The sequence below is a fragment of the Melozone crissalis genome, unplaced genomic scaffold (genome assembly GCF_028551555.1).
Source record: "Melozone crissalis strain CALT ecotype California unplaced genomic scaffold, PUWL_Pcris_2 ptg000002l_1, whole genome shotgun sequence".
NCBI classification, from domain to species: domain Eukaryota; kingdom Metazoa; phylum Chordata; class Aves; order Passeriformes; family Passerellidae; genus Melozone; species Melozone crissalis.
Window position 1 is genome coordinate 11,378,102 of NW_026535780.1, and position 56,470 is coordinate 11,434,571.

General features: G+C 42.6%; 3 protein-coding genes and 1 non-coding gene across 5 annotated transcripts; 2 read left to right on the forward strand and 2 right to left on the reverse strand.

Moving 5' to 3' along the window:
* Nucleotides 1–526: 526 nt before the first annotated feature.
* On the reverse strand, nucleotides 527–10,511 carry FAM83A (family with sequence similarity 83 member A). Its single transcript, XM_054295863.1, has 4 exons — nucleotides 10,014–10,511; nucleotides 7,088–7,255; nucleotides 5,743–5,867; nucleotides 527–1,088 (listed from the first exon to the last, which is right to left on the reverse strand). Exons 1-4 carry the CDS (start codon nucleotides 10,494–10,496, stop codon nucleotides 527–529), a joined length of 1,338 nt encoding a protein of 445 aa, XP_054151838.1. The 5' UTR covers nucleotides 10,497–10,511.
* Nucleotides 10,512–12,439: 1,928 nt separating this feature from the next.
* Nucleotides 12,440–12,512, forward strand: TRNAM-CAU (transfer RNA methionine (anticodon CAU)). The gene has a single exon. It is a non-coding gene; the product is annotated as a tRNA-Met (tRNA).
* Nucleotides 12,513–13,903: 1,391 nt separating this feature from the next.
* TBC1D31 (TBC1 domain family member 31) lies at nucleotides 13,904–37,326 on the reverse strand. Of its 2 annotated transcripts, XM_054270377.1 has the most exons (22): nucleotides 37,250–37,326; nucleotides 34,846–34,992; nucleotides 34,167–34,282; nucleotides 32,111–32,289; nucleotides 29,646–29,797; nucleotides 29,031–29,190; nucleotides 28,576–28,776; nucleotides 27,236–27,412; nucleotides 26,343–26,422; nucleotides 26,093–26,239; nucleotides 25,681–25,814; nucleotides 24,559–24,692; nucleotides 23,763–23,942; nucleotides 22,537–22,769; nucleotides 21,785–21,934; nucleotides 20,459–20,594; nucleotides 17,694–17,831; nucleotides 16,668–16,844; nucleotides 16,109–16,259; nucleotides 14,945–15,061; nucleotides 14,772–14,801; nucleotides 13,904–14,262 (listed from the first exon to the last, which is right to left on the reverse strand). In XM_054270377.1, the coding sequence occupies exons 1-22, from the start codon at nucleotides 37,324–37,326 to the stop codon at nucleotides 14,084–14,086; spliced, it is 3,195 nt and encodes a 1,064-aa protein (XP_054126352.1). In that variant the 3' UTR covers nucleotides 13,904–14,083. The 2 variants fall into 2 exon arrangements, with proteins under 2 accessions (XP_054126352.1, XP_054126428.1); XM_054270453.1 differs by lacking the exon at nucleotides 14,772–14,801.
* Nucleotides 37,327–37,834: 508 nt separating this feature from the next.
* DERL1 (derlin 1) lies at nucleotides 37,835–53,198 on the forward strand. The gene is made up of 8 exons (XM_054283374.1): nucleotides 37,835–38,150; nucleotides 40,143–40,254; nucleotides 43,121–43,185; nucleotides 45,415–45,441; nucleotides 47,372–47,467; nucleotides 48,104–48,156; nucleotides 49,347–49,457; nucleotides 50,544–53,198. The coding sequence occupies exons 1-8, from the start codon at nucleotides 37,998–38,000 to the stop codon at nucleotides 50,680–50,682; spliced, it is 756 nt and encodes a 251-aa protein (XP_054139349.1). The 5' UTR covers nucleotides 37,835–37,997; the 3' UTR covers nucleotides 50,683–53,198.
* The last annotated feature ends 3,272 nt before the right edge of the window (nucleotides 53,199–56,470 follow it).

The window sequence follows — 56,470 nt, forward strand, 5'->3', positions numbered from 1 at the left end:
AGCCATCCTTGCTGTGCAGCTCAAGGACAGAGCTCTGAGTGCTGTGGCAGGACCTGTGCTTCCCTGCCAGCCCAAAGACAGTCCCCCATAAATCAAGATCAATGTCTGATGAGAGCACAAAGGTATCCTGCTGCTGTCACAAATAGCAGCCTTCAGTCTCCTTATTCAAGTGTATAAAATGCATAGCTGTAAACTGTGCATTGCCCCCTTTCAGTTGCCTGGACATAAAGAACAGTTACTGTCCTTCTGGTACACGAATATGCCACCAGGGGCAGGTGACAGGCAGCAGCAGCGTGTGAGCAGCACTATTCAGATGTGCTCTTCCTGGGATCCTCATGCACCTGAGGTTCACACATTAGCAGCCTTGGCTTTTTAATCAGGGAAATGAAGCATCCATAAGCAACAAAACAAGAGGCTTGAAATCATCCTCATTTGTATTATACAGAATTTCTATATTCATCAGTACACAAGTGATTGCTAAACAGGTCCTCACTACATTTACTTGGATTTCCAAACAAGGTGGTTATTATGCAAACAGGTTAGCTTTGTGGAGGCACCTCCAGGATGAGCTTAACCCCGTCCTGTTCGGTTCCTCTTGCCTGAGCCTTATAGGTCTGTAAATGTTCATGTTCACGTTGTTATAGGGAACGGCGGCGTTCTCGGCGGCCATGTAGTGCGGCTGGTAGTAGTTAGGCTGGATGGGCTGCTGCGGAGGCTGTGGAGGGGGGGGAGTGAAGGACATGTAGCTGTGGAAGGAATTGACTCGCTGCAGAGGTGACTGGGGGCTGAAGTTGCTGTTGAACATGAGCGTTCTGGGGCCCTGCTTGCTCTGGTGGGCGCTGCCGGCCGAGAGGCTGCTCAAGTCGGACAGGGTGTTGGCGCTGCCCTGCTCGCTGTAGGGGAGGCTGCGCGGGGGCGCCCAGCTGCGACTGAACAGGAACGGGAGGCTGCGCGGCGGCGTCCTGGGGCCGCGCACGGGCTTGGACAGCGCGTACAGGTGCCGGAACTCCTCGTCAAACAGCTCCACAACCTGGCCCGTGAACTTGGAGAGGAGGTTGCGGTGCACCTGGCCACAGAGCCACGTGAAGCTGGAAGAAGAGACAAGGTAAGGGTTAGAGTTAACGCCGGCCATCAGGAACTGCAGATCCCCGCAGGGGTGATGCGATAGGCGAATGTGTTTTACTGCTGAAGCTTCTTGTCTAAACACGGGATGAAGATGGTGTCGAAGTTGAATTTCAGGTCAGTTCACATCAGTGCTCTTTAACTTGGATCAATCTTTGTTGTTGCAGCTGCCTCTAAAACCTTCAAGAAACCTAGCAACGTTATGCAACCTCCTGAAGGGAGTGGTGATCCGGATCCACGCACGGATAAATGTCAGATACAATACCCGAGGTACGGGTGTCTGTTCCATGGAAAGGAACCCCTCTTTTGAGGACCTTTCTTCCGTGCACAGTGCTCAAATTCAGGTCTTGCCACGTCTTATCTGCACCCACATAAACTGTACCTTGTACCCTGCAGCATGCCATTCCACTTGGTAACTGTCAGCCACTCCAAGTGACATCAAAAAGACCAGGAAAAAGAACCATCCTTTGTTTCCATTTTTCCATAATCTTTCTGCCTTTGTCCAGAGAAACACTTAAAAACCCCAACCTTCCTGTCACGTCCCATACCACAAAGGAAGCTGCCACACCTGATAACAGCTTGTTTTCTTCACTACACAGAAAATGAAATTACAAATATTTCCTACAGCATTTCCAAAAATAAATGTAATACTTTGCTATAAAGTAAGGGAGAAACACCACAATAGTTTTAATTCTGGTAGTTCAGAGACACACCTTAGGATAACCCACAGCTTTTAAATTATTTTTCTTTTATGTGCTTCCCTAATCCGCTCAGCAAACACAAATTTGCGCTTTTATAAAACCACAAGCCAGCTTGGTTGTGTTGTGCAGGCTGCCGTGTCTGAGCAGCAGCAGCACCAATAAAATGAGCATAGTTGAGAGAATGAAATATAATTACTCCCTGAACTGACCAGGGCTTGAGCTGTGCAGCAGAGGAGACAGAGCAGCAGTGGATTTGAACCTGAGATTATTCTGTGTTGGCAAAACTCTGCCAGGGCTATGCCTGTGTGACTTTATTAGCTATGCTGCATTTGCACAAGGGCTGCTGAGAGCCAGATCTGGCTGTAGGTGTGTGCACTTAAAATCTTGTCATGTTTTGATAAAACTCCTGTGAAGCTCAGTGGGACTGACAGCACGAGCTGATACTGAGGCAGTAGGACAGACAATTTACATCTGCTTGTCCAGAGCATTCCTAAGGAGGGTTGGGTTTGAGGTGTACAGTGATTTTATACTGTTGCTTCAGGAGCAGGGGGAGGAGTGAAGAAATCAGTAGTTCAATGCCACTGGGCATCCATACAATTTATACTGTACATTTTATGACTGGACATGAAAACACATAGTAAGTTACTAAAACTCAGGCACTTCTCATCCACTGTGTTCAAATCATTCTAAATATGAACAAAACCTTGGGAGCCCAGGTAAAGAGCAAGCTAACTCCCTGCTGGGTGTGTAACATCTGTTGTGCCGCCTCAACATTGCCTTTATTCACTGAGCAGTGCTCTCTAAACCTTTGCATGTCCTTATCTGACTGTTAAAGACACAATAGGTCAGGAGTAAATTAAAAAATGCACACAATTTTTCTAGGATATCTATATTGACGGTTAGAAACTCATGAAAGGGCTGAGGTCTAAAGTATCATGTTTATACTTTATGTGCTAGAGATGGACCTAGTTTATAAAAGAAAAGTTAGACAGAAATAAAGATCAATTACACTTGTAAATGGCTGTTAAAAGCCTAATCAGAGGAAAAAACCTATTCTGCCCAATTTTGATAATTTACTCCCACATGTATCCCTTCCTGGAGTACCTGACAGACAGATCCTAGTTTGTGGGTCATTGATTTTACCTGTAACCCTTGTAAACAGAGAAAGATCAAATGAACAGCCCAGAGATTCTCCAAGAACCAATGGCAAGTGGGTCAGCTCAGAGTTACAAGGTAAGATCTTTGTGATTATAGACAAAGCTTGTGGGCTGGTTGTGTAGTGAGTCACAGCAATTTACAGCCTGTGTACTTTGCTGGAGAACAAAACAGAACTTGGCATAAAAGACTTAACAGGTTTTCATTGGCTTAATGCTAAGAGAAGATGCATTGTTTAGGTTTTAGGCCTTGTTTTGCTCCTTAGTTTACAATTGTTTTGCTCCTTAGTTTACAATTGTCTTTTGGGACAGGCTCAGAAAAGTCTGTTATTGTCACCACCTGCCCAGAGGGATCACTTTTCTCCCAGGTTTTTTGGGTGAAGCCCATCAAAAGAGAAAAAAGCACAAAGAAACGATGCCTGGCTTGGGGCCAACACAGACAGATACTGGATACTGCTCAGCCATCTTTCCAGGGCTTTGTCCTATGTCCTGTTACAGACCCTCTCATTTATGGTGTTCTCAATCAAATCCCACCTCTCCTGTTCACCACTGGACTTGTTTTATAATGGGTGTCCTCTGCACTGCTGGAGCTGCAGTTCAGCAGGGATGTTCTCATCCCTGTGTTTGCAGTGCTGCAGCAACGTGCAGCCCAACAGCCATGGAATCTGAAATGGAAGGAAGGACAGACTGGGGTTTCCAGCTGGGCTCGGGTTTGGGTTACCCCAGATGTTCATGTTGCCTGCTGGTACCAGGATAACCTGTGAGGGACAAACCTGCCCCAGCTGAAGCGATGCTCTGGCAAAGCCTGTTCATGTGAGCTGTTGGGTGCTGACTCTGAGGAGGCCAGTGGCTTTCAGAATGGCAGCCAGGGACATACTCAGCTGCCCTTGGGGATCAAGGTCTGTGCTTTCTGCTGTGTTCATTCTGCCTTCTTCAGGAATGCTGAGTTCATGCACTATCTAATTTCAAAGTTGTTAAAAAATGGAATAATAGTTACCATAGGATGAGGTAGAGTGACAGAGACAGCAAAAAGAAATACTGCATTCTCACCCCTCACCATAGGCACTGGCAACAAAAACTGAGAGTGTGTCCTGAAGGGCTATTTTATTTCCTCAGCCTGTTCCCCCCCACTACTATTACAACTATCATGCAGAGCTCAGCATTTCAGGGGAATTTGGTGTTGTGTTTTAAAATCTTTGTATCACTTTTAAGATCTACTCCAATGTGATTTCCAGCAAATGCACTGCAGAAGAGTTTGAGTCTCTTTCACTCAACATCATTCTTGTTTATACCTGAAGAGGTTGGTGGATAAGATTTAGGTATAAAAAAAATCTTTCAGGTTAATAAAGTGAGAGCTAGCAAGAAATGCCACATACTGGTAGCCAGCTATAACTCATGTGAATTGCAAACTGGTGCTGAAGTTAAATAGTTTTTTATCATTTTAAATACATTTGTTCCTCACCACCCTCTCTGTTTATGTGCTAGATGTGGAATTACACAGTTTGACAAGATACTTGAGATTAGAAGATACTCAACAGCAGTAGAGAAAGACAGAAGTGACTGCACAGGACTTCAGGTGTTTTTAGTGCTTTTGGTATTGAAAGAGAAGCCAAAAGGAAGCTTCATCTTGTTCTGTCCTTCTCCCACACATCCTTCACTTCTCTGTACAAGTCTTTTGTTGGATTTTAACACATCTTTGACAAGGGATTAAAAAACACCCAAAAGAACAAGAAAACAAAAGAACAGTCAATAAAAAAGCCCCAACCCTGAGTGTCCACTGAGTTTTGTCTGGTGGTTCATTTGGAAATGTAATGAAATTGGGTGCCTGTGTTAGTGCACATCTGAGCTCCTGCAGCCCTTCCCCACAAATTCACTTTTTCCTTTGTTACTGTAGTTGTGTAAACTTCCTGGTGGCACAGCTTTATCAGACCAGAGGCATTTAAGCTTCCAAATTGTAAACTGGGATTAAGAAAAATAATCACATCCTTTAAATTAAATAATCACCTCTTGTATTTTTGTACCTGGATTTCTAGGATACACTTGGTCATTTGTGAAACATATCTATGTAGCCATGATGCTCAGAAACTTCAATTATTTGATGCAAGCTCAGTCTCCTGAAATTCCCTGACCAGAGGATCTAGGATCTTAATTAAAAATCCAGTTGGTGAGATGCTATATCCACTACCTGAAATAATTATAGCAGCACAAACAAAACAAAGAAAAAAAAATTAAAAAGGGAAAAAACAAAGGTACAGCAGTTATGTAGATATATACTGCCTACCTGTTAATGAAACACATGGAGAAACAGTCTCTGAAGTATTTCTGTTGTACCTTTAATCACTACATTTGTCATATGAAGAACAAATCCTCAGATAAGCTGAGTGACATATGCTAATTAAGGGATCCCGAGGGAGACAGAAATGTATCATGTCTCATGATCACAACACTTGAGAACCCTAACAATGAGGAAAGCATAATATTAAGCTGTACACATTTCTGGCTTTGCCCCAGGGCTGCACTGGCAAAGTTGTTTACATTAGTTTCTGAGCATTTAAATTAAAACCCATGCTCCATAAAGAACTAAGAGCAGCTTTAAAGCAAGTTAAATAGATTTTTGAAAAAGGGCACATATTTGAAAACATGAGGTGTTTTTTGTTAAACAAAAGCTTCTTACCTTACAAAGATTTCCATGGCACTTTTTTTGGGAAGAAGTATTAAAAATCATAGAAGAGTACCTAGAGATGAAGTGCAATGGCTTATCTCACCTGTAAGATCCAGAGAGCACATATCTCCAGTCAGAGATAAGAAATTTTTCTTGAATTTTTCCTGAAAATTTCCTGCCTGACTTGGCACAGTAAACCTCTCCAGTAACACTGCGGACTGAAATATTCTGTAAATAAAAACAAAATTGAGTGAATTACATGTCTTTTTAATTAAAAATCAGACAGGGAGGATCCCCTTCCCCCACTGCCTTTAGCTCTTCACTGCCCCACAGTCAAATTTCTTTATGGACTCTCTGATGTGATATTTGAAGGTTTGTGTCTAAAAGAAATGTAGCCAAGGTCTCTCACTCGCCAGGGGTTACTTGTTGCACTGGGGATAAACCTGCAGGAAGCTCATGCAGGTGGAGCTGAGCTGTGTGACAGGAACTGACCCTACCCCAGCCAAAGGAGCATGGATGTGTCCATAGCTGGGAGCAGCCTTCCACTGACACCCCAGGCACAATCTGCTGTAGCTCTATACTCTGATTACACTGCCTGTGCCATGGCACAGCAGGGCAAAACCTCCGCTCCTCCAGTTCACCTGGGCCTGCAAGGACACACTCTCCTTAGGAGTGAGGGTTTACAGGCATGCAAACACCTATGAACACACATTATTAATTTCAGCTTCTTTATATATTTGGGATGGAATTCAGCTGTTGAAAACCAGGTGTCTGGTGTATGTGTAAGATGCCCTCAGGTCTCCTGTGTGCCCACAGCTGCCATTCCAGAGGTCTGTGGCCTTGCAGTATCCCCCATCCCCATAGCAGCTCTACAGCATCTCAAGCAACAACTGAAATAATCCCTAGGAGGGATTCTTTTAAAGCCAGCTCCTTCTGACAGAGATGAAGGCAGATTAAACTAACAGCCACCTGAATTTGAGAGCTTTTAACATATTTTATCAGAAATATGTTAAAATTTTAAAAGAGCTTTAACATATTTTATCAGAAACCACACAGTGCAACCAAGCTATGGCTATGCAAAAGAGTTTTGTGCACCTTGTCCCTGTGGCTGCCAGACCACAGCTGCTGCAGAGCTATTAAACAGAAGCAGCTCTAATGCCTATGTTAGATAACTCTACTAGGGAAATCTAAGTCCTGTTTTAAGACTTCAGGGCCAAGATTACTTTCATCTGGGGACCTAATGGAAATGCCTTACCTTTCTATAATATCCATGGGAAAACGTAGGCATCTTCAAAGAGGAATTGGGTGTGCTAACACTACCCCAGGAAATCTCTTGCACCCTTTTAATTAGAAGGTGGATTGACCCCAGCATAACCATGCTTGCAGCTCAGAGTGCCTGCAGTTAGGCAGACAGCTCTCAGCCCAGGAGCTCCACAGAGCCACAGTACCTTGAAGAGATCCTCAGAAATCTGCAGCTTGTCGCACATCTCCGAGAAGAGATCTACGCTGCTGTGATCGAGCAGCAGGTAAACAAAGACCATGCGCTTGTTAGCTGCCTCCAGCAGGTCACAGAGAATCTCAGTGTCTGTGAACACATCCATCACAATGGCCAACACCTTCAGAAAGGAGCAGAGGCATTAGCAGAGTCCATTTACATCACTTAAGGTTGCTATGAGGACACGGTGATGTGGTTTATTTGTTTAAAAACATTCCAATAAACACAAATATTTAGTTATATGTGGATATTTTTTCTGGTTTTCTCCCTATAAGTGCCTGAATCATTAAATTGATTAAACATATTGTCTCATTGTTTTATTCCTCATATAAAGCCAGTATAACACACAACATATGACAAGATGACACATGAATTTGTAGGTGAGATTTCAGCACTAGGAAATATATTGAAATACTTATCAGAGAATGATAAGGATGTGGCTAAATAAAAGACCATGGCTCTTTCCACAAGGCTCACTAGGTGTCATAAGCCACACACATTCTGCAAGAATCCCTGGATGATGCTTTCTCTTTTATGATTTACACCTGGACAGCCCTGGCTTTAAAAGGCCTCACCCTGTTGGTGGTGGTGGTGGGTAGACTCCAACAGCTCCATGTTTTTTTAAATACTGATTTATAAACTAACTGTTAGAATTTGACCACACATTCATGCTCCCCAGTTCACAACTGGCAGAATATTGTAAAAGTCTCAGGACTGGGCATAAAAGCCCTGACAACTATTTAAATGCACAGCCTGCAGCCAGTGTGGATCAAGGGAACTGCAAATGTGATACAAAACCAGCTCCATCCTAGAAAGTGCTGGTCTTGTCTGATGTCTGCCCATGGAAAGGTCAATTCAGCCCAGAAATCACCTGACTTATCTTCAGGAGGTTCTTGTTTCTCCACTGACTGGAGAGGGACCTTTGATAACTGCTCATGGGATATCACCTCAATCAAAACAAACTTTCCAGCATCTCTGTAGATGTCTCTTATTAACTGCTTCCAGCTTGCTCTGAATCTCACTCCAAAGCCTAAGCCCACACCTAACAGCAAGCTCATTCCCCCTGCCACCATGAGGATATGCTACAAGACCAGGCACATCCTGTGCAGCCATCGTCCTCTTCAGGCAGCCAAACTCTCTGAGGAGCAGTGAGGATCCCACACCTTCCTCCTGCTGCCAAAGCCTGGTGCTTCAGAAGGAGCTTTGCCATGGCTAGGTGAGCACAATTATGTCAAATATCTCACACCCACCCTTCCTGTTAATGCCCCAGCTCCAGACTATTCTCTCTGGTTCTGCTCTTTACCACCTGTTCCCAGTTTATATTTCTGTACCTGTCTTTCCTCTCTTACTTGCAGCACTCTTCATTTCTTATGCTGGAATTTCATTTTGTGATTTGCACCAATTCCACAAATGTGTTAAAATTGTAGCATCCTTTGGCAATCCTTTGCAGTTTCAGATCATCCATAAACACAGTCTTTATTCTGCTATTTAATTGTGTAATGCATATATCAAATACCAGGCTATTCAGGATGGACCCTTACCAGATGATAATTAATAACTGGTGCCATTGGAAAACTGTGCTCAAAAAGCAGTTCACAAATTTGTACTGTTAGTGTCACTTCAGCACACTCTTGTAATGTAAATTAGATTATTAAGAAGATCAGGTGAATCATGGGTTTATATGACATTTCCCAATTTTTCACCTACAAGTTTTCTCTTCTTGGGACAGAAAATTGGTCTGGGTGATATTTTACCTGATACCTATTTTATTATTCCAGAGACATTTCTTCTGTTTCTGCATCTTTCTGATGCCTCCAACTTAAAAGTACATGACATTTAATTCTGCTGGTGTGGTAAGCACTTGTAGGCTTTGAGAGCAGTTGCCAACAGGGATCCTTCTCTCCTGCCCTTACACTCTGTGCTATCAGGGCCAGCACCTGCCCTTGCAGGGGAAAAACAAAGTGGAAGAATCCAAAGGACAGGGAAGTCTGTGCTGGGCAGCACCACTGCATCCTGGCTTGGCTCCTGACCATTCCTGGGTGAAACTGCCCCTGCTCTTTTGAATTTATATAAGGGCAAAACTCGTGGATGATGGTAAACACAGCCCTGAAGTACCTTTTTTTTTTTCCTAGGGAAACAAGAGAGCTGCTAGAACACACATGACATCAGTTTTCTGTCCCACTCCAGCTGCTCAGTTCCTGGTTTCCCAGGCAGCCTGGCTGTGGCTTGTGGCTGGCACCTCTGTGGCCTCCACCACCTGTGTGCAGTCAGAGGCACCTGCACCTTTCCCACATGCCAGGTTATGCGGCAGAGTCTCTGTATGGAGCCCACATGATGTTTTAACTGATACAGGCAACATTTTAGGGATGAAAGGTCTATTTTCTGGATCATTTCCTTCCTCTGGGAATGGCTGCTGACATACCAGACATACTTGCCTTTCTTTGGCCTCCCCTTCACCCACACCTCCCACAGATCCTCTCAACAATTCCTAATGGCTGAGAGCTCACTTAGGCTTAATTCTCATTAATGGTGCAGTGGTGTGAGCAGATAAACCCATCCTGCTGGGGTGGTGCATGAGAAGGGACAGAGCCAAGCTGCCCTTTCTGCAGCACATTTAACCCACTGGCTGAATGGAAGGTTACAAGAGAGAAGAGGGAATGCTTTTACTTAAGCCACCAACATGAAAAAATCTTGGTGTCTGTTAAAAAAAAAAAATAAAAGCACTGCCTGTGTTCAACAACAAGGTCTCACAGGCACTTTCTAGAGCAAAGCTACACTGCAATGCACAGGGCTGCCTTGGATTAAACACCATGTTCACCTGAGTTTGTAAGAGCAAGAAAGAACTGAGTGCAGAGGGAAGGACAATTCTCTCCTCATACCTGAGTGGTCTTGTGGATGTAGCGGCGTATGATGTCTCTAATGTTGCTGTTCTTCTCTGTTTGGAAATACACAGTGGCCGTGGATTTCTCCTTTAAATAGGGTTTCTCTGCAGTAATCCACGTGTGGAGCAGAGCCGGCTCACTGCTGTCAGAAATGGTGGGGAAGTAGGTCCCCGACGGCAGCGAGCCGGCGTCGTTCTGCTTCGGCGCGGCTGCCCCGTCGGCAGCCGGGGACTCCTGTGCATAGTAAGACTCGCGGGCGTTATCCTTGATGTACTGAGCCTCCACCGAGGAGAGGAAATCCACCTCACCCTCTTTGCTTAGAGCTTCCAGGTAAGAGTCTGTCCCACCATCCAAGAAGGCGTCGGTGGCCAATCTGATGCTTTCGTTGTGGCTGAAGTCCACTTTTGTCAACTTCAGGGACTGGTTCTTGATATCCTCCAGCCTCTTCTTTATCTTGCCCATGTGTCTGGGGTGGTTCATGGCTCTCTGTCGCAGCAGCCGATCTGCAGGGCAGGCACCATGCATATGCGTGCCATAGGCAGGGCAATCGTCCTTCTTGTTTGAGGATTGCATTCTGGCATGAAATTGCCTCGGCTGAACGAATTAACTATGAATAAAAATAAAGAGATCTTATTACCACAGGCAAATTCACACTCCCTGAATTTGTCTCTACAATTATCTTCAAAACGAACCTGAAGCTTGCTTCTCAGGTGCTGGTGTACTCCGGCAACAATCTGTTTCCAGATGGGACACAAATGCAAAGCTGATTAGATTGCTTATCTGAGAGGCACCCACCTCAGCCCCAGGGCATACGAAGAATTCGAGTCAAATTTACCACGGCCGTCGGATTCGATTGTATTTCCCTTCCTGTCGCATCCTGTGAAATATGAGTGAGGAAAGCACTCAAGCAAAAGCAGGTAGGCTCCCAAGCATCATTGCACAATCTTCAAAACAGCTTGAGGCTTCTCTGTCTTCCCATAGTATTCGTTAGGGAGAAAAAACAGCTCCGATGGTGAACTGGAACAGAGACAGCAGCCATGTCCATGGCTGCAGAACAGCAAAAAGGGTCATGGGCTCTGTTCTGCACCTACATGCTGCCAGGCAGGCTTAAAAATAGATGTGAACTTCGTCACTGTGCCCCGTCCGGAGTATGGTGCTATTACCACAGACGATTCACTCACTTATTTCTTTAAAGCTTTGTGACTACGCCACCCTATTAAAAGCAAAATACCCCTTCCCAAACATCCTGAATATTACGTGGAGGGAGGGTTGTGAGCTGGCCTCAAAGCATCAGAAATACAAACACTCATCACTTGATTGTGCACATTTAAGGCTTTTTTTTTTTTTTTTTTATTTTTCCCAGGCTGCAGCTTCTGGAGTCACGTTGCCCCCGTGGCAGCTCCGTGCTGTGTCATTAGGGGGATGGAGCGCGGGTGACAGCCCGGGGGCAGCCGGGCCGGCCGGTCTGGCCGAGGGAGGCGGGGCCGCAGCTGCCCCGGGTGTCCGTCCGTACCTGCGTGCGTGCCTGGCTGCAGCGCCACGCGTGACACACTTCCCGCGCCCGGGTGGGCTGGCCTGGCCCCTGGGGCTGCCCCGTGTCCGTGCCACGGCTCCACAGGGATGCGGGATCCGGGGAGTGCCGGCCCGGGCTCGTGTGAGGGCGACTGGGGCCGTGAGGGGCAGGGAGAGGGTCCCGCCACCCTGGCCTCGGCAGCACGGGCGTCTTCAGGGACAGCTTTTCACATTCTGGGTCTATGTCAGGTGCCCTATGGGGTGGGGGAAAAAAAAAAAACACACGTAAAGATGAGACAAAGATGTACGAAACACAGAAGAGTATGAAAAGGCTCGGATATTAATCCCGGAGCGACCACGTGGGGCCGAGAAGGGGCGGTGGCGGGGCCGGCCGGAGCTTCTGGGGTGATTTTAAAAACTACCCCGACCCTCCCTCCGCCCCCAACATCCGCCCGCAGCTGCCAGACGCGGCCGAAAGTCACTAATTATCTCCTGACCTGTTCTGCGCAATTAGGGCGAAAATGATGCCATCTAATTACCCTGACAGGCAGGACTGTGCCCTGCCAACGCCGATCGGGGCCAGGGACGGCCCTCCCCTCCTCGGCCACCTCGATCTCTCATGGTCACCCCGGTGTCCCTCAGGGCCTGCCTGGTTCCCCACACGGGCACGGCGGGGCTCCTCACAGGTTATACTATGGGGCCTCACAGTGTCACCCTAGCGCAGCCCCGCTGTCACGCTGCGGTCCCACATGATCACTGCGAGCCCCCGCACGGGCAGCACAGGACCCCGCCCGCTGTGGGCGGAGGAAGGGCCGGGTCGGGCCGGGCCGAGCCGTGTCCTCCCGTGGCCCCGGCAGGGAGCGAAGCCGGTGGTAGGACTAAGAGCTCTCACGGAGGGCAGTGTTTCAGCCGCCTCGTTAGCGCAGTAGGTAGCGCGTCAGTCTCATAATCTGAAGGTCGTGAGTTCGATCCTCACACGGGGCAAAGGCGGGCAGCACTTTTGCTCTCGTCCGCACTTTTAGCGGTGACAAACTGGCCCGACACCGCGCCCCGAGCCGGTCCGTGACTCCCGAGCCGTGCTCGTCGTGATTTCCGAAGCGGCGGTTCCAGGTCCAGGGCCTGTCTCTGCCGGTGCTGGGCCCGCGGAAATAACTCCTGCGGTTGTTCTCGCTTTTGGCAGCCCCTGGGCTGTCTCCGAGCCCTGCAGGGCTGTGGGCACCGGCAGTGGCTCCTGCGGTGGGCAGCGGGCACACCTGGGGTCGGGCTGTGGGCAGGGACCGTCCCGGCTGAGGGCAGGGCCCAGGAGCTGCTGTGGGGACACGGCCGGACACCGGCCCCGCCTGCGAGAAACGCTCCAGTTTATGCACATTTACAGCTTTACCCTTTTACAAATCATACACACACAGCCCATGCTGCTGGCCAAAACCTCAGTGGGTTTATTTCCCTTTAACTGTAAGAAATAATTATATGTAAACTCCAAGAAAATAATCAGAAAAAGCCAATTTTTCTCATCTACTTCCTCTGCCTCTGAGATGATCCTGGCTTGTTGCATTTTTCTCCCTTTGAAAAGGAATGATGCCTCTTCTCCACACTCTGCTGAGGGCTGCAATGAGATTTCTATGGATCCTGGTTGCTGCTAATGTGACTCTTTCTACTTCCAGATGCAGAGGATGTTAAGGTAAGGAAAATCAGGTAGCTTTGTGCTTTTAGGTTTTCATGTAATTTAACGAGCAGGAGAGAGGCTGTTCCCCGCCCCAGGTGACAAAAAGCTGCAGGTCAGGGGTATCATCCTGGGTCTGCCCACTGCCTCAGCCCCAGGGCCAGCACAAGCGTCCTGCTCCCATTCTGCTGCCCCAAAGAGCATCACCAAAACCCCAGAGGAAGCAGAACAAATTAAGATCCCAGTCCTCATATTTTTACAGGGCCAAGTCTACCCCTGTATCAGCATGGTGTGTAGCAATTATGGATGATTCACTTTAATTTACTTTGCCCTATTCCCTTTTACTGTAACACCACATAATGTTCTTGACTTGGGTCAAAAGCATTAGCCATCAGTACCACAAGCACTATGGAGAGCAAGGTATTTGTTCAGATCCTCTATCCCTTTCTTTCTCATGGAATGAACTTGCTAATATGTGTAACAACTACATGCATCTCCAGCAGCAGGTGCTCCACATCCACTCTGGGCCTTGGTTTCAGTGTTTGGCTCTCACTGGAAAGGATTCTTTTCTCTGATTGCAGATTTCCCTGCTGCAACTTGTAGAATCCACTTTCACATCACTGACAAAACCAACATTTTAACAGTGGTTTGTTTCTTCAAGTCAGGGCAGCCACCAAAAAAATAAGAAATATACAAATACTGCACATTCAGTAACTTAATGGTAAAAAATTAGTTTATTTTAGAAGTAAAAAATAACAACAAGGTTACAAACAAAAGACATATTTTCTAGCTAGGATTTTATTCTTATATAAAAATATCTCCAAAGGCCTTTAATAAGTCTATGATCCATCTTGAATCACACTATACACACTATACACAGTTAGCTTTTCACTGATTAATAATTTGAAGGTGCAGCTAAAGGCGCAGTGCAAGTCCCCTCAGGGTGAGCAGGCTGTGGCGGGGAAGGGGCTGCAGGGAGCCCGGCCCGGGCCCGTGAGGCGATCCTGCGTCTGAGGCGCCGCACCTCGGCCATCAGCTCCCGCTCCCGGCGCGCCAGCTCGGCCCGGCTCCTGCCTAAGGACAAACAGGGCAACAAACTTAGCACTGCAACTGCTGCTTTTCCATAAGCACTACAAACACCTGCTGCAAAACAGACATGTGTGGCAGAGAAATGCTGGCTTTCAGTACCCCTGGATGTGAGGCAGCCCTCAGACTCGTGAGAGGAAGTTCTGTGAAAGCAGTGCCTCTGTTGGCTACCAGGTCAGATGCTAATGGGGGCCACAGCAGGTCCAGAGGTTCCCACTGCCTGCAGACCTTTGAACACAAGGTGCATTGGAATTGAAAGTGCTTTCACTGTCAGATTAGCTAGGACAGACCAGAGGAAATTAGACTCATTCTTGACTAAAACTCCCAGTCAGATTTTGATGAAAGACAGCTCTACAGCCTCTCAACATTCCCAAATCATAAACAGCTATGAAGACAGGAAAAGCATGGGCAAGATGATCAGGTCAAAATGCAACTAAATTAGGCTGAGGTTTACAAGGACCACTCTCATAACATGACACACTTCAGGCACTTCTTACCTACGCCATCCCTGGGAGCAAAGACATTTTCTGCAGGTGAAAGAGAACACAACAATAAACTGGTTTTACTATCCACTAAACACCTACACAGCTAATGGCTCAATCACAGAGCTGGGTGTTCCAGCAATGCTCTGAAACCAAATGTGAAAGACACTCCTAACTTAAACACTTACTGCGTAGTGATGATGCTAATGTAGACAGATCACTGGGAGAGATGTTTCCAGACCCTGGCACCTGCTGGACTTCCACCCCTCTCTCTGTACACCTGGCCTTTAAATCATGCAGTCTCTCTGTGGGAAATGGAAAGAAGGGTTCTTTGTAAATTAAAAATATTGAAGTTTCAAGTGAATTTTTCTAGCTGGAGGTAAAACAGTTTCTCTCCAGGAAGCAAAGCTAGAACAATCACCCACTCCAGTTAATGGCAAGTACAATTTGCTCAGAATTAGAGGTCAATGTTTCTACTCTTCGGGTCAAAGCTATGCATCACAGCATTTCATTTTAAGGAATTACAGCTCTGTAATTTCATTAATTTCTTAAAATTCCCTTCAAGAAATTACAGCTCTTTAAGAAATTACATGTGCTGTTTCTTCCTATATAATTAATCTTCTGACAAACAAGCCACTAAGATCATATGGAATATGGCTACTCATGCTTGTAGTTTTAGGAGCCACCCATTTTAATTATGCACAGTTGCAAAATACTTCATACTAAGACATTAAGTAAATAAGGACAAAGGCTGAAAAAGTTTGCCCAAAGCAATACTAATCACCTAACCCTAATATTAATCACTAATTTTATGTAAGCCTTGGTAGCATGGTGGGGGGTAGGAGAAATACCTGCAAAAACACACAAATGCAGCACTTGAGAAGGATGTACTGACCAATTCTGGAAGCACATAAATGTGTTGGGGTTTTTTGTTTTTTTTTTTAACAAACACTTAGAAAAAGCACAAGTATTATTGGTATAATACTGTATGTGAGTATTATACCACTTCTTGGTATAATACTGTATGTCATAGGAAAATATTATTTGACAGAAAATTTCTAATGGATGCGATTTTAAAATTATTTTAACATGAGCTAGACCTGTGCTCCGACCAAAAATGCCATTTATATTGCTGCATTTGATAGGTGTCAAATTGAGATTTCTTTCTAAGTCTGGCCTTGGAAAACAGATACATCTGTTTCATGAAAGAATATTGCCAATAAGCAGTTATGGAGTGCTTAGTAAAGGAGTTATGCTTAAGTTTATCCCCAATATTGGACAGTTCATCTGTGTGCAGTTGTTGAATGCTTCATGCCAACATCCCCACAGAACTGTGTTATCTACATGCTCACCAAAACAGCCATCTTCCCTCTGCAGCTTCTCAGCCAGTTCTAATTCATCATTCAATCTGTCATCTAAGAACTGCTTCCTGTGCCCATCTGCAGCAGCACCCACCTTCTGCTCTTCCTCCAGTTGGGCTTTATTCTGTACAACATCTTCCTGCTGTGCAACAGAGATATTAAATGTCTTCAACAGATGTGTTGCAAGGAAAAAGCAAGAAACAGAACCATCTGGATTATTACAGATTACACATCATCCTAAAATCAAAATATGATAGTCAGCTGTGTGAAGGTTTCATTTTGAAAAATGTCTCATTCAAACATCTGGAGAAAGGTAAAAGTCTTGGGTCAGAGAATAAAATGAGAGGAACTTACAGAAATAGGAATATGCTTTCCTAAGGCTAAACCACCCTTACCAATTCACTCTTGTGCTTCCAGAAACTCCCAGTCAAAACAGAAAAGGAGAATTCTAACAAAATATTTCTCTAATACATTTCAGCTTTCTGCACTCCCTTTTATATGTGGTTACATATTTGCCAGGCCCACTTAGAAAAAGAAATTATGCAAATACCTTTTTTTCTTCTGCCTCCCTCATGGCCTTGAGCAGTTCAGCTTCTCTCACCCTGTTGTCATGCAGGAGCTTGGCAATCTCTCTGTAGCATTCCTCCTGGTCCTGCTCATCCCACCTGGGTCTCCAGTCACTGGCAGTGTGCTTCTGCTCACCTCTGGCTACATTTTCTTCAGCCACCTAATAAAACACCTTTCTTACCAGAAATTCAGTCTGCATTTCTTACCAGAAATTCCAACTGCACAGCCCTACCTACAGAGCAGGCAGGACAAACTGAGGTGGTCTCCAGGACCCCTGTCAGATGTCCCTGCTAGAGCCACTAGCTGCACTAACAGGTGCAGCTGACATAAGATTGATACCTGAATGCCAATACTTTCACCCACATCCATCTGCTTCCAAAAATCAAATGCTGTTTACAAAAATTCAGACCCATATGTTTATTTCTAGACAATACACAAATGCAGATGCCAAGCATATGGGCAGTGGGATAGCTGCAACTATTTTTCCAACTGTGCAGTTACAAGTTCTGAGCTTGAAAATCTGAGCAATTCCTAATGTCAAGCTACACACATTCATTACTGTGATCTAGAAGACAGCTTCTACAGCTGAATTTCCTGCCAAGTACTACCAACTGAAATCTCCTTTGAGGCTGTCTTTTATTTTGTTATGGTTACAAACAAAACATGTTCCTTATCAGGAGGATGACTTGTTTTGAAAAGCACTTTTGAGTCTTACATGCTTTCTAAGTTTTGAGAAGTAAAAAAATAAAAGCTAATATTTCTGGCAGGTCCAGAGAATTTCAATATTATACAGATGTTTGGACACTTCAGTCAGATTTTTGGAAATCTCAAAATTTTAAACATAGAATCTTAATCTATTAATATAGGTATCTAGAAATTAGATTTCTTTAGAAAGTATTTCCATATGGACTTGAACTAGTTAATTACAGTCAGAATACTATTAATCAGTACTACTTGTATAAATTAGCATATTGACTCCCCAGAACACGTTAAGATCCAATCATCTTACTGTCTGAGCTTTCTGTATTTCTTCTTTATCCATTTCTATCAATCTCTGAACACGTTGATCTTCCAGATTCACCTTTCTTCGATGGGCCTTCACCTCTTTCATTTCCTTTGTAACTGCCTCTTGGTCTTTGATTAGTTGCTGCCAAGCACACAAAACAAAAATTGTTGTTGCTAAGCTACTAGCTCACATTGGTAATTCCATCTCTTTAACATTTATTAAAATTTCATTAAACTAGTATTTGAATATATCCACACATCTCATCCCTCTGCATATCACAACTGTCCAAGAAAGTCATAGACCCTGCTGTTTTATCCACTTGGAACTAGATGAAGCATGAGTCATAACAGTGGCCTGAGTCATGACAAGGGATGTAATTCCATTCTCCAGATTACTGTGGTGAATAAAAGCAGAATTCCAACCTAAATGAACTAGATTCATCATGAAAATATTCTGCAATTTATGGCAAATTTTAGCCAAAACCCCAAAATGTTTCATAACTATAAAATGTGTTTCATGGCACTGGGGTTTGTAATAAACACATCTGCAGCCTGAATGCAGAGATGATCTCCAAAGTAGTACAACCAGCAGCAGACCTAGAAACAGCATTTTAGCTTACCACCTTTTCTTCACATTCACCAGGGCACATCTACACAATTTTCTGCAAAAGTTAAAACTCCTTCCGAGGTCTGTAAGAATCTACTGAGCAGCTGAGGCAAAGTCAACATCCTTTGAAGCTGGAGCAGGGACCCTTGCTGACAGCAGGGAGACAGTGCAGGGAAAGCCTGTCTGCACAGACTCTTGTGGGCAAACAGAGATCCTCAGCTAGTTAAATAATTGCTACCTTTCTAGCCTGGAGAGGATGATCACTGCAGAATTAGTTCCTTAGAGAGCTGACTTTACATGAATACAAATGAGCTTAGCCTGGTTTGTGTTATGTAGCCACAATATAGTTGGCTGTGCATTGAATAAATAAATGCTAATAGAAGTTTAGCCCAGTCGTGCTCAGTATGGATTATAACAAGTTTCTGACCAAAAGCTTTAAAAAAACCAAAGATAAAGTGACATGTTTCAAAATGAGGGTCAGAGAGCTGGATGTCTACTTCCCCTTTATTCTGTTGGATCTACACATACTCAAGATGGGTACATGTAGCTTTGATTTCTAAACATTTAACTGAGTATTTTTAATCAAAATGAACATTTCTAAAGCCCTCAATTGGCATCCTTGCTTTGCAGTAATTTATAATAATTATTTATAATAATTAATTAAAATTTAACTTCAAACAGAATTACTGATTTAAGTCATTTATTACTGAATAGCCATATTTCTGAATAAATCAGTCATTTCAGAAAGGAACTGCACATTCCTGATGAACCATCCACTCCTTTTTGCTTAATGATGTTGGTAGCACCTAGACATTTTTTCATCACCTACATCAATCTGCTATACTGTTCTCTCCAGAAAATGCAGATATGTCTGGGTATCACAGATGAAAAGGTGGGAGTTTCTGGATGAGGAACACATTGTTATACACTTATTTCTTATTTTCATGTTCCTCACTTCCCTCAAGCAGCTGAGCCCATAACTAAACCCAGCAGCAACCTAATGATACCTCAGCAGAGGAAAAGAATAAGGAGGATATGACTGTTTTCACCCAAAACTCTCCAAGATAACAGTGAATTGTGTTAATGCTATTATCAACAGAGGATTTACTCTAAAAAAAATCATTAAAGAGAAAAAAGAGAAAAATACCAGGGCCCCATTTCTCCTCACAAGGTGTGGTTGCATGAACGCAATCAAATCCAAGAACTTCAAATGAACAACCATTAAATATTTGTATTTAGTACAGTTCCCCAATAATTACCTGTTCAAAAAGCTGTTTCTGTGATTCAGGTTCTGTATCTTGGACAGCATTTGTTTCCTGCTGTCTCATAGATGCCTTGTTCTTCTGCTTTAAAAAAACATGGTCAAAAAGAATGTCCAAACCCCATGCTCCTAAGTTCTGGTTAGTTTTCTGTCATATGAAGAGTGGAAAATACTGCATAACAAAAGCACAGGGCAAGGTGGAGAAGAGGCATAGAAGAGTTTTGCATCCAGCCAAGCTATGTTAGGGAAATTTCAGTCTTGAACTAACGTTGAAAACCTGCCACAGGCAGCTCTGAATCGAGGAAGGAGTCCCTGAAGCCAGAATGCTCTGGAGGACAGTGGGCAGAAGGGGAAGGGGCTGCTTTGCACCTGGCAGAACCTGAGCTGAGCTGGAGCTGAGGAGTGTAGCAGTGCCCTGACTGCAGAAACAGCCCCCCAGCTGCACTGTGCTCTGTGAAGTGTGCTGCTGAGACAAAAGGAATGGCCCTGCAAAGGCTCAGAAAGTGCCCATGAGCTGCAAACCCTTCCATTCTCAGCACCATTCCCATGGCACAGCTGCATGCCATGGTGCCTGGGTTAGTGATTGGGAGGCAGAGCCAGGCCTGGCCAGAGGCCACTGTGGAGCCTCTCAATCAATGGCAGAGTTAATTTGCAATCTGGACATACAGCCCACAGACAGCTGAGAATTCACTAGTCCTTTAAGGAGCTCATTACATTTTTCAACACTGCCACTAACTGATAAATAATGCATTTACCACTTGAAGCAGTCTGCCTCATGCTAAAATTACCTCTGGGCTCACAAATCAAAGTATATCAACTAAAATTTTAGTTATACCATTTTTTCCTTGTTTATTTTCCCTATTAAGCCTTGCATGAAAGAAATACTTGAGCAGTACTCAACCTTTCTTGCAATTTCATCATTGAGACATTTCAGTTCCATTTGAAGCTGATCTTGGTGGTAGTTCAGTAAACGCCTTCTTGAACCATCTAAAAGTTGCAGCTCCTTTACCTTCAGTTCTCTTTTCACCACAGCAAGCCTTCAAGGCCAAAATAAACAGAAATAAACAAATAACAGAAATAATACTGTAAATGTAAAAGGTCAGTACCAAAGAGCACAAACACACAATGCAGTTAGCCATTAATTACTATGAGCTCATCTCCAGCTTAACAAAGCTTAGGATGGCTGCTTTCTTTCCTGTAAAATGTCCAGTTTTCATTTATGAGACAAAATTAAATTCACAGACACACATCTTCTAATGACAATATCTCAAATTAAGCTTTATAGTCCTGTGCCCTGTTTCTGCTCCACTTTAATAAGTACTAGTTTAATGTTTAAGGGTCCAAAACTGGAAACTACTCCTTAGAATAACTGCCAGTGTCCTGGTACCTCTTCCTGCACAAAATTAGTCCCAAGTTTATTTGGTAAATATCAAACTCTTTCAAGGAACAAAACCAGAAACTCAAAGATTAATTTGTAAATAAAGGCTTGCTGTCCTCTTAAAAAAAAAAAAAAAACCAACAACCCAACTCTGTAGGTTACAGAGATTTAGGAGATGTGCTCAAAAATGTGGTGGTTAGGGACATGGTTTAGTGGTGAACTTGGCAGTGCTGGGTTAACTGTTAGACTTGATGATCTTAAAGGTAATTTCCAACTTAAATGATTACATGATTACCTGTAGTTCATCTAAGAAATTATAGAGATGTTGAAATTCTCTTAAACCTTCACAACTGCAAAAGGTACAGACTTATAGTTCAGCTTCATTACCATCACAACTCTTTGCTTATAAACTGATACACAAAGCAGTTGTTTGTCTAGATCCACTAGAAGTCCAAGACTGTGCAAAGTCACTGATCCTGTAAGTGACTCCTGTATCTGCAGTGTGGGTGTGCCCACAATGCAAGTCTGAAGTCTCAGAGTGCAGACACACAGCAGCTGACTGTTTAAGAGACTTCCCAATCTGAAGGAAACAGAAAAATGGCTGGGAGCTGAGACAAGAATATGAAGTGACTTGACCTCTAATCTGCTGTATTCCCTCCAGGGAGTAAGAGGTGAGGTAGTAATACAACCCAGATCACTTAATTCCCAACCAAAATATGACCCACCAGACCACAGTTATCCCACATTACAATTTGTACAAATTAGTGGTTATTTCTCCTTTACTCATGGTTAAAAATGTAATAGCAGGCTACAGTAGCCAGACCCCTAATGCTTCCTATATTCTAATACCTCTGCCTCTGTTCTGCCAACTTCTCTTCTTCCAGTAGGATTTTTTGTCTCTGTTCTTCAGCTTCTTGAAGTAATTTCTGCCTTTGATACCAGGCTTCATCTTCTGCTTTCTGTTCCTGTGCTTTGGCTTCTGATTCATGTGCTAACTGTCTACATGGAAGGAAGTCACATGTTAATCATTCAAACCAAATATCAAGAAATCACTTGATTACCTTAAAATTGATGACAGCACTAGCAAAGAGCTGCTGAAATGAGATGACATGAAAATCTGGCATCCCCTTCACAGTGACAAGGTACATGAGGAAGAGCTACCACACTGACTGTTAGAGACAACAGGGCACTACAGATGAGTGCAGGTACTCTCTTCCTCACATTCTTAACAAAACCTGGTTTCTAAGGGTGCCTTGGCATCATGGTACCCACTGATTTCAAAAGCAAGCTAAGAACTCCTGGCCCTTCAAAACCTGGGCCCCACAAGGTCAACAGAGGTTTAGGCTCTGGCTATGAGCTTCCAAGCTCAGTGACTTGTAGCCCAATATCTTCTGCTAGTTAGCAGACATTTTTATTTAAGATAAGACTAATGATTTAATGTAAAAACATGTCAAACTAAGTAACTCTCAACCTTTAGCAGCTATTTCAAGTCCTTTTCCTGAATTTTCTTATCTCTCAAGACTACACATTATAACATACAAAGGGAATTATGCCTATCTGTCCTTCCCAGACTGAGACTGTCTTCAATTTCTCATTAATACCTCTTTCGCACGTATTCAATTTCATCTTGTCTGATCTTCTCCCATTTCTGAGCTTGATAATTCACAATGAACATGGGATATTTATTAAACACAGGGTACTGTCCTTTTGTAAGTGGCGTGAAGTCATCAAGCATTTGCTGGGGATGGATATCCAGAGGTGTAGCCTCCATAAGATGATAGGCTTCCTTAATCACAACATCAATGTCCACGTTGTTACGGTGATGAAAGAAATACTGTAAGAGACATGCTGCCATTTACATTCTACACAAGATTATGCACTTTTGTGTATTTTTACACAAATATATATTTATTTTTAATACACATATCTGGGAATTACTATGAAAAATAGCAAGATATATATTTCAACAGTTAATTTAAAAAGTTTTTAAAGTTTTCCCTACCAATTCATAAAACATCACCAGCTCAAGTGACTTGAGCCAAACGTCTTCAAGGTGGGAAAGGATGCTGTGGTTCTTTTCCTTCTCCTCAAATGGCAGCTGTGTAAGGGATTTGGGAAGCTAGGTGTCAATTTAGAGTGTCCAACAGTGATTCCTACCACTGGATAAACCTGCCTTGACTTTCAGTGTTCAGCCATGAAGCTCAGAAGTTTCTCCTCTTGCAGGACTATTCTTCCTGTCAAAGATCTTATCTACCAAGAAAATCTCTAAATGGTCATTATTAAACATAGCAATAATGTTATCTGCTTGGTGTCAGTCAAATTGACTGCTCATGAGCACATTCTAGAGGTGGAACCCTGTGTTTGCCTACAGAGATTTTTCATAAGAAAAAGAATCCTCTTCCCATGGAACATTAAACATAATGAAACATTTTAATTTAGCTTCAGACAACATCCAATAATACTGACTAATTGACTAATTTTGAAAATCTGACAAGAGGATAATGATACAACATCACAGAATTATTGTGTATCGTCTCCAGAGGCAGAAGTCCATACTAGATCCTCCAAAAAGAGACAGAATTATTTTGTGCTTGATGAACTATTGAAATTTTAAAAATGGCCTTTAGGGACACTGGAAAGCTTATGAAAGCTTTTAAAGTTCTCCTTGCATGAAACTGCAGGAAACTGCTCAGTGTTTTACTCATTTATTGTGTATTTGTCAACTACCAGATATTTATTTGGAAATGGATCTCCTTGTAACCTAACAACAGATACAATGTTTTATACATCTTTTCCACATGATTAACTTCAATATGAAAATGTTTACCTCAAAATCTGCTGCTTGATTACAGTGGAGCAAGGAAGCTCTGGAACATATAACATAGGCAATGACAATCATTAGAAAGTATGAAGGATGGTTGGAGAAAATATTGTCGAAGGCTTTCAGCCATTCTTCTCTTGTTAGAACCTCAGATAACAGTGTTTCTAGGAGAGGCCAAGCATAAACCTAAATTATTTGGGAAAATTGACAAAATAATCCGTTAGTACAATTTTACCATTCCTTTTAAAGAAACAATGTGATTTTTCTTGCCTTATACCAAGAGTGTACTAATTTATGAAAAAGGAAATAACAGAACATTTCAAGATAAGTTTCACCACCTACTCTAAACATTCAAAGTAATCTGGGGTGATTACACCACCTACTCTAAACATTCAAAGTAATCTGGGGTGATTACAAATACATTTCTTATTTCACTGGATGTCTGAATGTTCTGTTTAGATTTGTGAAGCTAAAATCATCCCTAATGATAAACAGGGATTAGAAAATTAATTCATCACACTTATGTCCATGTTAAAAAAAGGTACATTTATAATTTGATGAGTAGATTTTTCAGCAATGTGGACTTGAAAGCAAAGAACTTCTAAGGAACTAAAGTAGCATACATATGATCATGGACAAGGAAAAACAACAGGAAATCAATGATATATTCTTTACACTCCCACATAATTCACTGCTATTTAATGAAAACTCCCCCAAACTAGAAATTCATTGAAATAAAAGAACAGTGCACTATTATTCACTGCAGTATATTTTTGCATACAAAAGCTGTCCAGACTATTACCTGTGAAGTCACATTGTATTTTATTAAATGCTGAAGCAGTTCTTTGTCATGATGTGCCAAAACATTTTCCATCATACCAAGGACATTAATTGGAGGATTGGGAAAGTACTCAAACCAGTGTTGGCAAAAATTAACTGAAAGAGAACAAGAAGCTGAACACAATCCACTGTAATCCAGAGCAAAAGACTCATGACAACTTTGAAGTTGGGTAACCAAGCTGATGCATTTAAGGAGGTGTTTCAGGCAGCAAAACCTATTTAAGAGACTCCCATCTCTTCTCTGTCTGAGTGTTCCTACACCATTCCCACAGTACACTGCTCCTCCAGCTGCACTGGTATGGGTTTTGTGTCAGTACACTGTGAACCAGACTGAAGAACTGATCTGGCTCAAATACGAAGTGAAAAAAAATCTGTGAGCTGTGGGACTAAGGCATGGGAGGCAGATGGGAATACTTAAATCAGTGTTTCTGTCTCACAAAACTACAGCCTGGATCAAGTAATTTTTAACATACTAAGAATAATTTCTGTAAACTTGGATACTTATTCACCAACAGCATGTGGTTGCAAAGTGGGTATGTATGCTTGGCAGCACATATCTTCTGTGGATTTAGCAGCAGCTGCAACAACTAATTTAAGTGTAAAGCACTTTAATTTAGAATGTTTCTTCAGAAGACTGCCACAGCCAGCGTTCAGACAAATGTGATGCTGAAGACAACTAAACAGAGTTTAGTTGAGAGATCATTCAAACCTTGAAAGAGATCATTCCCTGTTGGCTGGGAGCAGGTGACAGGTAGGCTGGGTGGCTGTGACTACTTTTCCCATGTCTCAGAGACTTAATTATTATGATATAATTACACTAGATACATATGAGTTTGCAAATGCTAGATACATTTCAATTAGACTTTACCAACACTGTTAAAACTGCTAACTTTTTGCAAGAAACACTGCAAAAGGAAGTCTCATATTTTGAGATTTTTCTTTAAAGCTCTATATTAATTCCTGGTAACACCATGGTGACCTATAAATAAGGAAATAACTTATTCATTTCAGCAGGAAAAGCTCTTTTGCTTTGGAAAGCTTAAACATGTTGAAGCATATCTGAGTTTTTAAAATCATTGCTTACCTACTACTGTAGCAACAACTTCAAAGCAGATCAGCTGGTTGTTCTGGAATAATTTTACAAATGGGAATGCTAGCAAAGGCATGTAAGGTGTCTCAGCAAAGATAGCAGACCAGTGAGCTAGAGCTGACAAAGTCCTGTACACAGAGGTAAACAAAAAAATGCTGTGTAGGAAACATTGATCCAAAACCAAACAAAAATATAGCATGTATTTTACAACCACAACATTGAAAGATTGTGAACTTCAAGACAGATGCAGGATTGTATGAGTTACCAAAACAAAACTGCATGAGGGCACTATTATGTCATTTTAGAAATTTTCTTACAGCTGTTTCCAGCTACTGGGCACATTTCAGATGACTATTTGAAAATAAGAATCAGTACTATTTTAAATAAATACAAATATATATTTTACCTCTGTAGAACTCTCAGCAGTTTCCCACTTTTGATAGGATACTCTTTCTGGATATTTACAAATGCACTGTGGATTCCCCTATCTATCAGGCTACTGAATGCCAAGTGGTTTTCAGGAAGTTGTAATAAGGAACGCCAAACAAACATCCTGCAATTAAAATGCAGCCTTAGTCAAGGAAATTCTTTTTCATACGCCAGTAAACACAAGCAATTTTATTTTGTGCAAGCATGAACATGTACATAAAAACCACCTGTACTTAGCTGGATATTCTCCAAATCCTTTCAGTAAGGCCTGCAGACGTTTCTTGTTTAATCCACCTGGTAATTCATTCTACAAAACAGGAGATCAACAATAAATGTAACCATTTTCTCTTTCTTTGCACTCTAATCAATGAGAGTGGCAAAATATTGAAGTTTATCACATAGTGTCAAAGAAAAAATCAAACATGTATTGCTGTCTGCTACATGGTCCCAGGAACTTCAACAACAACAAAAAGGAAATTCCATCATCATTTATTGTCTCCTGAACTCAGAGAACAGCTGCCATTGATTTCAGTCAGAAGCAGATCAGACCCAAACTGGCTGAACTGTGTACAAATAAATGATGCATATAGCAAACTGTAAAGAATACTAACATAAGAAATAGATCATTACTAACATAAGAAATAGATCATATGGTGACACATAAACAGGAATATATATATAATGTATATATACACACAAAAAAGGCACAAGGTAAAGACAGAGAGAGAAAATGGCACAGTGATGACAGAGGGGAATAAATGTAACAGTAATTCATCTTCTAAATAATTAAGAAAAAAAGGAAATGGATTCTAGGCAGACATTTTAGATGTGCCAGTTGGCTTTCTGCAGGGAAGCAGATCAGATCTAGCAAATACCAAATGTGTCACAAGTTGCCTGAACAACTGCAGAGGTACCCCAGACTGGAGGCAGCTCTGGCTGTGTCACATACTGTAGGAGTATGGGCTAAATAGAGAGAGAAAATGGTACTAAAATTTCCTTAATCCCTGCTCTGCTCAAATACCCAAGTGTTTCAGTGCCTGAATTTATTTTTTTAAAGCAAATGGCAATGAAATATAAACACTGCAGACTGAAGGACAAAATATTTGCAATTTCTTCCTACCTCTTTATTTTCAAGTGATGTATTTGCTTGCAGTTTCAGCAATCTGCTTTGAATTTTGCTTTGTTTGGATTTCCATGGCCCCTTTGACCTTTCTGAAGTCACTTTTGTGATCAGTTTATTTGCCTCTGATGTGTACTTGTGCCCATCTTCTACAACTTTGAACGTGAATGGTGGAGGCTAGTATTAAGTGAAAATAGCTTGGTTAAAATCTTGTAAAACAGAATACACAGAAATATAATTTGTTGTTTATTTTATATGCTACATTTTTGAGTATGATGGCCATAAAGAGAAGACTAGAACCACATTTATACTATAAATAAACAGATATAGATTGTATACTCCTGGAATAGGATGTCACAAATAAAACTGCTCTAACTATGGGAAGGTTTATGTAGCTTCCAAGCTAACTCAAACATCATGTTATTCCCTTGCTTAGCAAACAGTAAAAATATAATTGGGATACTATAGATGTGTATCATGCACTGTGAAGGTTATTTACTTTAGTGTGTTTCTCAGTGTCATTAAAATATTTTGCATTTCTACAGCACCAGTTAAAAGAATACAGAACACCTTTACAAACTTTAATTAGTCTGCAGTGTCAGGCAGGTATTAATTAATTCAATGCTGGAGATTGTGAAAGCAAGTGACAAAGTGGATATCCCAGTTCATGTCAAACTGTCAGCAAAAGTGCAAATGGAATGCTGTGACATCTTTACACATCCTTCCTCAGCTCCAGCTCCATCATTATCCAGAGCTGCTTACTGTTTACATCAAAGACATGGTGATTAAAGATACATGGAATTCTGTATTTAGAAACCTGACTCCCATTAATAAATTAATGTAATAAAATAAGAACTGGTACTTAGAATGTTTGTTATTTAGGGAGGATTAGGAGTGTATCATTGTGCCATAAATGATGGGTGCTGGTATCCAATAACACAGTAAGAAGAATAAAATCACAGTAACAGAAACACCATTTGTGCCCACAGTTTAAGAGAGCATTAGCTGCAAAGTATTTCCTGTAGGAAATGGAACAGAAGAGGCCCAATTATTCTGTTTCCATCTCCTCCAAAACACCATTACAAAAAGAAATTGATGCACACAAATTGCTATAGAAAGAAATACCATCTCCCCCTTCCAACACTGTATATACCTTGAAAATACCAAGTTACCTGACAGGCTGGAGGAACTATGAAGGAAACTGTACAAATCACTTTTTCTTTATTTGCATTGTTAAATATGACAGCTCTGCAAACTACTGCTGATGCAGTCTGCTTATGCAGACAAAGATCATCTTTAAGAGGACTTACCATTGTTTTAAGAAATGTAAAATACTCTACCTTATTTCCTTCTTGAGTCAAAGCTTGGACACTGTATAAGTTAAGGCTCCCATTTTCCATTACTGAAGCAATATACCGTCCATTTGGGCTAATCACAGCTGTAGTAATTCCCTCTTCAGGACTCCCAATGTCAAAAAGAATTTGGGATGTTTCTATATTGATAAATCTCATAATATTATCTTGACTTAACACTCCAAGGACCTACAAGTTCAAAGGATTCATCCATTAACACTGCCAATGTAAAACAAAGTGGAATACCTGGAATACCCAATTCAGCAATGACATTCCATTAAGTTAAAGGAGCAGCTGAGCACAGATTCAGCACAATAACTTTCCTTTTGTCATAGTGTCATCATATACCCCGAAATCCCTGAAGCCCCCCAAAAGCCCTCCAAGGACAGGTGTTGAATCCACTAACCAAACACTCCTGTCTTAAGCTTTATGGAAAAACTGACCTGATTGGAGCCCCCATCGAAACTGTCAAGGAGGAATTCCAGGTGACGGACAGCTCGCACCTTCTCTGGCATCTGGATTATTCTTATCAACTGCTTTAATTCCAAACACCAGAAGTGAAGATGATTTGATTTCCCACCAGCTACCAAAGTCCGACCATCCCTGCATCACAGGGAAAGCTTCCATTAGCACACTATAATTTAAATTGGTGTTAGCTAAAAAGAGAGATTGTTCATTTTGTTCTATGCCCTCAAATCACTTTTGAGTTGGCCATTATTCCTGTGATACTCTCCTGAAAGAACAAAATAGCTCCTAAATAATAAAATTTGCTTTAGTAAAGGATAGGATATTATCCTTAAAGGATATTATAAAATAAAATTTAAATCTTATTTTAGTGATCATTAAAAATCAGCCTAATTTATTTCAACTGTTATGGGACTATAATAAAAACTGCTACTGATCTTTGCTGAAAGCATCAGTCATAGCAAAGTTCAAAAGCTTATCATAGTAGATAGATCAATCCTTCCACAAAGTATTACAAATAAAGAAAGACGAGAATCTACTTAAAACCATATTTTTTATAGTCTGCCTTTAGAATGTTTAAAATAGCAATTTACCTGGTAACAGCAAACACCTTATAAAATAATACAGAACCTTCTACAGGAGGTGACAACTGGTATTTACAGTGAAGAGTATCGAATTCCCATGCAAAAACAGAATTATCTTTGAAACAGCTGAGAATGGTGTTACTCAATGGAAGAAAAAAAACCTGGAAGAATATGGAGAAGAAAAAAAAATGGGATGTTGTCAAGGAAGTACATTTTAAATTACCAAAGTGCATGGCAAAATAAAACATGGCAGGTGTGGCTATTACTGTGACAGCCTAGAGAAGAGTAGGGTTGCTCTCCTTGAACTGGTTAAATTGTGTTGTACCCTTTGCTAAGCCAGTTTAACTCACTGAAATAACTGTTAAATTTTATCTGTCTTGTTTTTATGACTGTTAAACTTTATTGTTCCCAATGAGTGCAGCAAGGACACAATACAAACACTGGGGACATCAGTGGCTGAGATTAAGTCAGTGCTACAAAGTTCATAATTTTGGTCTGAATGATCTCTTGGGGCCTTGAAAATCTGGAAATATGGATATGTGGGTTGGGTTTCATCTTAGTAACTGAAAATTGGACATTCAGGCCAAATGAGTCACTTGACAGTGAGCAAAAGTAACCTGTGGGAAAAAGAGTCATCTCAGCTACCAGGGTAATTTATCTTCAGACAGACTGAGCTATCTGTCCTCCTTCAGGGTCCCTGAGGAAGACTAGACAAAGAATTGAGAGCAGATGAATTTTGGTAAACTGGAGTACTGAACAGCTGGTAATTTTCTGCTTTGCCATAGAAAAATAGCACAGGATGGTCACAAGCAGCTGTTGAATAAACAGTGATGCTTTGGAAATGATCATTGTAGATGTGTTGTATTCTCATCTGTCTCACCTGCTGTCTGTTCACTCTGCACCTCAGTCTCTATATTTTTAAATTAGTTTTGCCCCATGCCAACCTAACAGAAGGTGTATGTTGGAGTGCAACTAGGCTCAAGAGGCACCAAAAAGCACCAAGATGGGTGTGACACTGCTACAGTGGTTCAGAGAGCAAGCAAGACTCCAGCTTTGCACACTGAGTGTCAGGCCTGCAGTTTAATAATAAATCAGAACTTCAGTAAAGCACATATTTACCTGTGTGTCTTAGACTGTGGAATGAGAATAAATACCATTATTCTAAAGATGGGAAAATGAAATCTAGATCATTTGCATAATGTCCTATAAGAAATGGTAGCACCACACAGAGCAGGCTCCTGATTCCCAAATGTGATCTATTAATTCAATCATCATCTCTACTGTTTGGCTTTAAAAGTTGTTTCCATACTGCAACATCCTCATCCTACCAAATTCCAAGAGCCACTTAGCAATAAGAAGTCCCTACACATAGCCTACACAAAGAAAGAAAGATACTGAGCACTAGAAAAATCTCCACTAGAGAAATGCATCCATCTTTGGAGGAAAGATGTTATAATTACTTTTGCAACATGCGCTACACAACAGTTTTAATAAAACAAATAAACAAAAATTGATGGATGATCTTTCCCAGTAATTGCTAGGTGACTATTTTAAGCTGACAGAATTTCTGCCTGACCCAGAAGTGGGTGAGGACACACAAATGAATAGCCTGGTTCTCTGCAAAAGCAGCATGGCTTTTTAGTGGCCAGCCTGACGAGAGGCTTGGTTTGAAGTGGTGTTTGTCACACTATTCACTGCAGGGCAGCACGTGTGCAAGCCATGCTCAGGCACTGGGTCAGGACTTTCTGCAGCACTTAGACCAAAGTGTGACATTTGGTGGCGCAGGCAGACCTGTTTAAAATAGTGCAATGCTAAGGGAGACCTACTGAAACCACTCCCTGACACAAACATGTCATCCTTCTCATCCCGTGCTGTTCCAGTGTGTCTGTGCAGCAAACTGAACCAAAGGAACCACCAGGCTGAGAAGCAGTGATTTCTTTTTGCTGAGTTCCTTTGCAGCCTCATTTGTTCCCACATTCAGAGCTTTGCCTGCACAGACAGAAGAGCTTTGGAATAAGAAGCTGAACGAGGCAGGTAGTGGTGACTGTTTGAAGTTACCATTATGACACCAAAACTGTTTTTATAACAACACCCTTAAATCCTATTACCATTCAGGTAGGAATCAATTTACACAGGTCCTCTGAGTCCACCCCAGGCTGATGCAAGGTCAACCTAGAAGATGGTTCCAAATTAAAAGTTAAATTGGGTCAGTCAAGGTCATGTTCAAGCAAGTTTTGAGTATCTCTAAAGATAGAAGTTCCTTAAAAGTTCCCAGGAGATCTTTGCAACTACTGAGTCATTATTTCAGTGATCTGGGTGATGTGATGGGAAGAATGTTAAGATGAGATGCCCAAAGATGATAAAAAAGATTAACCTGTATTTTGAAGACTATTTACAAGTAATGTGATTTTAATATGTGATGTTGTACCTACTGTGGTGTGCTTGTTCACCTTTAGCAGTTGCTCTTTACTCACCTTTTGTATGCCCACAGACTGACGAACATTCAGCTTCCTTATCCTTTGGAAGGTGTCCAAGTCCCACAGTTGAGCTGTGTCAGTGGAAGTGGTGATGGCATACTTGCCAGAGCCATGGACAGAGATGGAAGACACAGAAGATTCATGGCCTCTCATCCAACTAACTAGCTCCTGGGTTCCTGAAGAAGTTGATGAAAAAGATATGAAAGCCATTCAAAGTGAAACAACTACTACTTTAGTCTTCATTGTCAACACCATGCTGTGAGAGACTTTAAGCATAAGTAGTATATAACCATTTGCCATCACAGCCCAACACACAGGAAACAAAGATATCAGTCTTCATATTGGTATTATACCTTAGAGGCACAACCTTCTCCTCATCTCTAAATAACATTTTGCAAATTATGCTCAGTTCTGCACAGAAAGCCATCTTGCACAGACTTGATTCATTTAGCCTAAAAATCAATCTTAAAAAGCCATGAACAATGTCATCTGTTAAGTTCAGCATGCCTCACAGAATATCTGATGTGAACACCCACAGAAGCTGAGACTGAATGTTCTAGTGAGAATTCTGCACTTGTTTTTGCTTGTGGACAGAATGTGTGAATGATTACACAACTATTTACAGGTGCAAAGAAAAAAGGTTTAATGACAACAGGCTATGACTACAGAAAGGCAGAGTCAGAAAGCAACAGCTCATTAATTCTTTTAGAACCTTAAACATTTTTATGCTGTGCACTGCATTCTAAAGAAATGGCTCCTCTGACTACAATGTCTCCCACTTGTGACTGCATGACCACTAATCTTCCCTCAGCGACCAAACTGCACTGCTGGCAATTACACTGTTTACACTGGGTGGTTTGCCTGGCAGCCCATGGAGTGGTTCCAGCTACTGCTGTGGCATCAAAGATAGGAAATGGCTGTAAAGCAGCTCATAAAGACCAACAGTCAAACTTTGTGCTGTGCTTACAGACAATGGAGTGCTTAAAGCTGTCATCACCTGAGAGGCGACACGGGATTAGAGTGTGTCCTCTAAAGAAGGGGATGGAGCCCAACAGGTAAGAAGTGTCTAATACCCTAAGGAACTGCACTGGTTTGGGTGAGTACCATTCATATTTTAGAACATTCTTCAGTATGACCTGGTATCTGGAAACAGCACCACATGAACATGCAGTACTCTCTGGAGTAATAAAGATTTTTCTAAGTGCATCCAAACATCTAAGTTTGGTCTTGTTGTTGTTGAAAGGATAAGAAAGAGTGCAGGGGATTTCAGACCTTAACTCTGACTCTTCCTCTGTTTTGAGGAACATTGTGCTACATTAAAATCTTCACAGATAATTTCAAGCCCTAAAACTGTAGATGAATGATTCCTACAGCTTTTTAAAAATATTTAAATCCAGATAATAATTGGATATAATGGAGACATTACAAATGCATTTTCTCATAGGAAAAGAATAATTTATGAAGAATGAATTGTCACTGCCCTTCACCATTTAACTTCTAATCAAGACAGAGACACACAGCTGTAATGTTAATTTTTAATATTGCTTTTCAATAAGGATATAGAATTACTTGAATACTTAAAAGTATTGACATTTCTTTTAGTGTACATTGTCTAAATGTTTGTACATTGTCTAAAACTTTGTTCAAATATTTTACTGTAAATGTAATCAAGAATTTGTTCAGTTGCAAGCTAACATACTGACAACTGGTTTTGGCTTTATTTTAATACAGTACCTCATTCTAAGTAAACATATTAAAAACTGCTTAAAAAAAAGGTAACATACCTAACTACAATCCTGTGGTGGACTTCAGTTAAACAAATGCCTGTGTGACTCAGTGAGAATAAAGAACTTTGGCAAAGCAAAGGGTTCATTTAGGTTCATTTACCCAAGGACTACAACCAACATGGGCCCAAACTTTTCAGACAGATGGCATGAAATACATAGTATAATTTCCATAAAACAAATTATTGAAAAATGTAAGATCAAAACTAAAATTATCTAAGTTTTCATGCCAATACAGATAGCATTTAAGCCTTGAAATCTCTCCTTACCTGTATCAAAGCACTTAACAGAATAATCTGCCAAAGCCACGAGGAACTCTGTCTTTCTGCGAAGATTAAATGCCAAAGCAGTGCAAGCCTGCATTGTTCTCTGAACAAGGCTGAACCTATTTAAAAATACACATTCTCATTGTGTTAGAAAGCTTAGGTTCATTTAATGTTAAGTGAAGTAATAATTTAATTGGTTTCAATACATTACACAGAGAGAAAAAAATAAACTCAGAAGAAGCGAGTAAGGAAATAATATCCAATTATAATAGATCTAAAAATCAGTGCTAGTATTTTAAAACTCAGTAGTAAAATGCTGAAAGACTGGTTGATGTATTTCTGCAAATGAAAACACTTGGTCTAGTCTACTGTAATTTGTGGTCACTCACTGATCTGTACTGGCCCAAGAGTAACTTCTGGTGGTAGCACCCAAGTTCTATGGCATTGCTGTTCTTTTTCCAGTTGCAAGCCTCTGATTTTTTGAGCAGCTAAACTAATGAAATTACATTTAGGGAGCCTACATGAGACACTGGGTTGAAGTTTCAGCCATAAGCAAATGATTACCTATTTAAAATTATCTAGTTAAAATCTGACCTGTGGGATCCTGTCCAGGGAAGTTCCACACCCCTGAATGCTACAGATGTCTCAGACAACTAAAAAGTCTTGATAGAAATATTCTTACCTGTTCCCATTCAAGTCAAAAACATAGATATTCCCTTGGCGGTCCCCAGCGAGGAGGGAATCCCCAGAACTGTCAAAAGCCACATTCAGAAAATGTATTGTCTTGGAATGGTACCCTTGGACACTGTGGGTTATGTTCACCATAACTCTGTGAAGAAAGCCAGCAAAACAACCATGCTTAGAATCATTTTATTACCATTTCTATCTCTAAAACATAGGATTAAAATGTTTCTATCTTACAATTTTACAATTCTGATTTTCCATGTTCTATGAAAAATCTCCCATGAAAACCATGTTATGCTACAAAGGAAGTAATTCACTGAGTTGGAAGCTGGGTGGGAGACATGTAAGGCAGATAGGAGAAATTCACCATTCACAATCCTTTTGTGTGGTTCCTGGTTACCTGATTTCCATTATAATATATACTGATCTATCTGAAAGCCCAACTCAACACTCAGCAAGGAACCTGGTTCATCATCACCACTGCAAAGAAACATTCTAGAAAACTGAGAAGCTGTGCATTACTGTAAGAAACCAGTCTGCTTAGATGTGGGGAAAATCAGTTTTAATATCACTTCTTTTCACAGTCTTCAAAAGTATTGGGATTGTTAAGCTTGGAAAAGAGAAGGCTCTGAAGTGACCTAATTGTGGCCTTCCAGCAGCTGAAAGGAGCCTACAAGAAAGGTGGAGAGAGACTTTTTACAAAGGCCTGGAATGACAGGACAAGGATGAATGGCTTCAAACTGAAGGAGAGTAGGTTCACATTAGACACTGGGAAAAAATTCTTTACTGTGAGGGTGGTGAGACAACCAGGCTCCCTAGAGAAGTTCTGGATGCTCCATCCCTGGCAGTGCTCAAGGCCAGGCTGGATGGTGCCCTGAGCAGCCTGGTCCAGTGGAAGGTGTCTGGGGGGTTGGAACTAGATGATCTTTGAGGCCTCTTTCCACTCCAAACCATTCTATGATTCTATGAAGAAAGCCTTATTTATTACTATTCATCTGAGCTATTATAGAACAAAAGTTTGCAATTTTCCACTTCTATCCTTGTATGGTGCTGTCCACATAGAGCTAGATGCAGAAATGTGCAGAATAAGCTGTAAGAGGAAGGGTTTTCCAGGAAGCAGGACATTGAGATTTGGAAGATCTGCCATTCCTGGATTTATTGCCTAACAAGCCAATAACTTTGTATTATCACTTGGATGTGAATTCACAGTTAAGCTAAACACCAAAACTGTGCCAGATACTGGCAGGCTGATTAAAGACTGCAGAGCACTTGCAGAATGCTCTGACCATGGTTACATGAAATGATGATAGCTCTGAGACACAGAATATGCTACCCAGCACCTTCATGGGGCTGGGGGGTTTGTCACAAAGTCTGAGTGAACACATACAGCTATGGTGCAGATTAGAAATAAAACTAATTGCACCTCACTATTAACCCCATTCTTTTCTTCAATAAAAGGGCCATAAAAATGAAATTATAATGATAAAGTATTTTAAATTGTAATTGAAATCTAGTGATCTTTGTGTAGGATTATGACATTAAAGGCCCTAACAAATGAAGTATGACTTCTGCTTCTAAAACCACCCTGAAACACAAGTGCCTATCACTGCAGCTACAGCCCCCCCCAGACCTTTTCAACGTCACTCTCTGCCTTTCAGAAGTTTCCCTGCAACAGAACTAAGCCAGGAGAACAGAGTCAGGAGCTCACGGGGCTGCCTCCAGAGTCCCCCAGGACAGAGGCCCCCAAAGCAGCGTTTGTGCTGCTGCTCTCCAGCTCAGACCAGGCAGTATTTACACAGCACACCACACTGCGATTAATCTGGAATTTCTCCGTGGCATTTTATTCAATACACCTAAACCGGGGTAAGTGCCCGGCCGAGCTGAGCAGCCTGAGAGCGGGGGTGTCAGCGCCTCCTTGGGGACCGGCTCCGCCTTCATATCCCATTAATATCGGTGAGTATCTCAAGGGCAGGTGCCAAGAGCATCCGTGTCGGACTCTTGTCGGTGCTGCCCAGCGACAGGACGAGGAGCAACGGCCTTAAACCAAAACACGAAAGTTTCACCTCAGCAGGAGGAAGAACCTCACGTTGAGGATGGCAGGGGACCAAACAGGCTGCCCGGGAGGTGGTGGAGTGTCCCACTCCGGAGACATTCCAACCCCACCCGGACCCTGCTCTGGGTGGCCGTGCCGTGGCAGGGCTTGGACCGGATGATCTCCAGAGGCCCCTTCCTACCGCAGCGAGTCTGTGACCCGAGGGGAACGCGCTCCTTTCGTTATCTGAACGGCTATCTCCGGGCTGGCCCTGCAACCACCCTGCAGAAGCTCAGGTGGGCCCGGGCCGGCCCCGCCCCGTCCGCCCGCTCCTCTCGTGCAGCCGCCACCCCCGGCCCGGCCCCGTTACCCCCGCGGTGCGGCCGCCCCCGCCCTGCGGCTCCAGATGGGCCCGCGCCGCCGCTCGCCCAGATCGCAGCGCTCCATCCCCGCCCGGCGCCGCCGCTCCCGCGCTGCCTTCAGGCTCCGCCCACGCTCCGCGTTGGGGGGCGCCGTTCGCGTGGTACAGCCCGCTCCCGCTTCACCAATGAGGAGTAGCCGGAAGGGTGGCGAGCGTTCCCCCTCCCAGATATCGGGGAATGGAACCGCTTCAACTGCGTCCTCGTGGGCTGCTGGGAGTTGTAGTTTTGCTCATGGGCGTCGCGCGGCGACCTGGGTGGGGACGGAGAGCGGAGCGCAGCCAGCGCCGGGCAATGAAGTAAAAACGTCGTTTTATAGGCAAGTATGTTTATAACGCAGTGCAATAGGTCACTCAGAAGGTGGCTTTTGCAGCCTGTCGTAGGCACAGGACTTGCTGCCGGTTCCGTCCTGTTGCCCGCATTATAAGGCCCTCTCGAGGAACGGAGCGCCACCTCACCCGACCGCCCCGTCGCCCAGAGGCGGTGGCTCGCTCCCCGCTCCGCCCCCGGGGCGGGACTCCCGGCTGCCAGGGCGGGGCCGGAAGCAGCGGCGGCGGCTCGGCCGAATTCGGTGGCGCCACGTCTGGCTCGGGTTCCCCTCCGTGACCGGGCGGCGGGAGTGGCTGAGCCCTCGTCTCTTCTCTTCTTCAGCGGCCGGTTCGCAGAGAGGCCTGGGCGGCGGCCAGGCACGGCTGCATCATGTCGGACCTGGGGGACTGGTTCCGAAGCATCCCTCTGATCACGCGCTACTGGTTCGCTGGCTCCATCGCGGTTCCGCTCGTGGGCAAGCTGGGCCTCGTCAGCCCCGTCAACCTTTTCCTCTGGCCTGACGCCTTCATCCACCGCTTCCAGGTAGGGCCCGCACTACCGCTCCCGGCGTGCCCCGCGGCGCCCGCACAGTAGCTCGCTGTGACTCTCTGCGCGCGGGGCCTTCTGGGAGTTGTAGTGCGCGGCAACGCTGTGGGGCCTCGCTGGGGCTACGCGCAGGGCTGGCCGCTCCCCCGGCTCCGCGGCCGCGCTGGAGGCGCCGTGCACCGAGACAGCGCCCAGGGGTGACCGGGGAGAGCAGAGCCACTCCGGCGGGAGTGGAGCCGCCTTCCCGCTCCACCTGTACAGGGCCTGCGGGCACGGCACCGCGTAAATCCGGGCCCAGCCCGCAGGCCCCCACCGCGGTGACGGGCTGCGCGTCCCTGCCAGCGTGACAGGAGCAGGGCTGCTGCCCCTGGCAGCTCTGTAGTTTGTGTTGTGCCTCATCCTGGTGTGGTTTTCCTACAGTTTTTGTGGGAGTTGTTCTGGTGGGCACTGGTTGTTGCACTAAGGAGCGCTGTGGCTACAGGTGACTTGCCAGCTCTGTGTCATCGTGTGGCCGTGGCTTTGGGAGCTGTAACTCTGGGCTTACAGGGTGGGCAAACATCCCGGGCTGCAGCTGGCCCGGGAGGGTTTGAGGCAGAGCTACAGGAGAGACATGGAGCTCCTGGGCTGGGTACAGCACGGGTGACAGAGGGGATCAAGGAACTGGAGCAGCTCTGATGAGGAATGGCTGAGGGCCTGCTCAGCTTCGAGGGGAGAGGACTGAGAGGGGACCTCAGCAGTTTCTATAAGTAGCACAAGGGAGGTGCCAGAAGATGGACAAATGCAAAGGGCAGAAACTGATGCACGGGAGGCTCCACCTGACCTGGGTGTCCATGCACTGGAACAGACTGGTCAGGGAGGCTGTGCAATCTCCCTTGCTGGAGTTATTCAAGAGCTGTCTGAGTGCAGTCCTGGGTCTCGTGCTCTAGAATGACTGAGAATGCTTGAGCAGGGAGGTGCCCAGATCACCCACTCTGGTCCCTTTTAACGTGACATATTCTGTGATTCTGTAATGGAGTGCATTTGCACCTGGTTTGGAGTTTGGAGAAACTTCTGTTTGGGACTGTCAACTTCTGTGCCTGTATATGCTCCATGTAAACTAACAGCTGATGCCTTGAGGTGTCAGACATGCAGTGTTTCTGGGTGCAATAGCAGTATCAAAAGTGGTCTCAAACTGGACATATTTTTCCTTGCACTGTGAGGTTACAGGTTCAGTGTTGGGGGAACCCACTCATTGGAGGAGTTCAAAACAAAGAGAAAATATTTCAATTTTAAAATTTCTGTTATATCATCTCATTGTATCTTCACTAAAGAAAGAAAAAGAAATTTAAAGCCATGACTCTCTCTGTACCTTGATTCATGTATTGTTCACGAAACTGAGTAGCATAAATGACTGGTTTTTCCTCTACTCCTGTTATTCCTTATTGAACTGTGATGTTCAGGATCCTAATACTCAGTTTGGAAATGTTGCTGCTTAAAGAGCTCATTCATGAATGACCAGATATTTTCCATCCTTGCTACGTGCTGCCATGCAGTGTGCCCAATGTTCCTAGCTGGGAGACTGTCCCAGAGCAGATCCCCAATGCTCAGAGCAGCACGTGCTGGCTGGAATGGTACACCAAAGGCTGTGCATTCTTTGGCCTCTGTTCAGCAGGGAAGAATGGGTTTTGTATGGCTGGTTTTTAAACAGGGTAGCATCCTTGCCAGTGAATCTCTTCTGCACTGCATTAAAGGCTCACTGCTGCAGAGATGCTGTGGAAAGCAGTTTGCAAAGTTGTGTGTTGTTTCTGGTTTGCTTACCAGATTGAAAGAGAACACCACAACTGGAAAAGCTGCTGAAGCAAGAACAATCAATACCTGGGCTATTTTTAATCTTCTTCTTGATGTTCCAAGTTTTCATTCATTATCAAGTAATGAATGTAAACAAAAAGCCTGTGCACATGAGTTCATTCTGCAGTTTATAAACAGATCTTTCTCTTTTGATCTGCACAGATCTGGCGGCCGATAACGGCAACTTTCTTCTTCCCAGTGGGCCCTGGAACGGGATTTCTCTACTTGGTGAATTTGTATTTCTTGTATCAATATTCCTCACGACTAGAAACAGGTATGTTGGCCATTAAACTGTATGCACCTGCTGAACCCTGCCTGGAGTGATAAGAAATGGCTCATTTCTATGCCAGCTTATGTTGGTCAGCATGAAACTGCTCTGAAAACTGATTTTCTGTGGCTTCCTCCTTCCCTTTGGCCATTTAGGATCTGAACTTTTTATTAGCTTCAGTAGGAGGGCCTGGTGCTTGCTTTTAGTTGCTGGATTTAAGGAAGCAAGTGAGACAGATTAAAAGATGATGTTTACCTCTGGTTTTTTGTATCCATTGGGAGAAAATAACATCAGTTTCTTCTTAATAGGGGTGCTTATTTGTGTTATTCTGTTGTCTGTGTTGAATTGAGAGATACCTCCTTCAAAGGAAGTCTACCCCTCTGCCAGATATGTGGAAAAGTTAAGAGACTAGAAGGGTTTTCAGTTAAGGGAGAAAATTAAGTGGAAAAAAAGGAGATCAGATAATAGATCATTTCTCTCAAACAAAGGGCTTGTTGGTACAAGGTAGCTTCAAAACTGGTTTCCTTTTGCACTGCCTAGTTTATTAAACCTAGACAAAAATTGGTTCAACTGACATAAATATATTTGCAAAGCCAGACTCCTCCTGAAAGCCTTTGTGAACAAGAATTTCAGTGTCATTCCAATGGAGTCTAGAACTGATGGTGTAAAGGGGAATGCATTGGGAAGTGATGTTGGGAAGTCCCAAGAGAGAGGAGATCCCTGGTAGTCTTAAGAAGAATGGTAGGGAAGGGCAGGAGTGGTGCCAGACTGTATTTGGTTGTTTCTTAGTGAAAGTTAAATACTGGTTTAATAGCTACAAATGATTCCTACTTCCTTTTGAGCCTGTCTGCAGTAGTTTATGAGCACATGAGAGTGCTCACAGTTCTGACTGGGCAAAGGTAGGTGTAGTAGGAGTTCCTGGTTAATTATGCAAATTAAGGGACCTCACTGCTTGTAGATATACTCACAAAATGCTCTGGTTGTTTGTGCTGTGGCACAGATCTCATGAAAGGGAGTAAATTTCTGCTGTACAACAGATCTGGATTTTGAAACCGGGAAGTCATCTGTGTTGTTTGAACCAATGCATTTCTTTTATATTAGTCATTTTTCTGGTATAAATGAAATCCTTGGTTAGGTTGGCCCTTTATCTGAAAAAGGCCTCAGTCCTTCTGTAGTTGGAAAATACATAAGTTGCTGATAGTGTTTACAGGTGGAAGTTTGCATTGGTCTGTGCCTCCTTTTGTCTGTGAAACTGAGAAAGTGAAACTGCTGTTTTCAGCATTGTGCATGGGTTTTGAGCATACACTGCTGCTGCCTGCCAGCTTCAAATTTAGCTGTCAGAAATACCAGTATGGTTTTGTGCTGTGCTTGTGCTTTCCTAACAGCCTGACCTGTGACTTCCAAAGGAAAGGGAGATTGGTGTGTTTTTGTTTTGCTTTGGCTGGAGGAGAGCATAGCAAATATCAACAGAGTAAGCAGAATGTGCAGAGTTCCCTCCCCAGCTGTGTGAAGGATGAGATTTTTGTGAATTAAGGGTCTGCAGCTCTTCCAGATGATTGCATTATACCCTGGGCCCCATGGAAGGACCTGTGGGGTAGAGCTCACCCCAAACCTGTGCTGAGCTCTCTGGCGGTTTGTAATTCAATTCCCTCAGATGTTCATGGAAAAGTCAACTTCAGTGGTTTGTCTAATACTCTCATTAGCAATCTCCTAGATAATGAGAAGGGAAAAAATTGAGAAGAAGAATAATAATAGCTTTGATTTCTTCCAGTTTTGGAAGGATTCCTGAGCTGGCCTTTCTACAGCCTTAGTCAGCTTCTTCTCTTTATTTGTTTCTATTTGTTGTACAGCAACAGTGAGGAAAAAACCTTCAGTTTCTGTAGTTTTACAACATTAAAACTTTCTGATATATTTTTCTAAATACTTTTTTTTTCCTGTCATGCAATTTGCATGGCTGACCTTAAACAATAAAACTGGTATTTTAGTAATTATGTTTTGCATAGGCTATTCTAATGCTTAAAAGTAGATTTTCCTGCCTGGGTTTATATGAAAGTTGGTGGAAGTCTTGCATAGATGCTGAGGTCTCTGTCAGCCTTTTGCCACAGTTGGTGGGAGTGAGAGCCTCAGCTTTTCATGTTTGCAAGGAATTGCTACAGGGTTGTTTTTTAGTACTTGTCTCTGTCAGGTCTCAAACTCAACTGAGCATCTAAAGATCATTTCACTTTATATGACCTGCAGGGAATGCTACTCTATTATTTTTATTTCCAGTGTCCTGAAAAAAATGACACACATTTGGAATGGTGAATTAGACAAGCAGCACAGCTTAGAAGGAACAGAGTGTGCTGCACATGTGTACCCTCCTTGTCATGTGTGCTGATTTTTTGTGGAGTATGAAAACCATTGCATCTCTTGAGGCTGATGAGATGATGCAAAGAGGATGCAATTTGCCTAAGTGAGGGCTGGTTTTCACATGACTCACTCATTAAACTTGGTAGTTCTGCTTTTGCTGTGCACGTGTATTTCCTAATTCTGTGCTTCTAACCTGCAGTTTCATATGAACAATGGGGTCCAACTCCATTTTTGAAGTCTTATGTAGTTAAAAGTACTTATCTCCAGAGTCAGTGTGTTCTTTTTAAAGTATTGACACTGCTTGTGTTCTAATGCAGTAGGCTGAATGTCTTATTTTTCAGCCTGTAGGTTGTTCTATTTTAAGGCTTTTTAAAATTTAAAAAATACTCATAGACCACAGAGTACATGCAAAGCAGCTGTTATTAACTGAGCTTTCTTAGACTCTGAATAATAAAAGTTGTCCTAATTTTTAATCAAAATTGTAGTGCCTTTGATGATTCAAAATTATTCTTTTTATTTTCAGGGGCTTTTGATGGAAGGCCAGCAGATTACATGTTCATGCTCCTGTTTAACTGGATCTGCATTGTTGTATCCTTCTCATCATCAAACTTTGAGAAATATTTTGATTCTCTTGTTTCCACCTGAAGTATGCTCAAAGACCAGGACCTGTTTTATCAAGGAACAGTTTAAAAAAGTAGCAAATGTTCCCCTTGGAGTTTGTAGAGTTTGTAAGTGTGTAACCTTCCTGCAGAGGTAGCGAGTGGCTTGCAGGGAGAGCATTCAGTGATGTGCTCACACGAGTGTGCAGTGGGGACCTGAGCTCTGCCTCCACTGAGCTGAGCCCCTGCTGGGTGAGTGTCCCTGCTGCTGCCTGGGCTGCTCTGCTGAGCTCTCTTGGGTGGGCTGGCACTGAATTCAGTGTGTTCAAGCTGCCATGTGCAAAGAAGGGCTGATCTCTGCCATTCCCTGAAATGGAGAGAGCCTTTACCTGCTGGGTACAAGTATCTGAGTCTGTGAAAACAGTGTTGTGGTATCTTCACTGAGACAGCTTCCTGAAGAAGCTGGGCTTGTTGGTTTGGGAATGCTGGGAAACATTTTTATGGGCTGAGCTGTTGCACCTGAATTTTCTTTTAGATCTCGAATACAAAAGTGGGAGGAGTTGTTGATAAACAACAAATGGTTGTGCCACCATTCAGAGGGATCTTTAGAGGCTGGATAAATGGGCTGAGCAGGAATGAAGCTCAGCAAAGGGTAGTGCAGAGTCCTGCTCTTGGCAAGGAACAGCCTCAGGCACCAGGACAGAGCAGGGACTGACAAAGCAAAGCATCTTCCAGAAAAGGCCCGGGGTGTCCTGCTGGACACAAAGCTGACCACAAGCCAGCAATGTGCCATTTTGGCCAAAGTGGCCACCAGCCCCCTGGGCTGCCCTAGGCAGAGGATTGCCTGCAGGTTGAGGCAGGGATTGCTCCTCTCTGCTCAGCCTTTGAGAGATGTGTGGGGGCTGCACCCAGCTCTGGGTTCCCAGGTACAAGGAACCATTTAGTTTAAACCATTACCACTTGTCCTATTGCAAAAGGCCCTACTAAACATATTTGTCCCTCAACTCTTTCAGCCTTTCCCTAAAAGAGAGGTCTTCCATTCCTCCAGTACCTTGTGTGGCCTTCCTCTGGTCCCACCCCAACAGCTCCATGTCTTTTCTGCGCTGAGGGGGCTGGAGCTGAGCACTGAGTTCCACAAAATGAAGCAAGGAAATTCCATTTAAATATGAGAAGGACACACTGTAAGGGCAGTGAAGCACTGGCAGATTGGCAGGAGAGGGTGTGGAACCTCCATCCTTGGGGATGCTCCCTTTCTGTCTGTGCTCCTGCTGCCTCCTTGTAGCAATTTGCAGTGGCACAGCAGGTGGAAAAAAGGGAGGGGTGACATCAGTGTGAACCAGATTCCAGGGGAGCTGTGTGCAGAAATGCTTTATCAATGCATTATCTCTGGTTGCATTCCACTATGTGGAGGGAATTGCTGTTCCTGCCAGTCCTGTAGAGCCACAGCTGTAACAAGGAGCATTTAGTTACATTGTTAGGAAGATGAAGGTTGCCTTTATGATTGCAGGCTCTTGGCTGTGAGCATTTAATTAATGTAATTGTGACCTGACTTTCAAACTGGTCATTTAAAAGCTTCTAGTTGTTTGCTCTCTGTGTGATGTAAGGATCAACCTAGATGCATGATATGGGAAAATGCTGGGTGTCATTTTATATGTATTTATGATCTGCTAAAAGCATCCTGATCATATTAAAATCATTCAGAGATTATTTCTACTCAAAAGTTACTACAGCAGTTTCTTTGAGCTCCAAGGTGGGAGAAGAGTATTAAAAGCCTGCACTGATGCTGTTTAAGAAATTGCTTCTTTTCTATGACTCATTGGCAATATATTGGTATTTTTTAATGATCTGGTATTTCTTTTGTTAGAAAACCAAAATGTCAAGGTTAAACTAATGAAGGAATCCAGTTGTTAAACTTTAATGTGCCTTTATGCAAGGACTGATGGAGTCTGTAGCTGGCCAGTTTCATCAGGGAGGAAAAGCCAGTGCACCCATCAGCCCTTGGGGTAATGACTTGAGGTGGGCACCTGAAAGGCTGCCAAAAAGCAGTTATTGAAACAAGGTTTGTACATCTTGAGATCATTGGAAATTTTAACCTAAAACAGTGTAGTATTAATTCTGAATATTAAAAATCTTTGCACGTGTGTTCTGTGTGTCTGCAGCTTTTTATTGTTGTAGTCTGTCAGGTTTTTCTGCATTTTCCTTCATGGTGCAATGACAGATAACTGGCTTGGTGATGGACATGCAGGTAAGTGTGGTGCAGTTTCTTAGATAATAATTTTACACAACTTTATGACTGCTTGATGACTTTATAGAGAGCATTATTGACTTAACTGCAGAACATAGTTAAGCTAGGCTGTTCAGATGATATCAGAATGGACTGCTGTGTGTGTATTGGTAATTTTTCAGATTGGGTTAGCCTCAGCTGAAGGCACAAGCTTGGATCTAACCTAGTTAGGGAGCCAGGAAGTACAAATGGTGTCTTTGTGCAGTCAGGAAGTGCTTAGACTTCTACTAAAATGGACACAAGATGTCACCTATGCACTATTTATTTTAATGAATGTGGATCTGGTTTCTTATTTTGCTATTTAAAAATGATTCTTGGGTTTATTAATCTTCTCAAATTTACTTCAGTATGCCTTTTACTTGCCAACAGAAGATTTTTTGGTGAAAAATACAGCTTCAGTTTGAGACCAGAACTGTGAACTACAAAATCCTCACAGGAATGATTAAGATAGTGGTCTTCAGAACTGGTTTCAGTGAAATAATTCTTATCTCCCCAAATACTAAGGGTGAAAATTGGGAAGTGTGTTTTGGACACAACAGAGTGTCAGATAAATGCATGTCTTCAGTCTGCCTCTGCTGTTCTCATCTTCATCTGTCTCCAGCACACAAAGACTGCACCAGTATCTGTAGTATTCCATACAGATACTGGTACAGATTCCATACAGATACAGAATTATTATTAGCATTTATTAGATCACTTCTCTGGCTCCCTGGTAGACAAAACCAGTGATCATGCATCTCTGGTCTGGAGTGAATTGTGTCAAGGGCTGTCCATAACTTTATACTTACACTTTTCTGTGGGGAAGAAACCACAGATTTTTGAAAAGCATGCTGGACTTACCCACACATTATACCAATTTTATACTGATTGTGTTGATTTGTATATTTTTAAAGAGGTACTTAATTTTTTTATCTGCATACAAAGTACTGATTAAAGAAGAATCAGTTTTTTGATAAAAAAGTGTGTTTTTTCTTAAAAATAAGAGGATTTTTACTTGTTTTGAAGTTCAAAAGACAGAGTAGGATAGCTAGGCCTCTATTCCTAAATCAAATGTGTTCAGATATTAGATATTGCTTTAAGTAAAATAAAAAGGGTTTTAATAAAAGCTTTAAATAAGACTCTTGTGTGGGGAGTCAGAGTGCACCATGGGGCTTGTGAAAGGCTGGATTGATGTATAATAGCAGCACCCCTGAAGGGATGAGTTTCAACCTCTTTTCCAAACCCAGGAGCTGGGTACAGCATTCAGCCAGTTCCTGGGAATGTTGCTGGTGCAGCCTGCCCTCAGCTCAGAAATCACAGATGGCTAAAGCAGTGCTTTGTGTTCTTTCACTAGAAACAGTCAATGGGCTAATGCAGAGTCAGTGTAGAGAAGTGTTTGAAACAACCCCTCTGCTCCTGGTGTGGAGCACGGGTCACTCCAGCTCTCCCAAGGCAGGTGATGCCCTGCAGTGGGGATTGAGGGCAGCACTTCCCCTGTGGGGCTGTCAGGAGCATGGGGACAGAGGTGGCAGCTGGATGGGTAACACTGCATCTGGCACATTTGGGGATGTTTGGGTTGGTGCCCTGAAGGGATTGTGGCACAGGGCTCCCTGCTGGAGGTGTGGGTAGAGCAGAGCTCCCTGCAGCTGCTCCTTCCCTTGGCACAGGTTGGAGCCCTTTGCTTTGGCATGGTCCTGCAAAGGAGAATTAGCAAGTAGGTTCTCCCCCTTCACTTTCTCAATAGTTTTTGAATAGATCCAGGACATGTATTGGATAAGATTCTGGGGCGATCTGAAAGGACTTTAGTGATGTACCATGCTTTCAAACCACTTCTGAAACACAGCTCCTCCTGCCCGAGTTTCTTGTGCTTCTGTGAAAATAATGGTAACTTTGTCTTTTTTAAACATTGCAGTTGCTGATGATTCCACTCATCATGTCAGTACTTTATGTGTGGGCCCAGCTGAACAGAGACATGATTGTGTCATTTTGGTTTGGAACAAGATTTAAGGTATGTCAGACAGTGTAGTGGAAAGATTTCTGGATGAGGGGCAAAATAGAAATATTTTCTCTTATAAAAAGTATCTTGTATTGTCACAGAGAATACTTCTTGAGATGCAGCAAAGACAAAGTTCATAGTCTTCCATGTGGTATCACTCAGTGTATCTCTACTGAAAAGATGTCCTGACAATTCATTGTTCTGAAAAAAAAGAAAAAGAATTTAGCCTGGATAAAAGATGAATGTAGTGACAAAATGTTGGTATTTAAATTTTTTTTTTTTTTTTTTCTGTGTGACCTTGGCTGTTTCTGTCAGACCTTGTAGAGAAGGCTCTTTTGATAATTTCTAGACCTTTGCAAAATCAAAAACTTTAGGACTTTGTTCCAGATGCAAACTTGCTGTGGAACATAGAGTTCAAAAGGCATGTTTGCTTATAATATTTGAATGAGCATGTTTTATCTAAAAATGTTAGTGGTTGCTCAGTTTGGACTGACCTTTTTAGGTTGAATCTGCTTAAATTAATAGATCAGGACCAGTGTAATGCCTAAAGGATTGAGATTATGATCATGCTTTATAGTGCAGTGGGAAGTTGAGAGCAGGTTTACATCCTTAATTTGTACTTATTCTCTCCACTGCATTCTTTTCCAGGCCTGTTACCTTCCATGGGTTATTCTGGGATTCAACTACATCATTGGTGGATCGTATGTATTTACTTCTATGGCCAATTTGAAGTTGTAAAAGCTTTTACAGCTATTTAACTTGCTGCTGAATTTAGGAGTGATATTAAAATAAGAAGGTTCAAGCTGTATAATCTGACTGATAATGCTCAGTGTCACATGGTGGTCATTAACATAAAAGCAAAGAGGAGATGTGCATGTGAGAATAGAGAATAGAATGGAGGTGAGGGGAGAGCAATTTGGTGTATTTTCTAGAGAGAGTTTGGTGTATTTTCTGGTAATTCCATGCATTAGGCCTTCTCCATACTAAGAAAGTAACACACTCTAAAATAAGATGTTATCCCCTGGAACCAGCCATTATTACTGGTTTTAGAAACAAGTTTAGCTTGACTCTGATAGTGCTGTTACTTCTTTCCCTCACAGACTTGTCCAACCTGATTTTTTTTTTTCAGTTTGTTAAACAAGGGAAAAAAGGCAATGAGCCCTCAATGTGCCATATTAGCAGTTGTTGAATTTTTTGCTCTCTCTTGTTTGTTGGGCTTTTTTTTGGCTAAACCCCTTGATGCAGAAATCCCCTCTGTGCACAGTGTGGGCCCCCTCACTGGGGCTCTGCATTGACTGGGGCCTCTTGGTGCCGCTGTAGCATAATTAGTGACAACAACAAGTTTGTGGTTGAGTTATAAAAGGAGGAGATAATACAGCAAAACCAAATTCCCTTTTCTGGCTGTGCCTCCTACTGACTCATCTGTCACTTGTGAAAACTGCCTGCTCTTAGCTACCTGCTGTTTCTATGCATGACAGAAGATACTCAAGGGCCTCCAGTCAGCAGTGCTTTCACAAAACTGGGAACAAAACAGTTCAGTGCAGCAGGAGACAGGCTGTCCAGTGAAAGCAGCAGTAACTTCTCTGGCTCTGCAGATGATTATTTTGGGCACTAATTGCTATACGATCCAATTCCCCAATGTAAACAAGTATTTAATTGTGTTTTCAATACAGAATGTAGAGAAGGCTGGGAAGGGAGGGTGGGACAGACTATTGATGTGTTAGACAGGAGGTTGGCCCTTCTAAAGAAGTGGCTGCAAAATGCTGAGGGAGGGAAAATTTTCTGTGTGTCACAACCCTGGCAAGGCCTGGTGGCAGGTGAACAGAAGATTGTCACTCATTTATTTTCATAGAAGACAGTGTGTGAAACCATTCTTTCTTTTGGTTTACAGAGTCATCAATGAGCTGATAGGAAATCTGGTTGGACACCTGTATTTCTTCTTAATGTTTAAATATCCAATGGATTTGGGAGGAAGGAATTTCCTGTCCACACCTCAGTTCCTGTAAGCTGACTTAATTCTTTACATCACTATTTGTTTAGTCCAATTTTTTGTATGGTTCATCAAACATGTTGATGGTGGGATCATAAAGTGTAAAATACTTTGCCAAGTCAATCTTCTACAGACTCTCATACTGACTGAGCTGGTGAGTCATAAAAAATATTGAGTTTCTTGTAAATGGCCCATATGAGAGTTCTTTGTTGCCCCTTGGGTTGGCTTATGCCTTTACCCACTCTTAAGAGTGAGAATAAATGTCATAGCTTTGCTGTTGAATTGAGCTGCAGTAAAGAGAACTCCCTAACAATTATCAGATGGTATATAAAAGAAATTTTATTCTGTAAATGATGTTTCTGTATCCCCATGTATTGTTATAGTAGCTACCAGTTCAGCAATGTTTGACAGTAATAGTCAGTTGTAGACTTGTGCAGGACTATAAATGATTCTCCTTTGCAGTCTGTATCAGTCACCCTCGCTGGGACTGCAAATCTTGGTTTTTGAGGTGCTGTTTCTTGAGGTATGTTCATTGTTTTGGCAATGAAATATTATGATCATAAGCCAAAGTTTATAGTTCAGTTGTCCTTGTCCACATAGTTTTGGGCTGCAAATACTCCTCTATCAAACTTTAGTCAGCAACTCAGTTAACCCTTTTTGTAGCATAAAGTGTTGAATTACAGTTATACTTTTTGTACAAGTTTCAATGAATAGGGGAGCTTTATATTCTGATTCTGTGCTTGCAAGCCCATCTGGTAAACCTAATTTTCCGTAAAGATTAGAAGACAAGGTTGTTTTTAAAAATGTCTTTAAAGGTGGTAACAGCTCTGAAAAGTGCCCTCAATATTGTTGGTTCTGTGCAATTCTCCTGTTACCATGCATGTCCCAGAGATGGAAGTTTCCCAGTATTTCCAATTGTCAGTGTGCTGAGAGCTTAGATTTGGAAAGAATTCTCTGAAATTCTACTGGGAAAAGCCAGTTTTATTGCAAAGTGTGTCAGCTAAGAGGAAGTGCCTGGAAAAGTAGAAAGCACAGCCTTGGCATTTCCCTGCAAGGTCCTGCTGTTTGTGTAACTCCTCCTGCTCTGCTCTGTCCTAGTTACCGCTGGCTGCCAAACAGGAGGGGAGGAGTGTCGGGCTTTGGTGTCCCTCCTGCCAGCATGAGAAGGGCTGCAGAAGATCAGCAGGGGGGTGGAAGACACAACTGGGGCCAAGGTTTCCGGCTGGGGGACCAGTGAGGAGCTCCTGCCCTTGGAAATCAGCAGCTCTTCGGTGTCAATTGGACGTGGAACCGACCGCTCCTGGTGCAGAGCGTGCTTAAGAACTGAGCTCTCTGCAGTACTCTTGGATTCAACTGATTAGAAAGAATGTTTCTGGTTCAAGAGCAAATTAAAAAGTCCAGAAGGAAAAAACATGTAGATCTTGCTCCAGGTTAGCCAGTAGTGTCCAGTGTGATTCTGCCATTAAAAATAAGCCTTCTTTATACAGTATTGTCTGTCACAACAGGATCCATTGGCTGTCCTGTTCCATGATGTGATGGAACAAGCCAGTGGTATTCTATCTTGCCTGGTATGTTAAAAGCTTTGTTGACCACAGTAAAGTAAGAATCTAGTGTGAGGCAGATGTCTCAAACAAGCCCCCAAGTTTAGGAAGCTGACTTTTTCCATAGCTGTGCTTAAGCCCCAGAGTCTTTGGAAACATTATTTAAATGATATCTCTCTGATGCATTCATAAAGCAAATTGCAAATGTTTCATTTCTGTTATTAAGCTGTGTTTTGAGCAGAGCTGTTTCTTGCCATGCAGCATTTGTTCTACCTGCTACATCATGGGCTGGGCAAGGCTAAGGGTTAGAGGGCTTTTGTTTGAAATGGCAATAACAGATACTCACAGAATCAAAATATCTGAGCTCTTCATGGCATGTTACAAGGCTTGTCCTGGTGAAACTGAAGTCTGGTATGTTTTTTTCCCCTCCAAATCCGTGAATTCTTGGCTTCAAGGTTTCTCTTTTGATTGCCAAATTGGGTAGCATAAATACTGCTTAAACTAGAAAATGTAACATTGTTGTGGTTAAGGGCACTGAGTGCAGCATTGTTTAACTGAATCTTCAGCTTTATCTTAAAAGCTTTAAGATGTCTAAGAATAAAAGCTGGAAATAATCATTTGCAGGGAGAAGATACAATATAACAGGTTACTGCAGGACTCTTTTATTGTCAAATAAGAAATTGCATACACTGTTTATTAGCATCTGTACTATTTTTGGTAAAAACGTTTGACATGGAAAAGGGAATGATTCTGTACAGTAGTTTTCCTTGCACTGGGTTCCCATGGGCAGAGCATGTGACTAAGATCCAGGAAGCTGTAATGCCAGCTTGTTACTGACTCTCTGCGTGCTCTTGAGCAAACTTCTTACTTATCTCAGTTTTCCCAGCTGTAAGGAGGACTCGTGCATGTCTCACAGCATTCTTACAGACAGCTGTCCCTGACTCCCTAGCTGGGAGCTGCTAGTGAGCAAGTAAGGCTTAGGTTTACATAAATAAATCCAACACTTAGCTAGGAACACAGTTACTCTAACCTTAACCAAGACTAAGTCAGAATGTAGTTGCTCACTTTTTGTTCTGCAGTCAGAGGAGGAAGAGCATTGTCACTAGGATAAATTTCAAGTCTGATGAATTGTCCTTTAGCATTTGTCTATTTTTTTACTGGGTAGGGTTAGGCACAGAAAGCTGTTCTGCCCCAACTTGGGTATCTCAGGTAATTCTAAGTAGGTGAAGTGAATCTGGGCTGATACATTTTTATTACTACTTTGTTTCTTCACTAAACTTGGGTTCTGAAGGTGTAAAAACTTGTAAATACTAAGTGATGCAAAGGTGAGTGGAAAATAAGCAGTTAGACTGGAAATTAAAAAGAAATGCATGTTCCATGTCTTCACTGCAACTCAGTTAAGTTGATTTGGCTCGTGGAGAATTGTAGAAACCTGGTAAGGATTATACTGTGTGCTTAAGTTTTAGAGGAACTTGGAGTTTAGAAATCACCTGCCATTTTTGTCTGTTTGGTGATGAGTTTTAAAGATGCTCTGGTCTCTTTCTTTGTGTAAAATGGTAGGTAGAAAAGAGGGGTGCAGTGTTGTAAATAAAGATTTATCCTTGACCAACAGCTGTTATTTGATGTGGACTGGCCTAGTCTGAGAATCATCATTTTGAGAGGAGTCTTTTTAGTCATAGGAATTTCACAGTCCCCAAAGCTTTTGTCTTCATTTTGAGTCAGGACCCAACTTTTAAGTGAAGATGCAATAGTTTGTGACTCAGTTAAACCCCTGGCACACTCAAACTGCAGAATATCTCTACAGAGGGCCCAAAGGAAGGCTTCAGTGAGAGAAAGCTCAGCAAAAGGCATTGTCTTGGCCCACTGCACTGCTGGGGTCTTGCTTTCTATTATGTCCTCCTTCTCTAAATTAAGAGGAAAAGGTTTGCAAGGAAAATAGACTTCTTATAAACCTTGATTAGCTTCTGAGCTGATTCAGGTCAATTTCTTTTGTTTATGGAAAGTTCACTTCAGAATTCCATATTACAAGCTCAGTTTGTTTGTTTCTCAGTTTGTCACCAGACCTGAACTGCTGTTTGTCCTCCCACACACATTAATAATGGCAGTCTCTTGTTAAAATGAGTACCTCCTTTCTTATTTTGTACAGATAATTTCCCTTTTTGTAATCAATTTTTGTTGGCAAAGTTTTAAATTAAAATTTTAATCTCTGTTACTGTCTTTGTTTTGCTAAATCATATTTCAGCTTAAGACAAGCCTTGTGATCTGCAGATCTATGGGTATTGTCTGAGAGCTGCACTGTGACACCACCTCCTGCTGTTGATAAAAGTACTCACAAAAAGGACCTGCTTTTAGGTGGGAATCTTGTCTTCTCTGATCAATTGCAAAATCATAAAGGGATTTTTTTTGTCTCAGTTTACATCATGAGGTTTGACAGACTGTGTCCTTCTGGGCTATTACCATTTTACAGCTGTTTTTTATATACTTGATTATCAGTTCTTTGTCATCTGGGAGAAAGCATCCTTCTACATACCCTCAAACTTTGTGGGATTGATACAGATCACTTACTTTTCCAGAGGTAAGCTTGGAATTCTGCAGTTCCCTCTGTCCAGACTGATGTGCACAGCTGCCAGAATCCTTTTGAGGCTCCTACTGTAGCTGATTTGGTGATGGACACTGGGCATCCTCTGACTCTTCAGCTTTCATCTGACTGCACTTTTCCTGTTTGTTACCACAGTGGCTTCAAGGAAAACCATGGACTTGGTACATAAAGCACTGTATGAATTAGTTGTGCTCCTTGTCCTGGACAGGCTGGGTCCATACTAAGTAAAGAGCATGACAAGTGTGTGCCTTTTGATTTTGCTCCAGCTGCATAAAGAGTCAGCAGAAGAGCCAAGAATATGAAATCAAATGTTTCATCTGTCATTCCTGTCACTTCATCTTGGCAACAGCTCCTCTCTCAGCACAGCTCAGTGATGTGGTGTTCCAGTGACTTAATAAGAAATTATCTGTTGTCATCCAATGGTTGCACTAGGAAAACTGAGAGCCTTTCATTTTCAGGGGAGCATGTTGGTTGCACTGCAACATGAGATTCTTTCTGTGTTTATGTATCCCTGTGTACCTTACCAGGGAGGAAGATTGCTTTGCCTTGGGGCTTCAGGTCGTGAGCTGGAGAGATACACTCCAGTTTACAGTTTGAAGCTTCTGATACAAGAAGTCACTTTGTAATGACTTTGTTATCCTGTTCTGCATCCATAAATGAAGATGATTCATCCTCTCCCTTGTTCTGTGCTAGACTTAGGATGATGGATCCATCTGTACTTGTATAATATGACAGAGCACTAATTTTGGTGACGATGTTCTTAGCATTGCTATTGCCTGCATTAGTAAATGGATTTTCTTGTTCTAAGCATCCCTAGATACTTATTTTGCCATGGATGATAGTAACAGTGTGAAGTTCAGAATTGAGTCTGTTGTCATGATTTGATTAATTAAGCTAAATACTGTAATATGTGCATATTAAGCAGAAGTACTTACATCTACAAGGTGATGATGTGCTGTTCTCTAGAATTGAAAAGATGAGAACACTTCAGCTGCTTGTGTTTTTCAAGCACACTGTTCAGGTGATGAAAGGAATTCCATTTGCAGCCATGGCTCACCCTTTCATCATCTGGAACAGGATCTAGGAGTGATTGCACTACTTGGCAGCACAAGTGCATGAAAGAGCTGTGGGATGTTGGCAAGGCCTGTGCAGACTCTTGTTGATGTTGACTGGCGGGGGGAGGGGGAAAGTGATGATGAAACCCTAATTCTGGTGCTTCTTTTTTTTTTTTTTTTAATTTTGCTCCCTCTCCAAAGAGCAAAGCACTTCCAAAATGCCAGTGGAATCAAATCAGATTTTAAGGCCACGTTTCTCTTGACTGCCAGACTAATCCTAGCCCTTTGTGATGAGCATCATTGCCACTGGAGGTAATGTTCAACATCAAAACCACTGGAAGTTATCTTCTTGCATCTGAATATTTACAATTATTTCTTAAGAGGATGTGTGTATTTAGTCCTTGGACTGGGTGTGGACTAAAGGACAGCAGGTGGATCTGTCTGTTAATGGTTTCATTGACTTGTCTTTGCCCCTGGAGGTGTGGGGATGCCTGTGCCAACCCTTGAGCTTGTCAAGCTGCTTGGCCTCTTCACACTACAGAGTTCAGGTCACCTTGTGGCATTGAGTTAAATGGAGGAAGTTTCTTTGCAGTTTGTTTCCCTTTGGTTTCAAGTTGGTGTACCAGTTAGCCCTTCCCAATGAACCCAGGCTAGTTTGTAGTTAACCCTAAGAGACCCCTCAGTCTCTTTTAGAATCAGAGCTCCCTCACCTGCTCCATCTGGAAAGGCTTTTTAAGCACTTGTCTTCCTTAAGAGTGACTGGCCTGGCTCTGCTCAGTGCTGCTGCTGTGAGAGCTGCCCTGGGCCCTGGGTGTGGAGAGGGCACAGGAAGGGTTGGGCTGCAGGGCTGCTGCAGCCCATGGAGTGCCCCTCCTGCACTGGTTCCTATAGAACAGATGCTCTTGGATCAGTGCAATCCAACTGCTTCAGCTCCTGGTGCTGCTGCAGGTGTGCTCATAGCCCCAGGCTGTGGGGAACAGGTTCTGTGATGGAGAAATGCAATTTGGGTCACATGGTGGCTTCTTTTTATTTTTTGGGAAAGCAGTATGGTGTTGGTGTATGAATGAGGTAGAGAAGCCTAAGGTACTGTTTCTCAAGTGAAAAAATATTTTTAATCAGGTAGGGATCTGAAGTTGCTGAGAAGTTGTATTTTAAACTGGACTTGAAAATGGTAAAGAAAAGCATTAATTAGGGATTGTATTCATTGATCAAAGAATGTTTTTCAAAGTGCTTTTTTATGTCCCATATGGGCTCAGAAAGTGCAGTCTCCATTCAGACTGCAAAGAAAAGCAACACCTGTCTCTGTCCTCCTCCTGAATCCCTAACCCCACAGAAGGAGGAGGGCAAAGGGAGACCCTGCTCAGTATTTATTGGTACCCCCAGCTGGTCTCAGGGATGTGCCTTTGGCTGGAAGGGATCCTTGATTGTGTGCCTGTTACAGCCCTTGCCTGTCTGTTTAAGCAATTGTCCATTGACTGAACTGCCTGTGCTTACTGCTATAAGAATTTAAGCAACTGCAGAAAGAAAATGGCATGTGTGTGCCTTGGGCATTGGCCTTGCTTGCTTTAGGGGTTTAATCTAAGAAGTTAACTTTAACTAATGTTAATGTTTTGGTATTTTCACTCTAGAGCTTTTGCATACAGAATAATTTTCTTAAAATCTGATTCAAAGCTCAGCTGCTAGAGGGTTTGGGGTTTTGAATGTATAAATGTCTAGGAAAGTTAATCTTGTCATGTTTTCTGCTCTGTCTCGCTTTTCTTCCCCAAGGTATGTAAGATCAAAATCCAATTAATGTTGGAAGAGGAAAGCAAAGATTCTGAGGCAGCTTCA

What these genes read in the sequence shown, in the direction of transcription:
- TBC1D31 (XM_054270377.1), bottom strand. Translation starts at nt 37,326, where the DNA reads ATGGAGCGCTGCGATCTGGGCGAGCGGCGGCGCGGGCCCATCTGGAGC. An exon ending in AAATACAGAAAGCTCAGACA is followed by an intron (nt 16,845 to 17,693) that starts GTAAGATGATTG and finishes GTGTTTTATTAG; the next exon opens with GTGGCTGAAGAAAATGTAGC. An exon ending in TGCTCCCAGGGATGGCGTAG is followed by an intron (nt 14,263 to 14,771) that starts GTAAGAAGTGCC and finishes GTTTGTCCTTAG; the next exon opens with GCAGGAGCCGGGCCGAGCTG.
- DERL1 (XM_054283374.1), top strand. Translation starts at nt 37,998, where the DNA reads ATGTCGGACCTGGGGGACTGGTTCCGAAGCATCCCTCTGATCACGCGC. An exon ending in TTAACTGGATCTGCATTGTT is followed by an intron (nt 43,186 to 45,414) that starts GTATCCTTCTCA and finishes GTGCAATGACAG; the next exon opens with ATAACTGGCTTGGTGATGGA. An exon ending in GGTTTGGAACAAGATTTAAG is followed by an intron (nt 47,468 to 48,103) that starts GTATGTCAGACA and finishes ATTCTTTTCCAG; the next exon opens with GCCTGTTACCTTCCATGGGT.
- FAM83A (XM_054295863.1), bottom strand. Translation starts at nt 10,496, where the DNA reads ATGAACCACCCCAGACACATGGGCAAGATAAAGAAGAGGCTGGAGGAT. An exon ending in ACATCCACAAGACCACTCAG is followed by an intron (nt 7,256 to 10,013) that starts GTATGAGGAGAG and finishes TCCTTTCTGAAG; the next exon opens with GTGTTGGCCATTGTGATGGA. An exon ending in GTGCTCTCTGGATCTTACAG is followed by an intron (nt 1,089 to 5,742) that starts GTGAGATAAGCC and finishes CTCTTCTTCCAG; the next exon opens with CTTCACGTGGCTCTGTGGCC.